Below are 72,089 nucleotides of genomic sequence, written 5' to 3' on the forward strand. Positions count from 1 at the left end.
TTAGTGCACGCTTCCGCTCCCTCTTGGGTATATGCGTTGCGTATATCATGTTTACCGTCCGAACTTGAGGGGGGAATCCCTTTTGTCCTCTGTTGTTCGGTAGCCGGGTCTCTTCCTCGTCATCACTGTGTAGCCCCTTGTCATTGTATTCAGCGATTAATTTGCCTGCCTGCTTGAATACCCAACAATCTCTGTTGGTGTGGTTAGCTGGCTTTTCGGGGGTTCCATGTATTTGACAGGAGCGGTCGAGTATTCGGTCCAAATTGGACGGGCCTGGAGTGGTTCTTTTGAATGGATTCTTCCGTTGACCGGGCTTGGAGCCTCGGAATCCGGCGTTGACTGCCGTATCCTCATTGTTGTCGCCGTTAATGCGGCGTTTGTTTTTGTTTTGACGCGACCTGCCATTGCGGTCCTTGGTATCCGGACTGCCAGCGTTTTTGCTGAGGTTGTTGCTGCGAGCTAGCCAACTATCCTCTCCTGCACAGAAGCGGGTCATGAGTGATGTGAGGGCTGCCATGGATTTCGGCTTTTCCTGTCCTAGGTGCCGGGCCAGCCACTCGTCGCGGATGTTATGTTTGAAGGCAGCGAGGGCCTCTGCATCCGGACAGTCGACGATTTGATTTTTCTTTGTTAAGAACCGTGTCCAGAATTGCCTGGCCGATTCATCTGGCTGCTGGATTATGTGGCTTAGGTCATCTGCGTATGGTGGTTGCACATACGTGCCCTAGAAGTTGTCGAGGAATGCGGCTTCCAGGTCTTCCCAGCATCCAATTGACTCTGCGGGCAGGCTGTTAAGCCAATGCCGAGCTGGTCCTTTAAGCTTGAGCGGGAGATATTTGATGGCGTGAAGATCGTCGCCGCGGGCCATATGTATATGGAGGAGATAATCCTCAATCCAAACCGCGGGGTCTGTTGTGCCATCGTAGGATTCGATATTAACGGGTTTAAACCCTTCAGGGATTTGATGATCCATTACTTCGTCAGTGAAGCATAGTGGGTGTGCGGCGCCTCTGTATTGAGCAATATCGCGACGTAGCTCGAGAGAGCGTTGTCTGCTGTGTTCGGCCCGGCCAGAGTAGTTGTATCCGGCGCGACGGTATTCGTCATGGGTCTTGGGGCGCCCACGTGATCCATAGATAGATCTGGATTGTCTTGCCTTGTCCTCCAATATATCCCGCAAGTCTGGCCCGTTCCCCCGTGGCTTCATGCTTTTTGAGCGATGCCGGGGTACGGTTTTGGTGGAGGGTTTGCATGCCTCTCTGTCGCGGCCATGAGGTGGTCGGTCTGCCGTATTGTGCGCTGGTGATGCAAGTTTGTACGCTTCCTCCCCTAGTCGGGGGAGCAACTTGCGTTTTGGGTAACTTTTGGAGGGGCGTTCGAGTTCATACTCTTCGGCTGCGAGGACCTAGGTCCATCTGTCGGCCAGTAGGTCTTGATCAGCTTGAAGCTGTTGCTGCTTTTTCTTTAGGCTGTTTTGTCGTGGCCATTAGCCTGCGTCTGAAACGCTCTTGTTCGACGGGATCCTCAGGCACGACGAATTCGTCATCGTCGAGGCTTGCCTCGTCTCCGGAGGGAGGTAAGTAATTATCATCCTCGACCTCTTCGTCTGTTGCCCTCTCATGAGGGCTTGCTTCTGCTTCCTCCTGCGCTGGATCGTGCTGGAGGGGGTTGTCTTCGGCACTTTCTGGGGTGTTATAATCTCCTGTGCCGGAATCTCTATTCTTGTTGTGGCGGGATTTAGAGCGGCGCCGCTGATGCCGGCGCTTGGGCTGTTTCTTTAAGGAATCGGCCTCCGTTGCTTATTCGCCGTCCCCATCTTTTGGGGTGTCCACCATATATATATGTCATATGACGAGGTGGTCTTCCAGTGTCCTGTAGGCACTGGTTCTTGATAGTCTCCGGCATCGTCGTCCATACCGTCGATGTCTTCGGAGTCGTAGTCGAGTACGTCGGTTAGATCGTCGACGGTGGCTACGAAGTGGGTGGTGGGTGGGCCCTGAATTTCTTCGTCATCCGCATCCCAACCATCCTGGCCGTAGTTCGGCCAGGGCTCTCCGGATAGCGAGAGATGCTTCAGTGAATTTAAGATATCACCGAAGGGTGAGTGCTGAAAGATGTCCGCAGCGGTGAATTCCATGATCGGCGCCCAGTCGGATTCGACCGGCAGGGGCGTAGGAGGTTCGGAGTCCGGCAAAGAGTCCGGTACCTCGGAGTCATGAGCTTTATGCGGGACAAGGTAAGTGTTCGGCTCCATCGCCGTAGAAGTTGCAGCTCCCGAGGCGGTGTCCAGCCATCTGTCCTCGATCTGAGCGATCGGCTCCGGTCTATGGGTCGGAGCGGATTCATGTGCGGCCTCCAAGGTGTTGTCCGGCGGCAGAGTTAGGTCGTGCCCATCGTGACAGCACGGCACGCTCGACTGTGGCTCAGATCCATCGAAGATCAAGTCCCCGCGGATATCGGTCGTGAAGTTTAGGCTTCCAAACCTGACCTGACGGCCAGGGGCGTAGCTTTCGATCTGCTCCAGATGGCCAAGTGAGTTGGCCCGCAGTGGGAAGCTGCCGAATACGAAGATCTGTCCGGGGAGAAAAGTCTCACCCAAGACTGCGTCATTGTCGATTGAAGAGGCCATCAAGCCTATCGGTGACGACACAGAGGAACTCTCAATGAAAGCACCAATGTCAGTGTCAAAACTGGCGGATCTCGGGTAGGGGGTCCCGAACTGTGCGTCTAGGCGGATGGTAACAGGAGACAAGGGACACGATGTTTTACCCAGGTTCGGGCCCTCTTGATGGAGGTAAAACCCTATGTCCTGCTTGATTGATATTGATATTGTGGATGTTTACAAGAGTGGATCTACCACGAGATCAAGGAGGCTAAACCCTAGAAGCTAGCCTATGGTATGATTGTAATGGTTGTTGTTGTTGTTCTACGGACTAGAGCCATCCGGTTTATATAGACACTGGAGAGGGCTAGGGTTACATAGAGTCAGTTACAATGGTAGGAGATCTACGTTTCCGTATCGCCAAGCTTGCCTTCCACGCCAAGGAAAGTCCCATCCGGACACGGGACGAAGTCTTCAATCTTGTATCTTCATAGTCTTGGAGTCCGGTCGATGATGATAGTCCGGCCGACGATAGTTCGGCTGATGATGGTAGTCCGGCTATCCGAACACCCCCTAATCTAGGACTCCCTCAAGTCCCATCAGCACGATGGCGTGATGACGATGATGGTGAAGTGATCCGCGTAGGGCTTCGCCTAAGCACTATGAAGATATGACCAGAGGCGTAAACTATGGTGAGGGCACCACACACGGCTAACAATTGATGTTTTGTATTCTAGGCACCCCCCCTCCCCACATATATATAGGTTGGAGGGGAGCTGAGGCAGCCAGGGGGTGCCCCAAGTAGGCCGAATCCTACTTGGGGTCCTCCCCAATTCGGCCTCCCCCATCCTTAATTGCTAGAGGGGGGGGGGAAGAGGAAGGAGAGAAGGAAAGGGGGGTCGAATCCCCTCTTTCCCTTCTCCCACTCGGCCTCCTTCCATGGGAGGGGCACCCCTTATGGGCTGGTGTGCTCCCCTCTTATGGCCCATATCTTTCCCTCGGGGTTTCCGGCAACCCCCCGGTACTCTGATAAATATCCGATACACTCCGGAACACTTTCAATGTCCGAATACTATCATCCTATATATCAATCTTTACCTACCGACCATTTCAAGACTCCTCATCATGTCCGTGATCTCATCCGAGACTCCTAACAACATTCAGTTACCAAATCACATAATTCATATAATACTAAATCGTCATCAAACATTAAGTGTGCGGACCCTACTGGTTCGAGAACTATGTAGACATGACCGAGATATCTCTCCAGTCAATAACCAATAGCGGAACCTGGATGCTGATATTGGCTCCTACATATTCTACGAAGATTTTTATCGGTCGAACTGTTATGACAACATACGATATTCCCTTTGTCCATCGGTATATTACTTGCCCGAGATTCGATCGTCGGTATCTATATACCTAGTTCAATCTCGTTACTGGCAAGTCTATTTACCCGTTCCATAATACATCATGTTGCAACTAACTCATTAGTCACTTTGCTTGCAAGGCTTCTTATGATATGCATTACCGAGAGGGCCCGGAGATACCTCTCTGATACTCGGAGTGACAAATCCTAATCTCGATCTATGCCAAACCAAGAAACACCTTCGGAGATACCTGTAGAGCATCTTTATAATCAGCTAGTTACGTAGTGATGTTTTATAGCACATAAGGCATTCCTCCGGTATCCGGGAGTTGCATAATCTCATAGTCGAAGGAATATGCATTTGACATGAAGAAAGCAATAGCAATAAAACTGAACGATCATAATGTTAAGCTAACAGATGGGTCTTGTCCATCACATCATTCTCCTAATGGTGTTATCCCGTTATCAAATGAAAACTCATGTCCATGGTCAGGAAACCTTAACCATCTTTAATCAACGAGGTAGTCAAGTAGAGGCTCACTAGGGACACAGTGTTTGTCTATGTATTCACCCATGTATTTAGGTTTCTGATCAATAAAATTCTAGCATGAATAATAAACATTTATCATGAATAAGGAATATAAAATAACAACTTTATTATTGCCTCTAGGGCATATTTCCTTCACCAGACCCCACTAATTTTTCCCTCTAATCACTCCCCCATCATCTCTTTCCTTGCAGTGTTCCCCAAACCAAGCCCACCATCCACCCATACCCTCCCTACTTCGGATTGGACTCCAGCCAGCAAAGCAGTTCCTCCCCATGCTTCCCCACCTCACTACCCAGTTCCATGATGGAGCTCCTCCCTGATCCATCGTCCTTTGCTCTGATGCGGAGCGGATCTGGTAGTTGACAATCGTTCGGACTTGGTAAAGGTTGTCACAACACCTATAGTAGGATAGAGGACTTATCGTGATGCCCGCAGACTAATTTGCTATGTCTTTGTCGCTGACATTGGTCAATAAGGCCACTTGGATTGGCCTGGGTCTTCTTCGGCTAATGAGACCTCAATCCCGAAGCCTCTGGAGTATCTTTTTGATATGCGCACTTTATCTTTTTTTCGATTTTCTCTGACTTGACTCAGCTTGACCTACTTGACTCAATGGTTAGAGTATCCCTTTCATACAGCGAGAGTTATTGGTTCAAATCCAATATTAGGTAAAACCGTCCGAAACCCTAGCTTTTGCCAGCATGACACCAAGCACAGACTAGCATCAAGGAGTAGAATGACCAAAGCATTGGTTGCTTCCACTTGTTTGTTGCCTTCTTCGACCGACAGACAAGGTACTGAAGGAAATATGCCCTAGAGGCAATAATAAAGTTATTATTGATTTCCTTATTTCATGATAAATGTTTATTATTCATGCTAGAATTGTACTAACCGAAAACTTAGTACATGTGTGAATACATAGACAAAACATAGTGTCCCTAGTATGCCTCTACTTGACTAGCTCGTTAATCAAAGATGGTTATGTTTCCTAACCATAGACATGTGATGTCATTTGATAAACGGGATCACATCATTAGGAGAATGATGTGATGGACAAGACCCATCCGTTAGCTTAGCATCATGATCATTACAGTTTCATTGCTACTGCTTTCTTCATGACTTATACATGTTCCTCAGACTATAAGATTATGCAACTCCCGAATACCGGAGGAACACTTTGTGTGCTACCAAACGTCACAATGTAAAAGGATGATTATAAAGGTGCTCTACAGGTGTCTCCAAAAGTGTTTGTTGGGTTGGCATAGATCAAGATTAGGATTTGTCCCTCCATGTTTCGGAGAGGTATCTCTGGGCCCTCTCGGTAATGCTCATCACTATAATCTTTGCAAGCATTGTGACTAATGAGTTAGTTCCGGAATGAAGTATTATGGAACGAGTAAAGATATTTGCTGGTAATGAGATTGAACTATGATAATACCGACGATTAAGTCTCGGGCAAGTAACATACTAATGACAAAGGGAACAACGTATGTTGTTATGCGGTTTGACTGATAAAGATCTTCGTAGAATATGTAGGAGCCAATATGAGCATCCAGGTTCCACTATTGGTTATTGACCGGAATTGAGTCTCGGTCATGTCTACATAGTTCTCGAACCCGTAGGGTCCGCACGCTTAAGGTTCGATGATGATCATTATTATGAGTTTATGTGTTTTGATGTACCGAAGGTTGTTCAGAGTCCCGGATGTGATCACGGATATGACGAGGAGTCTCGAAATGGTTGAGACATAAAGAGTGATATATTGGAAGGCTACGTTTGGACACCGGAAAGGTTCCGAGTGGTTCGGGCATTTTTCCGGAGTACCGGGAGGTTACCGGAACCCCCCGGGAGAAGTAATGTTCCTATTGGGCCTTATTGGAGGAGAGGAGAGAGGCCATAAGGGAGGGGCGCACCCTCCCCTTGCCCAAACTGAATTGGACTAGGGGAGGGGTCGACCCCCCTCTTTCCTTCTCCCTCTCTCTCCCTTCCCTTTCCCTTCGGTGGAAGAAAGGAAAAGGGAGGGGGCGAATCCTACTTGGACTAGGAGTCCAAGTAGGACTCCCCCATGGCGCACCCAACTTGGCCGGCCTCCTCTCTCCCTCCCTCCTTTATATACGTGTCTAGGGGGCACCCCATAGACACAAGTTGATCTTTTAGCCGTGTGCGGTGCCCCCCTCCACAGTTACACACCTCGGTCATATCGTCGTAGTGCTTAGGCGAAGCCCTGCGCTGGTAACATCATCATCACCGTCGCCATGCCGTCGTGCTGACGAAGCTCTCCCTCGGCCTCAACTAGATCAAGAGTATGAGGGACATCATCGAGCTGAATGTGTGCTAAACGCGGAGGTGACGTACGATCGGTGCTTGGATCGATTGGATCACGAAGACATTCGACTACATCAACCGCGTTACATAACACTTCTGCTTTCGGTCTACGAGGGTACATAGACAACACTCTCCCCTCTCGTTGCTATGCATCACCTAGATAGATCTTGCGTGATCGTAGGAAAGTTTTGAAATTACTGTGTTCCCCAACAGTGGCATCCGAGCTAGGTCCATGCGTAGATGTTATATGCACGAGTAGAACACAAAGAGTTCTGGGCGGTAATAGTCATGCTGCTTACCAGCATGTCATACTTTGATTCGGCGGTATTGTTGGATGAAGCAGCTCAGACCGACATTACGCGTACACTTACGCAAGACTGGTTCTACGGACGTGCTTCGCACACAGGTGGCTAGTGAGTGTTTGTTTCTCCAACTTTAGTTGAATCGAGTGTGGCTACGCCCGGTCCTTGTTGAAGGTTAAAACGGCACACTTGATGAAAAATCGTTGTGGTTTTGATGCGTAGGTAAGAACGGTTCTTGCTAGAAGCCCGTAGCAGCCACGTAAAACTTGCAACAACAAAGTAGAGGACGTCTAACTTGTTTTTGCAGGGCTTGTTGTGATGTGATATGGTCAAGACATGATGTGATATAAATTGTTGTATGAGATTATCATGTTTTATAACAAAGTTATCGGCAACTGGCAGGAGCCATATGGTTGTCGCTTTATTGTATGCAATGCAATCACCATGTAATTGTTTTACTTTATCACTAAGCGGTAGCGATAGTCGTACTAACAATAGTTGGCGAGACGCCAATGATGCTACAATGGAGATCAAGGTGTCGTGCCGGTGACGATGTAGATCATGACGATGCTTCGGTGATGGAGATCATGAGCACAAGATGATGATGGCCATATCATGTCACATATTTTGATTGCATGTGATGTTTATCTTTTATGCATCTTATTTTGCTTAGTACGACGGTAGCATTATAAGATGATTTCTTACTAAATTTCAAGGTATAAGTGTTCTCCCTGAGTATGCACCGTTGCTACAGTTCTTCGTGCTGAGACCACGTGATGATCGGGTGTGATAAGCTCTACGTTCACATACAACAGGTGCAAGCCAGTTTTGCACACGCAGAATACTTGGGTTAAACTTGACGAGCCTAGCATATGTAGATATGGCCTCGGAACACCAGAGATCGAAAGGTCGAGTGTGAATCATATAGTAGATATGATCAACATAGTGATGTTCACCATTGAAAACTACTCCATCTCACGTGATGATCGGACATGGTTTAGTTGATTTGGATCACGTGATCATTTAGATGACTAGAGGGATATCTATCTAAGTGGGAGTTCTTAAGTAATATGATTAATTGAACTTTAATTTATCATGAACTTAGTCCTGATAGTATTTTGCAAAATTATGTTGTAGATCAATAGCTCACGTTATAACTTCCCTATGTTTTTATATGTTCCTAGAGAAAACTAAGTTGAAAGATGATAGTAGCAATGATGCGGACTGGGTCCATGATCTGAGGTGTATCCTCATTACTGCACAAAAGAATTATGTCCTTGATGCACCACTGGGTGACAGACCTATTGTAGGAGCAGATGCAAATGTTATGAATGTTTGGCTAGCTCAATATGATGACTACTTGATAGTTTAGTGCACCATGCTTTACGGCTTAGAATCGGGACTTCAAAGACGTTTTGAACGTCATGGACCATATGAGATGTTCCAGGAGTTGAAGTTAATATTTCAAGCAAATACCTGAGTTGAGAGATATGAAGTCTCCAACCAGTTCTATATATAGCTAAAAGATGGAGGAGAATAGCTCAAGCAGCGAGCATGTGCTCAGATTGTGTGGGTACTACAATCGCTTGAACCAAGTGGGAGTTAATCTTCCATATAAGATAGTGATTGACAGAGTTCTCTAGTCACCATCACCAAGTTACTGGAACTTCGTGATGAACTATAGCATGCAAGGGATGACGAAAACGATTCCCGAGCTCTTCATGATGCTAAAATTGACGAAGGTAGAAATCAAAACAGAGCATCAAGTGTTGATGATTGACAAGACCACTAGTTTCAAGAAAAGGGCAAAGGGGGAGAAAGGGAACTTCAAGTAGAATGGCAAGCAAGTTGTCACTCCTGTGAAGAATCCAAAAGCTGGACCAAAGCCTGAAATTGAGTGCTTCTACTGCAAAGGAAATGGTCACTGGAAGCGGAAATGCCCTGAATATTGGGTGGATAAGAAGGATGGTAAAGTGAACAAGGGCATATTTGATATACATGTTATTTATGTGTACCTTACTAGTGTTTATAGTAGCCCTTGGGTATTTGATACTTGTTCGGTTGCTAAGATTAGTAACTCGAAACAGGAGTTACAGAATAAACATAGACTAGTTGAGGGTGAAGTGATGATGTGTTTTGGAAGTAGTTCCAAGATTGATATGATCATCATCGCACACTTCCTATACTTTCGAGATTAGTGTTGAACCTAAATAAATGTTATTTGGTGTTTGCATTGAGCACAAATATGATTAGATCATATTTATTGCAATACAATTATTCATCTATGATTTGAGCAGATATGGGTATATCTACTTAATGAAACACAAGTCTGAAACATTTGGAAAGTTCAAATAATTTTAGAGTGAAGTGGAGAATCACCGTAACAAGAAAATAAAGTTTCTATGATCTGATCGTGGAGGATATTTGAGTTACGAGTTTGGCCTTCATTTAAAACAATGTGGAATAGTTTCACAGCTCACACACCTGGAACACCACAGCGTAATGGTGTGTCCGAACATTGTAACTGCACTTTATTGGATATGGTGCGATCTATGATGTCTCTTACCGATTTACCACTATCATTTTGGGGTTATGCATTAGAGATAGTTGCATTCACGTTAAACAGGGCACCATCAAAATCCGTTGAGACAACGCCTTATGAACTATGGTTTGGCAAGAAACCAAAGTTGTCATTTCTTAAAGTTTGGGGCTGCGATGCTTATGTGAAAAAGCTTCAACCTGATAAGCTCAAATCCAAATCAGAGAAATGCGTCTTCATAGGATACCCAAAGGAAACGGTTGGGTACACCTTCTATCACAGATTCGAAGGAAAGATCGTTGCTAAGAATGGATCCTTTCTAGAGGAGTTTCTCTCGAAAGAAGTGAGTGGGAGGAAAGTAGAACTTGATGAGGTAATTGTACCTTCTCCCGAATTGGAAAGTAGTTCATCACAGAAATCAGTTCCAGTGATTCCTACACCAATTAGTGAGGAAGCTAATGATGATGATCATGAAACTTCAGATCAAGTTACTATAGAACCTCGTAGGTCTTCCAGAGTATGGTCCGCACCAGTATGGTACGGTAATCCTATTCTAGAAGTCATTTACTAGACCATGATGAACCTACGAACTATGAGGAAGCGATGATGAGCCCAGATTTCGCGAAATGGCTTAAGGCCATGAAATCTGAGATGGGGTCCATGTATGAGAACAAAGTGTGGACTTTGGTGGACTTGCCCGTTGATCGGCAAGCCATAGAATATAAATGGATCTTCAAGAGGAAGACGAACGTTGATAGTAGTGTAACTATCTACAAAGCTCGACCTGTCGCAAAAGGTTTTCGACAAGTTCAAGGTGTTGACTACAATGAGATTTTCTCAACTATAGCGATGCTTAAATCCGTCCAAATCATGTTAGCAATTGCCATATTTTATGAAATCTAGCAAATGGATATAAAAATTGTATTCCTTAAATGGATATTTCTTAAAGAAGAGTTGTATATGATGCAACAAGAAGGTTTTGTCGATCCAAAAGGTGCTAACAAAGTGTGCAAGCTCCAGCGATCCATTTATGGAATGGTGCAAGCTTCTCGGAGTTGGAATAAACGCTTTGATAGTGTGATCAAAGCATATAGTTTTAAACAGACGTTTGGAGAAGCCTGTACAAGAAAGTGAGTGGGAGCTATGTAGCATTTCTAATATTATATGTGGATGACATATTGTTGATTGGAAATGATATAGAATTTCTGGATAGCATAAAGGGATACTTGAATAAGAGTTTTTCATTGAAAGACCTCGGTGAAGCTGCTTATAAATTGGGCATCAAGATCTATAGATAGATCAAGACATTTCATAAGATTTTTTTCAATGAGAAAATACCTTGACAAGTTTTTGAAAGAGTTCAAAATGGATCAGTCAAAGAAGGAATTCTTGTCTGTATTACAAGGTGTAAAGTTGAGTAAGACTCAAATCCCGACCACGATAGAAGATAGAAAGAGAATGAAAGTCATTCCCTATGCCACAGTCATAGGATCTATAAAGTATGTTGTGTTGTGTACCAGACCTATTGTGTACCTTGCCATGTGTTTGGCAAAGGGGTGCAATAATGATCTAAGAGTAGATCACTGGACAGCGGTCAAAATTATCCTTAGTGAGGACTAAGGAAATGTTTCTCGGTAATGGGGGTGATAAAGAGTTCGTCGTAAAGAGTTACGTCGATGCAAGCTTTTACAGTGATCCAGATGACTCTAAGTCTCAATACTGGATACATATTGAAAGTGGGAGCAATTAGCTAGAGTAGCTCCATGCAGAGCATTGTAGACATAGAATATTTGCAAAATACACACGGCTCTGATTGTGACAGACCCATTGACTAAACTTCTCTCACGAGCAAAACATGATCACACCTTGTTGACGCTGGAACGCGTCACACGAACACGTCGATGTGTACCCGCGGCGCCGAGGGAGATGCTCCGCAACTCACACCGCGGGAGGCCGACTTCCAGCGCGGTACGCAAGACAGCAAGCCGGCGCTTTTGGGACCCGAAACCCCACACGCCCGGGAGGGACCCCGTCTGGGCGCGCGGCGGCTATGGGCTGCCCTAGGTCAACCTGATCGCCCCTAGGGCCTCGAGGTTCGCCGCCCTGCAATGAAGAAGAACGAGCGAAGAACGAGGAAGAAGAAGAACTAGGGTTAAGGAGAAAAGATAAAAGATAAAAAGTGGTAGATTGATTGATCGATTGTGTGTTGTTCAATCGGCCATCACCCCTCAGGTATATAAGAGGCGGCTGGACTTCCCGTGCAAGGAAAAGGCTTGGATTCACGTCCAAAACCCTAGTCAAATTCGGATTGGTTTTGTCCGAACTTTCCAAAACTGTTCGGTTTAAACTGGCTGCACCTTGCGGGTAACTTTTGAGGTGGTAAACGACCTCGGATGGAAACGAGCCCAAAAGCAATCTTGACCGTTTCGACGAGACGAACAACTTTTATGTTGAACGTTTTTTGATTAGAGTTCATCTTGAGGGTCAAATCGCTCGTGCAACACAGGCTGTTATTCGCGCTACCCATCAGACAGGGTGTCTGGTGGGGCGCGCCACTTTTGGCTCGTGATAGTGCTGTATTCGGATGGCTCTAACTTTTGCATACGAACTCGGATTGGAACGATTCTTATATCAAAATCGATCGTTTCGACGAGACGAAGACAATCCATGTAGATCATTTTTCCATACGAGGCAGTCTTGGGGGCGTAATGTGCCGAATAGTGTTCTGAATACAAAATCTCAGTATTTCGAACACAACTTCGGCCTTCGAGATGAGATCAGATGGCGATGGCCCAAACTTCAAAGATGTTCGTATCGACAATACGAAACTTTTTCATGTAGAACACTTCTCCATTTGAGGCCATTTTAAATAAGTTCTTGACTGTGCCAAAATCTGGTGTCAACACATGCCCCCCTGTTTTTCGGCAAAGCCTGTGTGCCGAAAAATAACTTGCACATAGCTTGCTCTAAGGACGATGTCAACACTCCATCGGCCATTTTGGCATATTCTTAGGACGATAAGTTTATATCGGCCATTGCTTGTGTGAATATTTTGACGCAAGCTTGGGTGAAACTTTCTCAACTTCCTTAACAATCCGATGATAAAGTCCCATAGATATGTATCTCAAGGTCATCCTCGGAACCATATTATTCACCCTTTTGCTAGGATTTTGCTGATAATCAATAATAAACTTTCTCCAATCCTTATTTTCGCCTGTATAAGAAAAATTCATTAGTGGCCGAAGCGGTGGACTTCGGTTCGGCCTTACCTATTCTGACGAGACTAAGCATCGGCTATTGATAGAAATGCAACACACCATGATTAACATAGTAGCCGGATGCTTGCTGTGCCAACTCTTTCAAATTGTCATGTCTAGAAATATGAACAATTTTATAGCAACCCAAGGTAATTTTGCATCTAGACATACCTTAAGATAAACTATAAGTGACTCGTCAAAACATTGATAACCCTTGGATATTTGTTGCACTACTTATAACGAATCACTGAAAGCCTCAATCTGTATAGCACCTATAGCAACCAAAAGCTCCAAACCGAATAAATTTCATATTCGGCTTTGATTATTGTGTAAAAATATTTTAAGTGGCATAAGGCTTGTTTTGGTCTCCAATTGAACTAATGACGATGTTAGGATACTACACCGGCCATGCTTTGACATATTCTTAGGGCAATAGATAAATATCAGCCATTAACATGAGGTCCATGTAGAATTCACCCACCAAAGTATGTATAGCCGAAATAAACAAATAAAATAGGAATAAAATATTTCGGCCCCTTTGTATTAGCAACAATGTAACTAACCAAATGTATGGTAATTTGGTAATACTCTCTCATGATATAGAAAATTATGTTGCATCCATGGATCAAAATAAATCAATGGAGGGTAATTGATCATACCTAGGGATGAATTCCATGGCAAAGGCATCAACGACATGGTTGAAGAAAATGGATGATGTGCTAACCGAAGATTTTGATGTTGTGATGCGCACCTTCGGCTTAATTGTTTGTTGCTTTCATTATTTTCCTTCTTCACTTTTATTGTACTTGTTGCAACAGAAGCATGCACATCATTTTTGTGTTGATTGATCTTCTTGGGAACCCATGCCATGTTCTTCTTTTTCAGCTCTTGTGCACTAAGATTTTGTAATTTTTTCTTTTGCCAATATGATAAACCGAGTGGGCATCTCGGCTGTGATTTTGTTTCAACCAATGGCAACTCTTTTTGGGCCTTGTGCACCCTCAACTTCTTTTCTTCAGATTTGGCACTCTGATTTTTATCAGTTGATTGCTTCACTTCTTTGCCTTTTGTAGCCAATGTCAACACTTTAATTGGCTCTTTGTTATTTGAGATCAAATCTGAAGCAGCACACTTACGACCATCTCTTTTCACGCGGTAAACTTGCTTTACCACCTCTTTCTTCTTTCTTGAGCTCTGGACCGATTCCTTATGATTGAAACGGTCTTTGACGCGTGATTGTTCAAATGTTGATCTCCTTGGAGCTGCATAGTATTGGTGAGATGGTCTAGAATAAGATGGAGAATGTACCCTTGTATCATACCTGTCCCATGATGAATATGTATCTATATGAGCATAGGGAGGTATCCACGGCATTGGCATCGGCGGCCCAAAATAAGGATATGAATATGTTGCATTAAAATTATCACTTTGCCAATACCGATCCTCATATTTGCGCCTTGGGGGTGATCTTGGTTTCTTTGCATGATTTGGCCGATAAGCATTCTTCTCTTCACTCTTCTTTTGATATTTATCCAATAGTTCAGCAAAGGTGATTTTTGATCTCTTACACTTGCGCTTATTCCGGCCTTTGTTTTCTTTTGGTTTGCTTTCATCGATCATTAGATTTGCTTGCTGCCCCCCAGTCCTTGGCGTCTCCATTGTAGCTTCGATGGAACTCCCGCCCTCAAGATTATGCTCGTTATGCTCTTCAACAACTTCTTTACTTGAAAGCTTGATCCCATCACCTGCAGCTTTTACATTCTTTTTAAATGGATCGGCTTGAAGCAGCCGATGTAAAAACTTTTTGCCATCGGGACCAATCGGAATAGACTGGTCATCTCTTGGTGTTTCAACAAACTTCAATCGTCCTTTTTCAATGGCCGATTTAACTATTTGACGAAACATGTTGCAATCCTCAAAATTATGCTTGGACGAATCATGCAACTTACAATACATTCGTCCTTGGATTGATGGCTTAACATGGTGATCAAGAATTGTAATGTAATTATTTTTCAGCAACAAATCAAATATTTTATCACACATGCTTGAATTGAAAGTATACTTCTTGTTTCCTAGCCGATCTTGCTGTTTGAACGGCTTTGGAGATAAGCAAACGAATGGTTCAGATTTGGAATCTCCCCATTCGGCTATGCATTGTGTTTTCCACTCTATCTCCGATGTCTTTGGATATGATATTATATTAGCATCGGTTTTCTCAATAGAATTTAACCTTGGCTTTAAATTTCTGAAACGAAGATATTTAGAACATACATGTCTCAGTTGAGACCAAGTGTAAGCCAAGTAAGAAATAAGCAAAGCTACCCAACTAGATATGAACTTTAGAGAAAGCAACGGGAAAAGCTTTGGCTGTAACAATAAGTCATTATCGGTCTTTATAAATGGTGCAATGGGTTGACCGATATGTTCCATAACAATTTTACTGCTAACAAGTAAATTACCCTTCCTCATTGGTCTTTCAAAATTACTTATGAGAATATTTCTTATAGATGCATCAATAATGAAGTTGCGACCAAATCTGAAAATAGGTAAATTACTCGCTATGCATACCTCTTCAAATATGTTGGGAGAGCATGATAGTGGTGCCATTTGAAGAACATCTTGCTCCGTCTTTGGATGGCTCCCCAACACCTTGTCATCATCTTTTTCTTGAATCCGTGCATCATTGCTTTGAAGATTTTTGTCGGCCGAACTTTGTTCGGCTACTTGTTCTTGTCCTTGAAGCTTGTCAATTTCTACGGCACGGAACTCATAGGGCAGGAAGTAGGTTCCATTAACTTCAGAAAAATCAAGCACCGTTGTTTTCCTATGCTTGCCATGCCCTTTCTCAATAATGCTTGCCTCGTTGGATTTGATGGATTCAGAATATATACTACTTGATTCGGCTTTTTCAACCGAAGCACTTTCATGTTCCGAATCATCCTTCTTTTCATTGATAGTACCAATTGGCAATGCTTCTTTTATCTGAGCCAATTCTTTTTCTATTTGTTTCTGACGGCGAGCGGCAAAATTAGCTTTAAGCTTTTTCTCAATTTCAGCCCACTCCGGATATGATTGCCCCCCAATGCTTTTAGATTCTTTCGGCAATGACACACGGGTGTTGCCGAAATTTTGCAATTGTGTAGGGGGTGTATAATATGATGTAGTACTAGGTGAAGGCATATGCAGTGTTGTAAGACCATACTTTTGCTCGCCAATTTTATCAATTGGCAAAGATTCATCTTCTTGCAAAACTCTAGCTTTTATTGCGGCATAATCAGGAAATAGCCCCTTTTCATGTTGTTCAAGGCAAAGAGCACTAATTCTCTTATTTTGGGCTAAACTCTTCAATGCAGCCACCACTACCTCATCTTCTACAATGTTGGGCACAACCGCTCCTGTAAAATTTACATTCATTCGGCTATAACCAGGAAGGTGTGAAGCCGAATTATGAGCATCTACAGTTGTGTATGGTGCCGAAGAATTACTAACATGAGGTGTAGCATATGACGGTTGAGAGTAACTGGCCAAATAGCCATTAGTAGCATGGCCAATTCTCTCATTCATCGGCATGGTTGGATTACTATATTGCACATTAGCTGCCGATGAATAAAAGGGTGAAACACTTTCTTGTATGGCATTGGAAATTCTAACTTGGGGTGTTTCAAATTGATTAATCGAACTCATCATGTTGCTCATCGGCATATGAATTTGTGGGGTTGCCGATGCATGGGAGTTGGGATACATATGTTGCATGTTGCTAAATTTATAAGAATTTGAAACATGAAGATTGTTTTGCATCGGCCCTTGCACATAATTAGATGCATGATTGATAAAACTAGGGCTAGCCGATACATTATGCTCAATAGGTGATCCAGCAACAACATATGGATTATTTGCATCTACAAAGGGGAATTGGGTATTCATATTACTTTTGTAGATTGCAGCAACTTGATGACGATCTCTTCGTAGCAAGAACGGGCTGAAGACCGTTCAAAGCTTCGTCCCCAGCGGAGTCGCCAAAAAGTGTGTTGACGCTGGAACGCGTCACACGAACACGTCGATGTGTAACCGCGGCGCCGAGGGAGATGCTCCGCAACTCACACCGCGGGAGGCCGACTTCCAGCGCGATACGCAAGACAGCAAGCCGGCGCTTTTGGGATCCGAAACCCCACACGCCCGGGAGGGACCCCGTCTGGGCGTGCGGCGGCTATGGGGTGCCCTAGGTCGACTTGATCGCCCCTAGGGCCTCGAGGTTCGCCGCCCTGCAATGAAGAAGAACGAGCGAAGAACGAGGAAGAAGAAGAACTAGGGTTAAGGAGAAAAGATAAAAGATAAAAAGTGGTAGATTGATTGATCGATTGTGTGTTGTTCAATCGGCCATCACCCCTCAGGTATATAAGAGGTGTCTGGACTTCCCGTGCAAGGAAAAGGATTGGATTCACGTCCAAAACCCTAGTCAAATTCGGATTGGTTTTGTCCGAACTTTCCAAAACTATTTGGTTTAAACTGGCTGCACCTTGCGGGTAACTTTTGAGGTGGTAAACGACCTCGGATGGAAACGAGCCTAAAAGCAATCTTGACCGTTTCGACGAGACGAACAACTTTTATGTTGAACGTTTTTTGATTAGAGTTCATCTTGAGGGTCAAATCGCTCGTGCAATACAGGCTGTTATTCGCGCTACCCATCAGACAGGGTGTCTGGTGGGGCGCGCCACTTTTGGCTCGTGATAGTGCTGTATTCGGATGGCTCTAACTTTTGCATACGAACTCGGATTGGAACGATTCTTATGTCAAAATCGATCGTTTCGACGAGACGAAGACAATCCATGTAGATCATTGTTCCATACGAGGCAGTCTTGGGTGAGTAATGTGCCGAATAGTGTTCTGAATACAAAATCTCAGTATTTCGAACACAACTTCGGCCTTCGAGATGAGATCAGATGGCGATGGCCCAAACTTCAAAGATGTTCGTATCGACAATACGAAACTTTTTCATGTAGAACACTTCTCCATTTGAGGCCATTTTAAATAAGTTCTTGACTGTGCCAAAATCTGGTGTCAACACATCTTAGTAATCTTTGGGTGCTAATCACATAGCGATGTGAACTAGATTATTGACTCTAGTAAACCCTTTGGGTGTTGGTCACATGGCGATGTGAACTATGAGTGTTAATCACATACAGATGTGAACTATTGGTGTTAAATCACGTGGCGATGTGAACTAGATTACTGACTCTAGTGTAAGAGGGAGACTGAAGGAAATATGCAATGGAGGCAATAATAAAGTTATTATTTATTTCCTTATTTCATGATAAATGTTTATTATTCATGCTAGAATTGTATTAACCGGAAACTTAGTACATGTGTGAATACATAGACAAAATATAGTGTCCCTAGTATGCCTCTACTTGACTAACTCATTAATCAAAGACGGTTATGTTTCCTAACCATACACATGTGTTGTCATTTGATGAACGGGATCACATCATTAGGAGGATGATGTGATGGACAAGACCCATCCGTTAGCTTAGCATCATGATCGTTACAATTTCATTGCTACTGCTTTCTTCATGACTTATACATGTTTCTCAGACTATAAGATTATGCAACTCCCGAATACCGGAGGAACACTTTGTGTGCTACCAAATGTCACAACGTAAAAAGGGTGATTATAAAAGGTGCTCTACAGGTGTCTCTAAAAGTGTCTGTTGGGTTGGCATAGATCAAGATTAGGATTTGTCACTCCGTGTTTCGGAGAGGCATCTCTGGGTCCTCTCGGTAATGCTCATCACTATAAGCCTTGCAAGCATTGTGACTAATGAGTTAGTTGCAGGATGAAGTATTATGTAACGAGTAAAGAGACTTGCCGGTAACGAGATTGAACTAGGTATGAGGATACCGACGATCGAATCTCGGGCAAGTAACATATCGATGACAAAGGGAACAACATATGTTGTTATGCGATTTGACCGATAAAGATCTTCGTAGAATATGTAGGAGCCAATATGAGTATCCAGGTTCCGCTATTGGTTATTGACCAGAAGTGAGTCTCGGTCATGTCTACATAGTTCTCGAACCCGTAGGGTCCGCACACTTAACGTTCGATGACGATCGGTATTATGAGTTTATGTGTTTTGATGTACCTAAGGTTGTTCGGAGTCCCGGATGTGATCACGAACATGACAAGGAGTCTCGAAATGGTCGAGACATAAAGATTGATATATTGGAAGGCTATGTTTGGATACTGGAAAGGTTCCGAGTGGTTCGGGCATTTTTTCGGAGTACCAGGAAGTTGCCGGAACCCCCCGGGAGAAGTAATGGGCCTATTGGGCCTTATTGGAGGAGAGGAGAGAGGGCACAAGGGAGGGGCGCACCCTCCCTTGCCCAAACCCAATTGGACTAGGGGAGGGGGGCGGGCCCCCTCTTTCCTTCTCCCTCTCTCTCCCTTCCCTTTCCCTCCGGTGGAAGAAAGGAAAAGGGAGGGGGGCGAATCCTACTTGGACTAGGAGTCCAAGTAGGACTCCCCCCTGGCGCGCCCAACTTGGCTGGCTTCCTCTCTCCCTCCCTCCTGTAACGTGGCCAGGGGGCACCCCATAGACACAAGTTGATCTTTTAGCCGTGTGCGGTGCCCCCCTCCATAGTTACACACCCCGGTCATATCGTCATAGTGCTTAGGCGAAGCCCTGCGCCGGTAACTTCATCATCACCATCGCCACGCCGTCGTGCTGAGAAGCTCTCCCTCGGCCTCACCTGGATCAAGAGTACGAGGGACGTCATCGAGCTGAACGTGTGCCGAACGCGGAGGTGCCGTACGTTCGGTGCTTGGATCGGTTGGATTGCGAAGACGTTCGACTACATCAACCGCGTTACATAACGCTTCCGCTTTCAGTCTACGAGGGTACGTAGACAACACTGTCCCCTCTAGTTGCTATGCATCATCTAGATAGATCTTGCGTGATCGTAGGAAAATTTTGAAATTACTGCGTTCCCCGACAGGTACCCCCGTATTCGTGCCAAGGTTTTGACGGGGATAGAGAGGGTTTATCTTTGTGATTGGGTCTTTTAGTTGCTTTGCTACTAGAGATCTAGGTGGTCAAAGGCTTAAAGGTCTGGAATAGGTGTGAGTGGTGGATAGGCCACCTTCACAATCTTCTCCCTTCTATCTTTATCCAAAGTGAGGTAGGGCGGTTCGCTTGAGTTGCTCAACCACCCCTTTGCTCGGTGCTCATGATGCGCCACAGAGCCTCCACCGTGCTAGCGGTCAAGTTATATAAGAATTGGTTGGAACCTGAAGATGGAGATATTAATGACATGACGTAGAGGTCAAATTTGATGAGTGCATAGGACGTCCAGCAGACGTCGTTGAGGAAGCTCACCAGCGACAAGACTTACACCCTACTTGCCTACTCGGATTACTGAAAGCAACCAATACCAGCCTACTCAATCCTTTCCCTTTTCGCGTCTCCACATTTGTCTTTTTTAATACCTCGTTATTTTCCGAGGATACGAATCGAATGGCGGGGCAACACTACATGTACTCCATCGCGGCCTTAGGGGGTGCAACCCCCCATCTCCATCTTGATTGGGGCATGGGCTGCCATCCATCTTCCCATCCCCCGACGAAAGACCAAGATTTCTCCAATGTTTTCCTCCCTCTTCAAAATGTCTCTCATCAGAATAAAAAAGGTATTGTACTGTGACAATCCACCCAACCCCTTTCCCAAGTGTGTGATTAGCATATGTGCTCGCTTTCGACCACAGCCGTACTCGATGTTTTGAATGTCAATTTTTGCATTTAGGTTTGTAATGCGTACTTTGCCTAGTACTAATTGGTTCACGTGTTCATTGTGTGCATGTTAGTGTTCTGCTCTTCATGTTCTAGGTCAGATAATAATTAATTAATAATAATTTTGGGATAACAAACATTATGATGCTTCCTACTCCAGAGATATGCCTCCCCATTTGGTGGCACATTACATTTTCAAATTTCTGAGCTTCCAAGTAAGACCACTGATGCACCAAGTTCACATTTTCATGCTTCTTGTTAGCTTGCATTCACAGTATGCTTCCAAGTAATAGTACTGATGCATGCAGCACACTGTCTCATGCTTCGTATTAATCGTGCTTCCACATTATATTCCTTTTGTTTCATTCTGCTTCTTATTACCATTCTGCTTCCAAGTATTAGTACAAATGTGCCCAGTACATTTTTTTTGCTTCTTTCGCATCATACTTCCACATTAAATTCCTTATGTTTCATACAGCTAAAAGTTTACTTCCACTCAAAACATTTTATTAAGGTTTGTTAACTACAAAATAACTTTCTTATGTTCTCAGTTGACCCGCGACATTGAAAGAGGACGAAACCCAATGGATGCTCAAGAGCCGATATGCGGCTGGAAGGTTACATGATCTCCATCAAGAAAACCACGATACTCGATCTCGCGGGTTAGGTGTGCCATTTTTTGCTGCGTTGGGAGAGAAGCATCCGACCAGGAAGCACTGTTCGAGAGCGAAAGAAGGGCGCCTAGAGAGAGAAGCGATTGTATCTCACGGGATCAATTTCTTATATGGAAGCACTTAATCATGGTGCCATATCCAATCCAACGATGGCTAGTGGTTCCCATGATGGATAGTGGTTCCCAATGGTTTTCAATCCAACGGCCAAACACTGGTCAGGATGCAAAGCATCAGCCGTGTGATGGCTAGTGGCTATTTTTTTAAATAATATTTTTTTTTTATTAATTTTCATAAATATTACGCCGGATAAAAAATTTCAAAAATAATACACTGTCGGCCCGCTGCAGGCCGACTGGGCCTAGTCGGCCCACAGCAGGCCGATTGGATTCCAGTCGGCCTACAGCTGGCCGACTGGCCCCTGTCGGCCCACTGTGGGCTGATTGCGTCCTGTCGGCCCACTGTGGGCCGACTGGAGCTAATTGGCATAAAAAATATATGTTTAAAAAAATATTAATTATGTAATTAAAAAATGTTAAACGTGTATAAAAAATGTTCCTGATGTATACAAAAAATGTATAATATATATGCAAAAATGTTGACATAAAAAATATGTTTTGAAAAGTGTTAAGCATGTATTTAAAAATTGTTAAATGTGTGTATAAAAAATGTTCCTTATTCATACAAAAAATATAGAATGTGTATGAAAAAAATTGATACCAAAAAATTATGTTTGAAAAATATGTCTGAAAAGTTGACATTTTTTCAAATACATGATTAAAAATTGTTAAATGTGTGTATAAAAAATGTTCCTTATTTATAAAAAAGATATAGAATGTGTATGAAAAAAAGTTGACACCAAAAAATATGTTTGAAAAAAATGTTCCAGTTCCATACAAAAAGAGCAACCAATCATATTTTTTTCACAACCTTGATTTATTTTTTGTCACCAACTCACCAACATAATTTTTTGGTGTCAACTTTTTTTCATACACATTCTATATTTTTTGTATAAACAGGAACATTTTTTATACACATATTTAACAATTTTAAATACATGATTAACACTTTTTAAAACATACTTTTTATGTCAACATTTTTGCATATATATTGTACATTTTTTTATACATCAGAAAAAAAAATTTATACACGTTTAACATTTTTTATTTACATGATTAATATTTTTTTAAACATATAATTTTATGCCTATTTTTTTACAAAAACAATTAGCCCATAGCGGGCCAATTAGCTTCAGTCAGCCCACAATGGGCCGACAGGACCCAATCAGCCTACAGTGGGCCGACAGGGGCCAGTCGGCCAGCTGTAGGCCGACTGGAATCCAATCGGCCTGCTGTGGGCCGACTAGGCCCAGTCGGCCTGCAGCGGGCCGATGGTGTATTATTTTTGAATTTTTTTTACCCAGCGTAATATTTATAAAAATTAATAAAAAAAGTATTATTTAAAAAAATTTAGCTGGCTAGTGGTTCCGGAATAGAATTGAGATAAGGATCAAGAGATTGCTACGGAGGTTTCCTAGGCATTCCTCTACATTCAGTTGGCCCAAAGAACCCAGTTCAATATTTTCGACAATCCACCAAAATGGGGCATCACAACTTTTTGGGTTTGCAATCACGGTAGTACCAAGGGGTAGTGGCACCATCCATGTGCTTTGGGAACAGTCAGGTGACAACATTAGCGCGCAAACATTGAAACTTAGTTCGGATGGACAAAATGAATCCTATTTTTCTGAGTGAAAATTACTGAATCCATGGCAAAATTGTTCTAGCACACATATATATACAAAATGAATCCTACTCCATCCGTTCCTAAATACTTGTCTTTTTAGGATTTCGAATAGACTACCACATATGGATGTATATGGACACATTTTAGTTATTAAAATCTCTAAAAAACAAATATTTAGGAACGGAGGGGAGTATTTTTTCTGAGTGAAAATTGCTGAATCCTTGGCAAATTGTTCTAGCACACATCTATATACAAAATGAATCCTATTTTTTGAGTGAATTTTTTGAGTATAAATTACTGAATTCTTGGCAAAATTGTTCTAGCACACATCTATATTATTCACCAAACATTTGATTTATGTCATTTTTCCAATAAGAATACTGTTTTTTCGAGAGAAAACATTAGATTCATTCATTTGATCTATTAGGCGCGAAATTACGAATTAAACTCCTGCCATTTCTTTCCCGAGGCAAACCTGTAGATTCCAGCAAAAACAAAAAGGGAAACTATTGCCAGAAGGAACTACTGGGCTTAGCAATTTAGAGCCCAACTCTTATCAAATGATCACCAGAAAAGGCCCACGGCCTGAACCACCACGGCAGCGCAGCGGCGTCTCAGGTTTAGTCCCACATCGCTAACGGGAGGAGGAATAGAGGGAGAGCGGCCTATATAGTAGACGCCTTGGGCACCGTTGCAAAGCACTTACCTGGACGGGGTCAACAGCTGATCAAGAAGAGCTGTGGCCTAGATCAATGGCTCACATTGCACCTTGTTGAGTGCGTTGGCCTACCATCTCCCTACGGGGAGAGTGGACGTCATAATTTGTGCCAGAGGGGGTACGCGTTCGCGCGGCCCCTGCCAAACTTTGAAAATTAAAATTTGGTCCTTAGCAGCGGTTGTTTATGCTTTCTCTGCTGCCCCTTTCAATCTTCCAAATCCCTTTCTGGTACAGTTTACGATGGATGCTCGTCCACCAGCAGTAAATTCTTGGACTCAACACGATTAAAAGTGCCATATGCCGTAGCAGCTATATGGCGCATAAAGCACACTTCTAAACTACCGTACAGAATAACCTAGCATTACTGCTAAAGTAGAACACACGATACAGATTACTACCACGAGTACACGCTAATAAAAGAGATGTTATGTCACGCTAGGAAGCCGTTGACTGCATGCGTAGCCGCGGTGCTTTTAGCCTTTAGGCGATGTCGATGGAGCGGACGTTGCGCTGCTTCTGGGCCTCTTCGTCCTTGGGCACGACGACCCTGAGCACGCCGTCCTGCATGGTGCACCGGATGCCGTCCGCCTTGGCGTTCTCCGGCAGGCGGAACCGGCGCATGAAGGACCCGAAGCTGCGCTCCACGCGGTTCCAGGCGTCGCCCTTGTGCTCCTCCTCCCGCGTCTTCTCCCCGCTGATCTTGAGCACGTTGCCGTCCTCCACCTCCACCTTCACGTCCTCCTTCCGCACCCCTACATGCACGGCAGCAACATCAATGGATCAGATGGAAAGCTTTTCTGTGAGGCCGCCTTGACAAAAAAGACACGGGACACCACGTACGTACCGGGGATCTCCGCGGAGAAGATGTGCTCCTTGTCGTTCTCGTGCCAGTCGACGTTGGTGCGAGCCATGGCGGTCGCGTCGTCACGGCTGCCGCCTTCGCGGCGGCCGCCGTCCAAGGGCCAAGGAGAGCCGAAGGGGTCCCAGAGGTCGGAGGAGAAGGGGTCCATCCCTCCCCGGCCACCGCCGAACCAAGGCATGAGCGACATGGCTGACACGCACGGTGGTGTTCGGTTGACACGATGCCCCACGAGACAGGTATGCTACCGGGCTGTTTGTAGTGGCAAGAGCGCTTCCACCTGGGCGGTTTTATAGTGCTCCAGATGCTTGCATGCATGGCCGCGTGGAGCATCGGCTTGACACGTTCGCTGTGTACGTGCTGCCCGCGTGCACAGGTGTTGCCGCATCGAGGACTCGTGTGATGCTTTAGCATGCGACGAGGCTGCCTTCGCAGTTCGCACCGCACCCACATCAGGCGTGCATGCACGACGGTGGCGCGAGGCTGGGTTGGGGGTTGCCACTTGGTGAGACGAGATACTTTCTCTCCGTGTCATGCATTTGTACGTGGTCGAGGCCGACGATGGTAAAACAGTGGACTCTCGAATCACCAGCGACGGTCCGGATCGCGTAGTTTAGACATGTTCTGCCATTCTAAGCGGGCCTGTATAGGTTCATAGAGCAGTCTTGATATATTTTTTTCTCGAATCCGAGACAAATGGAGGGCATTATAAGAGTCTGAACAGCAGACACGTAGGACTCTGACATCCCTGACGCACCTAAAACATCACCAAAACTCCTCCCGGACTGAGCGCCTTTATCCTCCTATTTTCTTTTCTTTCTTTTTCTCTCTTGCCTTCATCGTCGTTCCAACCACCCCGGCCGCCCTGTCATACCCATACCGGAGCTCGAGAGTCCGTCACCTCCAACGATACACTCGGGCTCCAAGCCGCTTCTCATCCGCCGCCGTTCCATACCTCTCCTCCGATCGCTGCGCAGGTACCATCAGCTCCTACAATACTCATCATGTCCGATAACTGTTTGGTGAAATGCCTGTGCTAAATTTTTTTGTCCTTTCTTCTTTGAAGCAATGGATTCAAATACGAAGTACATATATGAGCACTATCTTGAGTTGTCCAACAGCTTATCTGACAAGGAGGATTACACGGATTTTAAGACGGCGATGATGCAAGTGGTCCTTGCCGGCAAAGCATGCGAAAGAGCATGTTCTCAATTTCGAGGGATCGAAATCAAGGGTCATCGAGTGCTCAACCGCAACAGGACGCGCGACCATTTGACGCTGATGGACGACTACTTTGCCCCCGATGCTCTCTTCACCGACAATTTTCATTGGCACTTTCGGATACACAAAAGTGTCCTTTTACCACGACGTCCGGTCCTTTGATGACTACTTCATCGTGAAAAAGGACGCCGTGGGAAGGATTGTGTTCTCTGGTTACCAGAAGTGCATGGGGCGCACTACGAATGCTTGCATATGACATGACCACTGATTCCTGGGACGAGTACCTACAGATGTTTGAGAGCACATGTGGAGATGCCATGGTCGGAGCAACTGCCATGATCTCAGTGTTTGGACCTCAGTACCTGAGAAAACCAACTGTGACAGACACCGAGAGGCTCTTGGCAATCTCAGAAGTAAGAGGGTGGCCTGGTTTATTTGGATCACTTGGCTGGATGCATTGAAAATGAAAGAACTGCCCAAAAGCTTTACAAGGCAATATCAGAGTGTTAAGAAGTCCACCATCATTTTTGAAGCAGTTGCATCGCAAGATTTTTGGATTTGGCATGCCTGGGTCTCACAATCACATCAATGTGCTGCGGTGTTCACCATTATTTTCTAGGCTTACTGAAGGAAAAACTCCTCCTAGCCACTATACTGTCAATGTCATGAGTACAACATGAGCTACTTTCTGGTTGACGGTATATATCCTCCGTGGGCTACCTTTGTCAACATCATCTCTAACTCAATTGGCCATAATTTTTTTGCTTTGCCAAAAACAAGCAGCTAGAAAGGGCGTTGAGAGGGAATTTGGAGTTATGCAGGTACGTTTTGCAGTTGTTCATGGACCTGCTAAACAATATGATTCGGAGACCTTGTGAGAGGTGATGACCTGTTTTGTGATAATGCACAACATGGTCATGAAGGATGAGGGTGAGGATGCTGCCGCGGGTATTGAATTTGAGAACATGTGTGCTCCTACCAAACTTCTAGACCAGAATCCGGCCACATTTGATGAGTTTGTTCAGATGCATCAACAAATTCAGCATCGAACAACTCACGAGCAATTGAAGGAATATCTGATTGAGCATCTGTGGACGGTTAAAAGGGACAACAATATTGGAGTGTAATATTTAAACTTATTTAAATTAGAACCAATGTTGTATTTGAACATTTGAACTACTCAATATATGTAACTATTTGAGTGTGCAGGCTTTTAATATTTTTAGGCCAGATGTATGCAGGTAGTGTTGAATTGTCGGCTTTCACATCCATGTCCGCGGACTGGTTTCTCTGTCCACTGACGGATGCGAGAGCAAACTTGCGGGTTAGCTTTGAAGTTGCCCTAACTGCATCTACATCCGTATTTATTAAATTCGGCACCTTAGCGCCTGGACGTGTCCGCGGACAGTGATTAATCAATCCTACAGCCGTCGCATCCATAGCTATGTAAGCTATTCTTATATACGGTACACTAAATTCATATATTTAAACAAACTAAAATTACTAAAGTCATCAATGAAACAAACAGACATTGAAACATCACAATTGACGAACAAAGATCTTCTAAACTAAAATCACTAAAAATGCACATTTAAACGGAGAGGGGTGAGCACCTTCACATCACTTTCTCGCTGGTCCTTTGCCCTTCCGGTCACCCGAGCGGTTGTAAGCCTGTAACCCTCCGCGTAGACGTCAAAGTCGTCAGACGAGGAGTCAATGTAGCCGGCCATCCTCCAGACGGCGCGTTTTTGCTGTTTCGCCAGCTTCGTGGCTTTCACTGCTTCCACCGCCTTCTCCACCACTTTGCACTCCGATTGCTCAATACCGAGCCGGAGCGCCTCGGCATTCGTCCGATGGAGCCGACACACGTCTGTCTTCGCAGTCATCAGTGAGCGGTAGAGAACAACCGCGAGGAGCTTCTCCTCCGCATTAGGCTCCAGCAAACTGCATCAGCAACGGGAGGAAGATGCATCCGCCTCTGCCGCCGCCGTCCTCTCCCTAGCCCGCTGCCTCTTGCGGCGGGTTGCGCACGCCTCCCATTTTGATGTCCGTGCCCGCGGCATGGGCACGATCACCCAGTAATGCCCGTGAGGAGCTGCTGCCGGAGTGGGAGAAGAAGGGCGTTGGGCCAGTGGAGCGAAGAAGGCCGAGAGCACGGAGCTGACCGCATTGCACGAGGGGCCAGCGCCGGCATCTGCGTAGCGGCGCTGGGCGACAGGGGATGAATTAGAGCCCAAGCTGCCGCTCGTGTCGATCGCTACAACGCGATACGAAGTGCTAGCTCCACATCGTCGCCCCAGTCCACCTCGCGGACGAAGGCATCCAAGTCGTCCTCGATGCCGGATTCGGCGTCGCCGCCGTTGTTGGTGCTCGACAATGGGACGGAGAGAGGAGGAGAAAGGACAGAGAGGGGAGGGAATCGATGAAGAGCAGAGCGAAGGGTGAGAGAGTGTGCTAGGGTTTGGTCAGGTGGGATTTTTACTTTTTGAGTGGGAATTGAGTGGGGTACGTGCGGGCCAGGATGGACCGGATCTGACATGGCAAGCGTGACCAGACGCGTCCGGCCGTCTTATATCCACGATAGATTTAGGCTGCATATGAGGGTTGCCGATCAGCCCAGGCATATATGGGTTGTTTGAGGAGTTCATTGGGTCGGGAAAAGTGATAGGTCACTGACCGTGCTGTCCTCCTGGTCAGTATTGGGACCCCAGCTGTAGATGCTCACATGTAAATTTTTATTGTTGGTATCTGGGGTTATGGACACAGAGTTGAGTGGAGATTTCTAGGGAGCTTTAATAAACTGAGTTTGTACAGTAACTGGCCAGCTTTGGTGACAGAGTGTTCGAGTTCTATGAGATATTCTGTGTGCAATGTTGAGATCCTCGCTCCATTAAATTATTTTGAGGTGGGTCAGGCAAGTTGATTCTTCAAGTCTATCTTTTTAAGGGTAATTCAAATCCCTATCTGTTCCTCTTCATAGCTGATGGTCTTTTGAGTATTTTGAACTCCTCCCTCCGTTACAAAGTTGAGTCATCTATTTTGAAACGAAGGAAGTATGAAATAGGGGTAATACATTATCTCTAACAAAGATTGCAAAAATTAATCACGGAGTCTCCAGCTTGTTCTTCGTTGACGACATTCTCCTCTTGTTCAAGGTCACTGTTGAGCAAGCTAATCTAGGTTTTTTTTTACCGTATCTGGTATGAGAAGCAGTAGAATTTTCTCTTGTTCAAGGTCGCTGTTGAGCAAAGTAATCTAGGTTTTTTTACTGTACCTGGTACGAGAGCGAAGACACTCATACCGGATCTCGTCTTCTCTTTAAGAAAGTTCGGAGGCTTAAGAAACTGATCTGATATGAGGCGCGACACGAGCATGGTTATGCGTGCTAGCCTTGTTATTTGTATTGGGCATCTTTGAAATTTTTGCGTAGCTTTGGTACAAGGAGCAGCGAACGCGGCTGTTTGTAACATCCCGATTTTCTGGTATGACTGGCGGTATAAGCATGGCCACTCGTACGTACCTCACGCCGTCTTCTTCTATGTTGCCTTTAGATAACACATTCTTTCCTTTCCATTCAAGCCCCACATGTTATCTTCTAAGGCATGTTTCTTCTACAAAACATGATCTCCTAGAACTTATTAAACATCAAAGTGATTTATTGGTAACTAAAATTTATTATTTCCTTTCAATCGATTACCTTTGGGATTGTACTACACCGCTAGCCTCCAATCCTGACACATGGAGCCTCATTGTCATGCTAATCCTATGGATCTGGGAGGCGAGAAACACCAAGGTTTTTCGTGGGAACGACATTCATTCAGTCATCTCCATAGATGTATGATTGATGATCTAGACCTCTGGACACATAAGAATTAAAAAAGACGGCACTCCTCTCCTCACACTTGCGCATTTCTATGTAATTCTCGTGAGCTTGTGTAATTGCTCTTGAACCGACTACCCCTTTTGAGTAATATATTTAGGTGGGGGGATTCCACTCGGGGATTCCTCAATTTTTTTATTGATACAGTCACTAATGCTCTAACCATTACAAGGTCCATGCACACGCTAACGGATGCCAAACATACACACACGAGCATGATCCTAATCCCATGCTAGAATTACGAAGACCAAAGATAAACCAGCTTTCAGTGAGAAAATAACAACATTTCGGCTTCGTTCGTTTAATCCCAACCCCGCCGGGATCGGAGGGGTTTTGTCCCTAACCCCGTGGGTTTTACACTCGCAGGGGTTGGATCCCCGCTTAGCTTATATGCATATTCGGTTAAACCCGGACGGGTTTATTTCCCATCCAAAACCCCCTCAAACCGCAGGGATTCCACCGGGTTCTGAGCCATGTCTCCCTCCGCGTGGAAGAAAACCATGTTTCATCTCTTCTCGTCTAGTCGTTTCGTCTCGAAAGAAAAATAAGAGGGCAAGAGCGGCGGCGGGGAACGAGCCGGAGAGACGAACTCAATCCTCCATTGAAGACCGGCTGTTGCCTTCTACCTTAACCCCCCCCCCCCCTCACTCCCCAGCAGAAGATCCTCGGCACGACCCTCTTCTTCCATCCCGACACGAGCTCAAAGGAGATCTCGAGGTGCAGCGGTGCGAGCACGGCGGCTCCCACAGCGACCCCCATCTCCGGCGTCCGCTCCTCCCAAAAATTATCTTCCCACGGATAAGATTTTTGCCCTCTCCTCACCACTCTTAATTTCTATTCTGCTAGGCTTCCAACTCGTCTGCCAAGAGAGAGGTGTAAACGAACAATTATACGTAGACATGGATTATGCAGGAAAGGATTAGTGGGGATTGGGTGACGGGGTGAGGATCACCCAAACCCTGCGTGGATTGAATCCACTAGGGGATTGGATCCCCAACAACCGAACAAAGCCTTCACGGTTTTGAGACTTGAGGGTCAGGGATAACTAACATAGAGTTTATGACCAAACATAGACTTTGACAACGCCGAGGGACAAAAAATAACTTTTCTGTATTTATTGAATTTATTTTAATATTATAATAGCAGAATCAGGTATATCACTACCAACTCTCGATTATATAACAATAGAGCTTATGTAGAGTCTCTGAATCCTACTGCTTGTACTATACATATATACACATTACTTCACTGCGCCAAAACGGATTGCACACTGCCTAACGTTTTTGAAAGTTTAAGAACTTGATGGAATAGCCGAAGACGAAGAAGATGGCAATGATGTAGGCAAAGTGGGCTATGATAACATAGCCAAGGAAATCATGCCGCACGCCCAAATTATCCTCCAAAAATTGCTTCACCACCATAGGGCTCCCACCGGGGACTAGCAGAGAACCGCCATGGTCACCAAACTGCGATGCAACAACACCATAGATGGTCCAAGACACTGGGTTGGCCCAGTAGTACCACCTCCACCAAATCGGTATCGCCTGCAACAATAAAAACAAAAACCATCCATACATCCATCACAACAATCCTTAATGAACGAATTTGGTTAATTGACAGGTAACACGGTTAATCTTAGCTTGCTTACTGTTCTGACAACGAGGAACCCAGCAAACAGGTTCCAGAGAGGGAGTACAAAGGATACGAGTATGCTTGCAAGCATTGCAGATGGAGTCAATGCTACCAACATCATGCCGAACAATGTGAAGTAGTTGAAGCTTGCAATAACGAAGAACATGAAATAGAAGAACTTGTCAACTTTCCAGTCATATCCAATCATCACATAGATGAGGATTGTGTATAACATCCCTTGGAGGATGTTGTAGATGATCTCCATGCATGCCTGCACAAATAAAAAATTGCACAATTTTGAGAATGGATGGATTTAAAACTTGTTCGTATCTCAAATGTTCAGCGGATCATTTCAAAGAGGAGCTATATAAGGCCAAAATGATTCACAAACAAAATCAAACCTTTCACCACCTTTACTTTATTAAACTCATTCAATTTATTAATATTATAAGCAGGTCGCTGTTAATTCTTTTGAAAAAAATCTAGTTTTTCACCCTCCCTGATTTGGGGTTTCTAATTGTTTCTTAATTTTTAGCTAAGTGATAATCATAGCAACTTCAGAACTTGGGCTCCTTGTATTTGGAATAGGATGGGCTCATACCTTCACCCTGAACAAGCTCAGTGCATCCAAACTACTCCCTCCGTCCCAAAATAAGTGTCGCTCATTTAGTACAAAGTCGTACTAAATCAACGACACTTATTTTGGGACGGAGGGAGTATTAAATTTCAATCAAAATGAGTATCAATTGATCAAGAAATTACCTGAGCTAATGCATAGGATAATGGAGAGTACATCCCTGCCGCCTTTTCACGGTAGAAAACTGTTCTCTCAATTGACACAACAGGCTGAACGGTGAAGCAATTGGTAGCCCCAAGGAAGAAGACAGCAGCATAAGTGGCACCAAGTAGATTGTACAAGTCTTGTTGCGATTCTCTAGCCAAAAATTAACCAGATGAAAAAATATTAGTGCCTCCACGGAGTTAAATTAATGTATCATCCTCTCAAGCCTCAATTATAGCAAGAAAATAGGATCATACATTTTTGTTCCTTTTTGCCAAAACACAGTACCAAATACAACACCATCGAGCAACGTCATAAGATAGCGCATGGCATTGTAGGGTGGATTCTTCCAATAAGATTTGTATTGCTTCCAGAAGTTTGCAACACATTGGTTGTAGAAATTTTGAGAATACTTTGTAGGAAATGAGAGATCCTGATAGCCTGGAGGGGCAACGCCCAATTCCTTAATAAGGTCTTGGTTTTTCCTGGCCATATTTAACAAATGTGAATTTTTGTGGATAGTATAAATGAAAACAACTGCCATTTTGGCGCTTCATTTCAAGAGCATATGTATTTTGTTTTAGTGGAAATGACAACAACTAGTTAATAATGGTGAAAGGTTATGTTCAACGACTGGGTCTACTTACCTATGAAGAACGGAATTAGCATAAATTTCCGCAAAATTTATGTTCAAGTGAGCTTCAGCTAAAGTGGAGCTAACTTCCAGCATCCATGTTGCAGGATTATATCCTTTTGTGATCTTAGCCACACCTGGAATTTCCTGCAATGCAATGGCAGCCTCATGGGCTAGTCTTACTTTTGCTACATCTTCAAGGAGTTCAAGGTATGTTTGGTCTTTAATGACTTTTCTAAGCCCATTGATCATATTTGTAAGTAGGCTATCCGTCAAACTGAAAACTAGTAAAATCCTGGATACCTCCAAACTTGATTGAATCAGTAAAATCTTGGCTACCCTGAACTAAAACATGTAAGCAAAGGAAACTTACCTCGAAATATTCAACTAGTTTATCACAGTGACGACCAAGTTCACCAGCATAAATAACCCGCCCTCCTCTTTTCAAAAGCAGAAGCTAGAAAAGGAACTGGCTGTGAGTTATTTGCATTTCAAGAACTAACACAGTTATAACAAAATGATATACAATATAAACATATATATCGCTAATCGACACTCAGGTTGAAGAACATTTATCCTACACCGCCTGAATTTTACATCACCTAAATTTCATCTTATGGCAAAAGCCATGAAGAACATAAGAAAGTGTATACCAGACACTAACATAAAAACCCGTAAAATATATATAGCCGATTATTTTCTTGGACGGAGAGGAGCGAACCTCATCAAAAGACTCAAATATATCAATGCTTGGTTGATGGATCGTGCAAACAACGGTACGCCCAGTATTGACTGTATTTCTCACTGTCCTCATGACAATTGCTGCAGCTCTAGCATCAAGACCAGAAGTTGGCTCATCCATAAATATAATTGAAGGATTTGCTACTAGCTCCACAGCAATTGTCAGTCTCTTTCTTTGTTCAGTCGATAACCCGTCAACTCCAGGGAGACCAACCATAGCATTACGCAGCACATCAAGTTCTACAAGGGTCATGACTTCCTCCACAAACATCTATGTGAGTGAAGATTAATTTCTTTAGTCACACAAAATAAATAATTTGAAGTTTCAAATATATAGAACATCACATGTTTACTTGAGTATGAAAAGTGGCTTGAAATATGTACCTTTCTCGTAGCGTCATCAACATCTGAGGAAAGACGCAGCCAGGCAGAGTACAGAATGGATTCATATACTGTAACATTTGGTGAATGGATATCAATCTGTTCACAATAGCCACTAATGCGGGCAAAAGTTTCTTGCTTTTTAGGGTAACCGGAGAGGGTGATACTTCCTTCAATAGCTCCACTGGTTTTCCTTCCTGCCAGGACATCCATTAGAGTGGTCTTCCCAGCTCCACTCACACCAACTAGTGCAGTCAGAACTCCTGGCCTAAATGCACCACTGATATCAGAGAGCAACTGGAGACGACTTTCTGTGAATCCTTGTTCCTTCATTTCCTGAAACACAAGATGACACATTTTAATGTTAGAACTCAGTTTTTTTGTCCATATCAACAGATAAGTTTACCATACAAGTAGCAAACTTATGTCTTAATAAGATATGTGTGAGGAGGACTATAGGTAGGCTTACTGCAGGCATGTCCACCCAATAGTTTATATGGTTGAAAGAAAGTGAAAGAGGCTGGAAAGGCAAGGTAGTTCGTGACTGAGCTGGCTTATTTGTGGCTTCCTTAGCACCTGTAGAAACTGCAAGCATAGATAGTGACTAATTGGTATTGTTATTAAGGCGTCGATGGACTTGATAAATATTCCATAAACTTGAGAATATTGTAGAGGCTGCAATAGTCTAAGATGGATACTTAAAGAAGACCTCACCCATAGGTATTGAAGATGGCATAGTAGATGACACACTGGCTTCTGACATTTGCTCTTTGTTTGTGCCACTCTCATTCTCCTTATCTGAAACTAGTGCGTTTGATCTACTGCTAGCTGGAAGAAAACAGAGCATATGTAGTGTGTAAGTACCTTGCTCACTAAGGCATCAAACAAATCTCAGCCAACAGAAAATAATGATACTCACGGCTCAAGTATGTTAGGGCCAGAAGGTACAAAATGTTGAACAAAATAGTGAATCCTATAACGGCTCCAATGGAAAGCCAAAAGCCCCAGTCTCCAGTAAACAAGCCTCTGGATTTAAGAATAGCCTTTCCTACCGTTGGTGCATCAATAGTAGGATCATTGTTTGGCTGTAGTAAAAATGCCTCGCATTAGTTGCGATGTTGCCGCCTTTACATCACACTAAGATATAATGATCTCCTAACTATCCGAGTTTAAAGAAATCAAAGAAAAAATAATACAGTGTTATGAGAAAAACTTACAGTGGCCCACCTACTGGCAAGGAATTCATTGACCGATATTGCATTCTGGCTATACATCATAGGAGATGCCCAGTAAGCCCAGATCCACCATGGTCTGATGTCACCTGTCCACATGAAAATTAGGGATGGAGAAGGTTACTTTGATCCATGCAAATTAGATGTAGGTAGCTGATTTATCATGCCTATAAAGCGAAATATGAATGCCTTTATCAATTATCATGACGGTATGCTTACCTCTAGGGATGATAAATCCTCCAAATATGAAAATAATAAGTTGAACAAACATCCCAAAAGTGTTGGCAACAACCATTGATTTCAAAATAGCACCAAGAAATCGGAACAAAGCCATTGCCATTTGGTGAGTAACGAAGAAAGCTAAAAGTTGGCGGAAGAACCTATAATGAGTAGATAGACGAATAGTAGAGTTATCAATTCAGAACTTTAAAATGCAGAAAATGGAATGAGCACAAGTATTATTTATATGCGGATGGATACCTTCCTGCAGAAGGTGCAAAGCCCATCACATAGTACGTGAGGACAACCCATACCCCAGCCTCCACAAATGAAACAGGAACTTTTAAGATGATGTTTGCCAGTCCGAAGGTCCATGGGGGGAAGAACAAGAAATCTCTTTGTTTGTAGAATGTAGGAAGGATCTTAATGGTCAGTTGTAGCTCAGCAAACCCATTAAACAAAATGGTGATTAAACTGAAAGTCAGAGCTCCAAAGAATTTAGCACCATCGGAAATCTGTCCATGGGGCATCTCTGTTCTGAGGAATACAGTCATGGCCATGAGCCCAAGGAGGATCAACTGGCTGACCTTGAAGATGTAGATGAAGGAGTTGCGCTTCATCAATAGTTGTTCTCTCGACATCACTGCCTTGAATGACTCCCAGCTGGATTGCCCATACTTCGACATGGTCAACGCGGCAGGATGGGTTTTGGATTTTTCAAAAGGAATCTTCAGCTCCTCCAGCATCTGCTGGCCTACATGGAATGACTTGTAATGTTCAGCAAACTCTAGAACTGGCACATAACGATACTGCTCCTGGTCAAGATACCAGTATTGTTGCTGGTCTTTCTTGGAAGTGACCTCTTGAAGGAAGTCAGCAACTCCTTTCCTCTCCGGGCACCGGAAACCAGCGGATTCAAAAAATTCTAAGATGTTCTCGCGTGGCCCATGGTACACTATGTATCCTTCTGATAGCAGAATTATGTCATCAAACAAGTTGTAGGTCTCTGGCGGTGGTTGTAAAAGGGAGATCATCACAGTGTCATTCATCACATGGACCAATTGCCTTACATATTTTACAATCTGAAACGTGCTAGAGCTATCCAAACCAGTGGAAATTTCATCCATGAACAAAGCCCTTGCGGGTCCTGTTAACATCTCCCCTGCCATCGACAGAAGTGAATATTAGCATAACATTAATTAAGTGAGAAATTCGTTTCCACAATGAGTTGAGCGGGGGAGGTTATTCTAGGTAGATGTGCGTACATACCAGTTGTGACACGCTTCTTTTGCCCCCCAGAAATTCCTCTGGTCATCTCATCACCGACGATGTTATCGGCGCAAATGTCAAGCCCAAGCACCTAATGGGAGGTTTTTTTTTAGACTCAGCGTGCAATATTTTGCTAGAGACCTCCATGTAGTTCATAGAATAGGCAAAGCTCACCTTGAGAGTAAGATCGGTTATAATATTAGTCTCATGTCCTTGCACTGCAGTAGCTTTCATGTAAGCGTCGATCTCAGGATCTGGATTTATGCCTGCCTCCCGCTCCCTTGAAGTGAGCTCCGCAAGCATGTCATATCTGGCACCGATACCCAAGCATCGCCTGGAGAAATCTAATGTCTCTCTTACAGTCATCTCTGCATTATGGAGATCATACTGACTGACATACGCACTGGTCCTCTCAGGGTAGAACTCGGAAAAAGCATGACCACAATATGTGATGCTGCCAGATACCTGGGTGTGTTGAAGTATCCAAAGGATGGTGATTATTTTTATCTTATATGGATGTGATCATAATGCATAAGCAAAAAATTAACAAGATGAGTTAAAACCTTGAGGCTTTTGTCAAGCTTCCCTGTAAGGGCTCGCATAAGTGTGCTCTTTCCTGAAGAAGGAGGTCCAAGAAGAAGAGTCATCCTGAAAACAATATGCATGTCGAAAACTTACTTTGCTTCAAAAGGTACAGTTGATCAGTCTGTGCATTTTCCTTTTCCTTGTTGAGTTTATATTTGAGGAAAGCCACTGTGCATTTTTTTTTTCCTTTTAAGATTACATTTAGTGGAAAGCAACAAAATGAACGAGTTGCTTTTCTTGCAGGAAGAATAATTGCTACATACTGAAAACCGATTTTGGGGACTACCTGCTGTATCTAAAAACACCTAACTAGATGTAACGTAACAAATTGATACTGCCTCAGGATGTGCATGAGAGACATATGAGAGAGATAATGAGCCTGCTACGGTTATTGTTCTTGCTGGTATAATAAAAGAAACAATTGCAGGAAGAAGAGTGTGATGATTTGCTTGTTACCTGGATGGTTTGAGGATGCCATAGGCGTGTTTGAGTACGGTAGTGGTCCTCTTGTTTGAGGAGCCAAATCGTCCAATAAGACCCTGTAGTCATCGTAGTGTAAACAAACCATCAAATTCAATTCATCCATGACGATGCATACACACCTAATGTGGATACTGACGATGCATATACACCTAATCTGTACAGTAATGGATAATTATGGGTAGATCATACAAAATGTGAATAATCACAATATTAGAAACAAGCAAGGAATTGGTTCATGATAGGGCAAGAAGCGCCTAATTGGCCTCTGTTTCCTTCCCGTGGTAAGAGTGACTTCACCAGAAAGAAGAATATGAAGAAAAAAAAACGACCCCCCCGGCCCTCGCGTCGTCCTCCCGAGGGCGACTCGGGGGCGACTAGGGTTTCCCCGCGCCGCCACCCCCTCAATCCCAGCCCCTCCTCGCCGCCACCTGAGGGGATCGACAGGCAAGCCTGCTGGGTTGTCGATGAAGGTGGTGGTGAGGTGCTGCGTTGCTTCGTGCCCCCGCGAAGGACCTGGATGCCGGGGCGGCGGCCCCGGACGGCGAGGCGGCGCTGCCTCCGCGACCGGCGCGCGCGCAGGAAGAGGTGGCCGGCATCCTCGGCTGCCCGGGCAGCGAGGATCCGGCGGGCGGGCGCGGCGTGGAGTCCCTCTGCCTCAGATCTGAAGGTCAGGCGCCCTCCTCCCCTGCTCTCTCCTCCCCGCCGGTCGTACCCTTCTGCGACTCTGGTCGCCAGATCCGGTGCTGGTGGGGTGGGGGTGCTCAGGTTCGAGCCCGGGGGAAACCCTTGGCCGGTCCTCCGGTCACGACGGTGACAGCGCATGTGCGTGTCGTGTTCTTCGCTGGAGGCGCCGTCGAGGGCTCTCCTCTTCACCCCCGTCCCAGACCTCGGGTGAAAACCCAAAACCCATCTCGGGTTGGCCGGCGGCGGCGCCTTGTGCGTCGCGTCCTTGTTGGAGGCGCCGTCTTGGGTGTCTGGTTCTTCGGGAGAGAGTTGAGGTGGTTGGTGGGCGTCCGTCAGCTGCGAGGCCAAGTTTGCGTTTTTCCGTGGAGGGTGCTCGTTCCCGCAAGAGTCCTTCTTGCGTCCATGGATCGGGACCTGGTGCTCCCCTTCTCCGCCTCTTGGACTCGGCAGCTTTCTTCTTCGGCGACCTCCCGACGGCTATCCTTCTGCTCTTGGTTGTTCAGGAGAGGTGGCAGTGCAGCTGTGGTGTGTGCCTGCGGCGTGGCGAGGGCTGTGCAACTTGTCTGCGATGGGGATCCGACTGGCATCTGCTCTAGTTCTCGGGTGAGCGCCAACGATCCGACGGTGCGGCGCCTTCGAGCCTAGGCGAGAGGAAAGGGTTCCTCTTCGGCGTTGGGAGCGATGTTCTTCCCTTGCCCTTGGGTTCAGACAGTTCACACCTTTCTCTGGCCTTCGGCTGATCATCGAGGCTTCTCTGCTGCTCCTCTCTCTGTTGACTATGTGCAGTAGGCTTCGACACTACTAGCTGGGCTCTCCATGTATTTTCTTTCTGCTCTAGTGTGCGTTGCTTTGTTAGCTGTTCACTAAGCTCCAGTGTATCTTTCGGTCGCTATTGCTTGGTGGCCTTGTGTAATCCTGGCCGGTTGATGGCTTCGTTAATTCAAAGCCGGGCTCCTCCTTAAGCCTTCGTTCTAAAAAAAAAAGAGTGACTTCACCACGACTTAGCTAGCACAGCACACGCCTTGGCCTCTTAAAGACATTTCGTCGAACACCTCCATGACGCTCGCCATTGGAGCCAGCGCGCGTGTCCCATCTCCGCCACCCAATTAAGGGCCGGCGGCGCAGGTCGAGGTCTCTGCTGCTCCTCTCCCCTGTCTCTTTCTCGTGGTGTCCTCTCTCTTCCCGGTACGTCGGCAGGTGGGCAAGGGCGGGTGCGGAGAGCAGCTGCGGTGGTTGTACGGGTGTAGAGGGAGCAGCGGCGGGTGTGGAGCATAGGCTCAACCACTCTGTCCCTTATGTGTTTTTTTCTTCTCTGAACCACAGCTCGGCAGCACACTATGTTAGTCATTTCATCAAGGCTCAAACAACAAATGTTACAGAGCGAACCAACCTACAGTTGGACGGCTAGGTGGATAATGGTATCTCAGCCCATCAGGATTTAAGTCTTGGTAATCGCATTTATTCTGAATTTATTTTAGGATTTTCGGTGATACGCGTTCAGTGGGAAGAGACGTTTCCGTCGACTACGAGGCACCTAGGACGGCTTCGTAAAATCTCAAGATAATATGTCAGCTCAGTCTTTCGGAGGTGCACATAGGGGCAGAATGTGCGTGTGTGCTTTCATAGGAGGGAAGACTCCCGACCTAAATATATTTAAAAATGATAGGTAGCCTTCACTAATGGGTAGTACTCTGCGTAAAATCAAGAAATTCAAAAAATAAAAAATTGGGGCAACATGCTCCTATGCGTTAACTCCGTGACTTTTTTATAAAGTTTGAACATTCGAGGAGCTCGTGGCAAAAAAAAAAGACAAAATCAGGCATGAACAATGCGACTTTCAAAAATTTCTTAGACACCTGGAATTTTTCCTTTTTGCCACGAGCTCCTCAAATGTCAAAACTTTCATCAATTTTGCACGGTGATCATGCATTTAAGCATCTTGCTTGGAAAAAAAATTGAGGTTTTAAAAAACTATTCTTACCGATTTTATTGTTCATGTCCGGGCTCAGATCCAAATCGCCGGCTCCATTGCTGCCTCCACATCTGTTATGGTGTTTGCACAGTTTTCCTTCTTGCAGTTGCTTTCCTGATTCACATGGTCACGTGCTTGAATGATGCTATTAAATCTCGACCCTACGAAAGATGCATTGTCGTATATTTTCCTCTGGACCGACAGAGATGAGCAAGGGGCATATGTGTATTTCTTCAAATATGTTAGTCTCTGTTTGACATTAGTGATATTTTTGGCACTTTGGTTATGACTAGTGGTATTTGAAACTTTCGGATTTACCTAGTGGTATTTTGGCTATCCTTTATTGAACATATTTGTATATATGCCGCTATCTATGATTTTAATTTTGTTTTCCTTCTTTTCTAGTGTGTATCATATATTAGAGAATAAGGAGTGAGACTGCTCGGCTATAGTGGCATGTTCATACATCCCGAGAAGATGCACAAAACACATCATCCATCTACCTAAAATACCGATGTCACTATCTGGAATCTCTCTGCCTATCTAGCTAACGATGAGCAAAAGGCTTCCCCATCTGACCGCAGAAACCTAGCCACAATCCATGCTCTCCCTTCCCAATCAGTGGCAGAGAGGACCGCATCCGCGGCTGGTACCACATGATGAAACATCAACGCATTCCTATGCTTCCAAACTTCCAAGAGTGTGATAGTGAGGATGGTTCTAAAGTCCTTCGAGGCAACCTCGGAACACAAGGAACCCTAGCCGACGAGTGTGTCAGTGGCTTGAGACACCTACTTGGCTTTACCACAAGCAAAGAGTACCCCAAGCCACACTGAAAGAGAGGATGCAGTCAACCAGATGATCAATTATCTCATGTATTAGTCGCATAACAAACATGCTGCCTAGTGTGGTAGTCCACAGTGTGCTGGGCTATCACAGGTCCAACAACGATTCTTCATAGCAAGCCAGACAAAGAACATGCAGTTTAGAAGGGCTCTCGAATTCCATACAAGCCTTGCCACAGGAATCACCTCCTGGCCTGCAAAACATGTCCCGTAAGCTAATCTCATAGGATAGAGACCGCTTGTTTACGAAGGCCACTGAAGATAGGGTTAGTTGGATATAGGGTGGTTTCTTCACCGCTCCTTCAGGGTGGTGGATTTAGGGTTCCCAACGGTTTCTAGAGTGTTGGTGACAACAATGCCTCCCTTGGAATTTTTTTTTGGCTTCGTCTGCATCTCTATAGTGCCTCCTCTAGCGGCATTGGAAGGCGGGGTCAATTTTTTCAGGAGTTGTTGGAAAATAATTGTACACTCTTATGGGGGCGACAATAGAGTCATTCTTAAAAGGACGAGTGCTTTGGTGAACGACTGGTGAATAGAGCCAGGGGAGCATGCTCCTCTCCTCCAACCTCATCGAGTGGAGGTGACGGATCAGTGTTTTGACGAGCATCGTCAAGGTCTCGGCCGACACGCCACAAGACCTCGGCTTGTAGTGAGCTACATATTCAGCTCACAACACAACTTGTTACATTCTAGTGCTTCAATAGATAAGGCCGTAATGGACACACTCGTCTTGTTTCCAATGGGGCTTCAATGATTACGACCTGCAACGATGAGCAACGAAGGTGTTGTGTGTAGGGACCCCCCAAGTTTTCCCTTCATGCCTAGGACTGACTAATAAATGACACATGCTCACTCCAAAAAGACCCAAACGCGGTTTCCTTTGAGTTTTTTTTGGCTAATTTGGTTTCTACTCGAAATATTTTTTCAAAGTGATGAAGTATATTGGTAGTCCCATCGCAAAAAAGGATATATATAGTTACTCTATCAGATTCAAGACATCTATTAATATACTAATCTCTTTAGATTTGAAGCGACTTGGCGCACTGGGGATTGTGCGATATGCTATGGGCCCATCTGTTAGGATGTCTCTCGTTGGGCCAGCCAGTTTCCCCGATTTTGAGAGGGTATTGTCTGATGTTTTGTTTTTCTTTCTTTTTTGGTATTTTACACCGGTTATAATAGTTTTTATTTTGTTTTTTCCTGCTTTTTTATTTCCCTATTTTCTTTATTTCTTGGTTTTTTATTTTTACATTTTATTTTTCCACATGCTAATTCATAAATATTTATTAAAAGTAATGAACGTTTTAAAAACTATTACATTTTTTTCGAATTCATGAATATTTTCAAAGTTCAACAAGAATTTTAAATCCATGACATTATAAATTTTTTAAACCTTTTAGAAATTCACGAGCATTGTTTGAAATCCACAATTTTTTTTATAATTTTCAAAACATTCCTTTAAATTCCTCTTTTTAAATGTGCAACATTTTTTAAACTTCAAGGTTTTTAAAAATACGTGACTTCTTTTGATTTAATGAACTTCTTTAAATTAAAAAAATATGATGGCCTGTTTTTTCTAAGCTAGCAGTGGAGCGAGTAGAAAAAAAGCTAAGCGAGCGAGTGGAGCAGGGAGCCAAGCTGAGAGAGCGAGAGCCTCATTGGTCGACCTGTGTGAGCATTATAACAACAATTTACAGTTTCAATATAGAATAAGAGCTGACACCGAGGCTGAAACGTGTTAATAACTCCACGATCACACACCTAACAACTTCACTCTTCACTCTAAACAAATATCGTCTCCAATATCAGCCCAAACCATATACGAGTGGAAAAAAAATACGGCCAGGACAAAATTAAAATCCAAGCCAGCATAGATAAAGCGAAAACGAAACAACCGCCTGCAATAACATAGTAGTAGGAATAAAAAGTAATGCCACAAGTGAAGAACGGCGGACGAAGCGTACGTTAGCCTCCACCGCCGCGTGTGTGTTGTGCATGCCTTGTGTTTGTGTTGGGTTTGTTGTGATGTGCCCACAGCTGAACCCGTGTAGTGTTTGTGTGCCTGTTTGTTGGACCTTGTCTGCGGTGGTGGTGTGTGTGTTGTTCGGTTGGTACCTTGTTGACTTTGTGCTCGGTGGTTGCTTTATTTATAAAGCGGGGGCGAAAGCATTTTTCGGTATTAGTTGAAGCCTGGTTTGCTACTCCCTCAGTCCTAAAATAAGTGTCTTAATTTTGTACTAATTTTAGTATAAATTTGTGTTAAACTTGAGACAATTATTTTGAGACGAAGGTAGTACAAAATTAGCCTTGCAATATGTTGAAACCCAAATGGACAGTCCTTGGATTGGATGGATCAGACGAAAAATGACGAGTCTTGTGTTGAAACGAGACAGAATTAAAAACGATGATGGAGGCCATGAAACAAGCAAGCCACGCATGCAAGTTTGCGCAGGGTCCATACGTACGTATGCATGTGTATAGGTGTAGCCGTGTAGGAGAATGTAAGGTACTCCATACCTGTAGGAAGTTAGTGGTTTCGTTCCAGAGCGTGGGGAGCGACCGGCTGCCGACGAAGGCGTCGACCTCGACGGAGAGGTCCTGGTACCGCACCTCGATGGCCGGGAGGTCGATGCCCACCCTGTCGGCGCGGTCCCTGAGGCGCCGGAGGAAGCGCTCGCTGTCGTCCTGGAAGACGCGCTCCAGGAGCGCGCGGCCGGCCTCGCCGCGGGCAAGCTGCTCGATGTGCACCAGACCTGCGCCGTCTTGATTGAGGACGATGGCGTGGCGCATGCGGTCGTAGGTGGGCAGCTTCTCGAGCGCCGCCCACCGGAGGTTCTCCTCGTCGTTGTCGCTGCGCGACTGCGCCCGCCTGAACGGGTCGTCCGTGTCCGGCTGCCGGAACGAGTGGGAGATGGAGGAGCCCCAGCTCATGCTCCGCCGGTTACTTGACTGGGCCGACGTCCCTGATGATGCTGCTGCCATCGTCGGTTCCATAGCCTAGCTATGGTCTCACGAGTCACGACTGCCCCGCTGTTAGATAGGGCAGGCTCGTATATATGCACACGGTGCCCGTTAGCGCGATTGCAACGTAATAGTGCTTTTTTTTGGCCGGAGAAACTTAGTACCTATTCATGACACTACAAAGAACAATAGAAGTTCATCTCAAAAAGAAAAAAGAACAATAGAAGTAACAAAAACTACAATCAGATCCATGAACAACGTAGCGACAACTACAAGCGCCGGCAAGCCGAAGACACGCTGCTCACTTTCTCATCGAAGCCAGGCAAACCTTATTGCAGTAGACAGTCGAAAAGTCATCGTACTAACACTACTAGAAAAACCCCTACTAATGGCGCACCTAGTATGGCTATTAATGGCGCATCTGTGGTGCGCCATTAATAGCACACCATTAGTAATTTTTACTAATGGCGCACCACCTGGTGCGCCATTAGTATCTGGTATACTAATGGCGCACCGCGGATGCGCCATTAGTATAGGCCAGGGTGCGCCATTAGTATGCCTCCCAGAGGCCATGTATACCCAGGTGCTCTGGCATACTAATGGTGCACCACCTTTGGATGCGCCATTAGTAACCGCGGCATACTAATGGCGCACTACCCAGTGATGCGCCATTAGTATGCACTGTCATACTAATGGCGCACTGTCATGTGATGCGCCATTAGTATGAATATTAGGTTTTTTTATTTTTTTATTTTCTGTTTTTTGCACAGGTTACAAAATGTATAATTTGACAAAATATAGACAGCACACATCAACAACAGATTCATCAAATACAATAGAAGATTAGTCTTTGAATACAATTCATCATATTAGTCTCCGAATACAATTCATCATATTAGTCTCCGAATTGAAAAGACCGAACAAAGATAGAACATTATATTACAAGTCTCGAGACCGCGAGTAGCGAGTTTGTCTTCACATTACAAGTCGATATCGATCATCTAAACTACCATCACATAGAAGAGAGCTGCGGTCATCACGATGAGCATCATCACGATGAAACTCGTCTTCATCCGGTTCCTCCAAAGCTCCCTCCCCTCTCCCGCTAGATAGCGGGCGTATCTAGATTCGGCCTCGGCCCTAGTGGTGTACCCTTTGTAACTGTTACCGCTGAATCGGTGAACCTGTCTCCGACACTCCTCCCAATCGTCGTAGACTCCGGGAACCTTACCCTTGTACACGACATACGACGGCATCGCTATGCACTAGCCAAACGAAACGTTAGTACCAATTCACAGACAATACATAAGCAATATATAAGTATGCAACAGAACGATCGGAAGAGAAAAGCAAGACATTAATAGCATCGATTACATCTAAGTTGAACGACTCTCGAAACCAAAAAGACATACTACAAGTTCATTAAAGTTTAATTACAACATGAGCCAATCGATGTTTCAGAACTAGACACAGCATCACTGCTTTCGACTCGACTCAAGGGACCGGAGCGTGGATGAAGCCGCCGTCTATCATGGGAGTCATGAAATAACGGTCGTTGTCAGCCTGCATTTGTAGCATTGTGTCGATGTCACTGTTGGACGGTTGATTTTTGAGGTAGAACTGCCCCGAGGTACGAAGGACATCTTGATGGATGATTTCCGCAAACTCCGACTGGATGCGAAAGAATTTTTGTCGGAGGTCCGCGTCCTGGATTGCCGACACGCTCGCGGCCCAATGTTTGAGTTTACTCGGTAGCAGAAGTTGATGATGGTCCCGTACGATCGCCCGCATGTGATGGATGGCGTAGTAGGCACCCTTCTGACCGCCAGGCGGCTGCTTGACGCAGCAGAACGTCGTATTGTGGGAGAACACGTGCTTGTCGTACTTACGAATAGGCCTGGTGAAGGTGCCTCCGGATTTGGCGTAGCCGGGGAGAACATCATCAAGAACCTTCTTGACATTTGTGTAGTCTACGTTCGACTGACGGTCCGGGTCGAAATACGTGGCCATGGAATATTTGGGGCTTAGGAGGATGAGCGTGCAACGTGTGTCACTGCAAAAAACACGGAATGTTAAAAGAAAAACGATCGAAATGTAAGAATTCATATGTTACGGGCCGGTTGAGGGGAGGACTTACTCGGGAAAGTAAGGCACGAGGAAGTTATCCTTATCTTGGTTTGCCAGAATGACGCCTTCGAGGTAAGAACTCGCGACTTGCCGGTCCCCAGCGCTGCCCAAGATCTTGGCACACATGTAGAAGGGGTCGACTATCACGATGTCCGGGGTCTTGTCGCGAATGATCCGCATCTCCATACTCAGCGAAAATAGCCGAACGAAGGTGTAGTGCAGCGGATGAAGGTTCAACATAGCGTGGATGTCATCAAAACGCAGGACGATCGTACGCCCGATGGAGTTATCCACAAAGCCCTTGCCCTCTGGCACCTTGGCCGCGAAAACCGGGTATGCCACATCCTTCTCCCTGAGACGCCGCTTCTCCAAAGAAAGAACACTGTCATGCAGACTCCGCATAGCACCGGTTGCAGCATTGAGCATATTTGTCGGTAGCATCGCCCTACCCGCCACATGCACCCTCCTCGAGATATCCTGCGGTGAAGGTGGCCCGTCCTGAGCACGGATCGTACTCGGTGCCGGCTGGCTCGCACCCTTCTTAGTCTTTCTTTTGCGTGCCTTCTTCTTCTCCTGTAATGGGACCGAGTTCTGCTCACAGACCGCCTTCTTGAGTGTGTTGGGGCTAATAATATTTTGCACCTCGCCTATCTGAGGCTCGGTGAAGTCGGCAGCTGGAGGCGTCTCCTGAGAGCTGAACGCCAGACGGCGCCTGTTGCAACTTGGCTTCTCCGCGGTACCAGCTAGATCGCACACGTCTTTTGTTGGGTTTGGTTCTTGAGAAGGAGGCCCCATGAAGTCGCCATCGTACCCATGCTCGGCAAAGTACTGATCAACGTTGCCAAATGTATCATCGTCGTCGTCGTCGTCGTTCTGATCCTGTGCCATATGCATGTTTGGATCCAGTGGCATAGGGATGTCCGGCACCGTTACGGCGGTCTTTCCATGGGGCCGACTTGGCGCCAGCACGACTGGCGGTGTTGTCTTTGGGGTGGTTTCCCCCGCCCCCAAATGAATCTAGCTCTTCGGCCAAAGCAGGGGCCAGCTCAGGCAGGCGCTGAGGGTCATCACGTCTTCATCGTCGGCCCCGACGGGTCGAATCGGAGATAACAAGTCGTCGCAGCCTGGCAGCACCCGAACCAGTTGAACCCTAAACAAGTTGGGTGGCATCTGGGTACCGTGGAACAAGGGGTTGCCCGGTTGAACGATTTTGCCCTTGGCGACATCGACCAACTCGTTGTTCACGAAGTGGAGGAGAGTGCACGGAACGTCGGCGGCGCCCTGCGAAAACATGTAGGGCGTTAGGGATGCCCAGTCAAAGGCAAGGAGATGAAGTCCTCGGCCGAGAGAGGCTTAATTAGTTACCGTGATGATGGCGTCGAGCTCGGCTAATGTCGACGCACCGCCAACGGCGGGCGTGCAGTTGACGGAGGGGCCGCTTGCTGAAGAGGTGCCGGCCGGCGTACACCCGGGTGCATTAAGCTCCCGTGCCGGCGTCGGAGACACCAATGCCGCCTCCGTCGGAGGCACCAATGGCCCCGCCATCGCATTATGCGAGTTGCTGGCCGTGAAGCTAGGAATCGGGGGCGGCCCCTGTTGGCCGCCCGCAATCCACACACTCAACCCCGAGATCAAGGTAGGCACAAGGGCGGTGATCGTCGCTCCGAGTCGTTGTTCCACTTGCTCTTGGACAATCTCCGGAATCCGCGCCACCTGTGCCTTGAGTTCTTGAACCTCTCGCGCCTGGCTTTCTGAGCTGGTCTTTTTCTCCTTCCGCACACCAGCGGTATAGTATGACCCCCATTTTGTCGACAAGCCTTTGCCGGCCACACGACCAGCTGACGTCGGTTTACTGAGCTTATCCTTGTTCTTCATTACATTCAACCCCCTATTTAGAGTGGTGTCCCAAGGGTTGCTCTTAGTCGACCCCGCGCTACTGCTTTCAGTCGCCTGCGGAAGGAATGTGAACCATTTAGAAATTTGGCTTCATTAATTAGAATGCAACCATATGGAGCTAATTACGCGGGGGTGTATTCCTTACCAGAACAAGCTCAAGCTGCCTGGTCTTTGAATCCGTGGTAAGCTCCTTTGTTTTCGGGTCCTTCTTGTACCGGGCCCTGACAAAGTTCCTGGTCTGCTTGTCACCGTATTTATCGAAGAGGGGCGGTAGGCCTTGCTCGGCACGGTCCGCCTCCTCCTTGTCCCATATAGGCTCCGCCACTCTGTAACCGCCGGGACCGAGTGTGTGTTCCCCTATGTTCAGCTCCCGCATTTGTTTCCCCCACTCACTTGATTGGGAGCTTGCGGTGCTCGAGCAATTGATCTTGAAGTCGTTGTAGTCATCTTCGGTGATCGAAGGATTTTTCTCCTTGATCTTCTGATAACTCTCACCTTTCTCGATCATTCTCTTCACATTGCTTTTCCAAGTAGACAGGGCCTTGCTCATCTTCGTGAGGGCAGCATTGTTCACTTTATTCCCTTTGAGGCTTGTGTTTTCAAATTCAGCGGGGAACTTGTATCGTTGGTGCAGCTTCGTGAAGAGGAGGTTGCGCAAATTCCCTCGGTCAGGATGCCTCAGGTTCTCGGTGTTGATCGAGACGGTGCTCCGGATAATGCACCCGAGCTGAAGCGAGTACCCCTTGACTATTCATTCGGGCGCCGTTGGATTCCCGTTGGAGTCCACTTCAGTAACTTCCTCCTTGAGGGTGCGGAGCACGATCGGGCGCCGGTCCTTCCGTTGCCTCTTCGGTTGGCTGCCATCTGTGCGTGCGCCGCCATCATCAGTGGTGGCATCCTTGGCGGCACCATCAGTGGTGGCATCAGTGTGGTCATCCTCGGCGGCACCATCCATGGTCTCAGGATCGGTGGGGAAGGCGGCGGTCTCATACAAGTGAGGTTGTTCCTCCATCTCCTGGGACAGCTCCCAGAATGCCTTGCCGCCCGAACCCCCGGCCTCATCATTGTGGGCCATGTTTCTCTCTAAATAGAAACAAAGTTTGGTCAAAAAGTTGGTTATTGTCAAGGAACAAGATCTCTAAGTTGACCAAATAACCTAATTCTCGAGGAATGTCGCCAAAAAGTTGGTTATTGTCAAGGAACAATTGAGAGATGTTTGTGATATTGCCTAGGTGTTTTGGGATAGAACCTGTTAGTGTGTTGTTGCTAAGGTCCAAGTCCACGTTCTCAGGGTAACCTAGTTCTTGAGGGGTGTGTCTAGAAAGTTGGTTGCTGCAAAGATACAAGGTTGTGAGTTTGGTCAAATTGCCTATGATGTTTGTGATATTGCCTTGGATCTTGAAGGCACTGTTGCATGATGCAGTGGTATAGCCAGCATGGGACCTCATCTTTGCAGGCTAATTTTCTAGATTGTAACACTGGGATTTGTGCACAAGCTAAGCTAGCTAAGACAGTAGCTTCCTTGCAACCCACAAAAGACGAAGGAAAAGGGGTGAAAAGGGGGAGATGGTTAGCTTTGATGAGCAGGCAACATCTTCCTAACCCCCTTCTTCTTGTCTCCTCTCACTATCTCTCTCACACACATGGCAAGCAAGGGTGTCCGAGTGTGTGAAAAAAATACTAAACTAATCCAACCACTAAAGCAAATTAATTTTTATTTCGGTTGAGAATCGGGCACCTTCTAGGTCAAGAAAATTGGGCATGACCTTTGCTAATTTTCTTGACCTTGGAGTGCCCCATTTCTCAACCGAAACGGAAATTAATCAACGTTTCAGGAGAAAGGGGTCATTTTAGAAGATCACAAGTAGCAGCAGCATCACTTGACAAAATCACAACTAGCAGCAGCAACTCGCAGATAGCAGCAGCAGCATCACTTGACAAGTAGTACAGCAGCAGCAGCAGCATGCATGCACTGGTCCATGGCACAAAGTCCATGACCCAGAACAGAGCACTTTACTAAAAATGAAGAAGAAAGAAGGCATGCATGCACTGGTTGTAGCAAATCATCACTTCTGAATCAAAACAACAATTAGGACAGGAAATTATGACACACTTCTGAAGAAAAAATGATTTGTGTAATCTGGTTGGTACTATTACAGTTGCATAAATTGAAAAAAAATTGATCTGTGTGATCTGGGTTACAGTATCAGCAACCTTGCATTTCATTTTATACAAAGGAGCTCACAAAGGCCATGTCATGCTTCGCAATATATGTTTACTGAAACTAAATAAACATTTTACAAGTGGATATGGTACTCTTACAGTTTGTGCCATGGACAAGTGCACATATGAACAAGCCGAGAGGAACACAATACATGCCGAGCTGCATCTACTAAACAAGTGAAAATGGCAAATTTAATCAAACATGTCACTCCGAGAATTTAAGATTCTCGGTGCAGACAATGATTTCAGGGCCAAAATATTGACTCATGGGTAATGTAAGCATGTATTCAAACATAGGAAACTAAGTTTCCACATCCACATGGACTAAGCAATTTCACTTTGGCTCCAGAATAACAGCAGGTAGATCATATTGACAAAAAAGAAACAGAAATATCAGAACTGTAGACTGCAGACAATTGAGATGAGGTGAGAACAAAATTCATTGAATTCAGATAACAGACACAGGAATACATGCCTGAGAACGTAGAAAATGAAGTTTGCACATTAACGTGGTTGAAATGTTCTGACTAGACTTTTTTCTACTTATATAAGGTTAACAATATCAGCAGACAGTAGATTGAAGATTGGCAAGCCAGCCATTTGACTACAGCGGACTACTAAAGTGAGACGAGAGCAAATTTCACTTCATTAACTTGAAACAAACAATGCAATGCATGCCTCATTTCAGTTGAGTGGCATTATAACCTAATAATAAAGATACTACATTAGGACTACCAAACCATAGACGGTCGCAACTGGTACAGAGCAAGAAACTCTCCCACAATTGAAACCAAATGACACTCTCTCCGATCCGAATATGAGTACTATAATATGATGAACTAGGCTGTTATGAACTAGGCTGTTCATGCAAATTATCATGCTCATATGGAGATGGGATGGGAGGAGGGAAGGGGATAGGGGTCGGGGCGGTAGCTTACCTTGGAGGAGCGGGCCGGGGTGGAGGAGGCGGTCGGAGAGGATAAGGATGCCGGGGAGTGGTGGTGGTGGTGCTCCGGCGACGTCCGGGCGGCGGGGCAGCGTCGAGGTGGCGGGGCAGCGGCGTCGGGGCGGGGTCGAGGCGGCGTCGGGGCGGCGTCGGGGCGGCGGGGCGGCGTCGAGGCGGCGTCGGGGCGGCGCGGCAGCGTCGAGGCGGCGGGGCAGCGACGTCGGGAGAGGAGAGGGGAAGGGGATCTAGGGCGAGGGAGAGGGCGAGGGAGAGGGAAGGCGAGGAGAGGGCGAGGGAGGGAGAGGGCGAGGGCGAGGGCGAGCAGTGGGTCAGGGCAGCGGCGGCGGCGGCGGTGGATCGAGAGGGAGAGGGAACTGGCGAGGGGGAGAGGGAAGGGGGGGGTCGGGCGAAGGGGGAGAGGGAAGGGGGGATCGGGCACAATACTAATGGCGCACCTCACCGTGGTGCGCCATTAGCATATCCATACTAATGGCGCACCTCACTGTGGTGCGCCATTAGTATTTTTTTTATTTCAACTCGAGCCAACAGGTTATGTACCACCAGAACTGATCCACATCAAGTCCCCTCTACTAGCTTGATTGGTCAGCAGCCAGTTCTCACACTAAGAGGTCTTGGGTTCGACTCCCACGCTCCACAAATTTTTTTTAGCATTTAAAAAGCTGTTTGATACTTATTTGTGTTTAAATATGTTCAAACTTGTTTAAATAATAACAGTAATATTTTTTTATAAGACAGTAGCATTTAAAAAGTTGTTTGATACTTATTTTTTTTATAAGACGGTGCGCGGGGTGCGGGGGGTCGGCGGCGGCGGTTGAGTAGGGGAATCGAGGGTGCGGGGGGTCGGCGGCGGCGGCCGGTGGACTGGGGGGGTGCTCGGCGGCGAGGGGGACCGGATCTGGCGAGGTGGGATAGCGATCGAGATGGAGGGGGGTCGAGGTGGGCTCCACAAATTTTTTTTAGCATTTAAAAAGCTGTTTGATACTTATTTGTGTTTAAATATGTTCAAACTTGTTTAAATAATAACAGTAATATTTTTTTATAAGACAGTAGCATTTAAAAAGCTGTTTGATACTTATTTTTTTATAAGACGGTGCGCGGGGTGCGGGGGGTCGTCGGCGGCGGTTGAGTAGGGGAATCGAGGGTGCGGGGTGTCGGCGGCGGCGGCCGGTGGACTGGGGGGGTGCTCGGCGGCGAGGGGGACCGGATCTGGCGAGGTGGGATAGCGATCGAGATGGAGGGGGATCGAGATCGAGTGTCCATGAAATTTCAAAATATTCATGATAGTTCAAAAAGTACCCATGAAATACAATCGAGAAATGAAGGCTACGATTTAAATACAATCGATCTTAGCTAGCTATCTGTTCACAATCTTCTTGCCCTTCTTTTTCGCAAATGGAGTTCTTCTGTGGAACGGACGTCCTTTAGGTAGGGTGGTCCTGCTTCTTCTTGTGGTGTATGCTGCTACTTCATCATCGTCGTCATGTTCGATCCTCGGGTCGCCGTACTTGTCGAAGTCTTGCTCATTGGCTACTCCATCCATTCCGATGATCTTCCTTTTGCCTCTCCTCACGACAACACGACTGGGCTTTGGCGGGTCGGTAATGAAGAAGCATTGGTCCACTTGGGAAGCCAGTACCCATGGCTCATTTTTCGCGGTGACGTTTGCGCCCGCGGTCTTGGATTTGGCTTCGGGTATAACCATGGTGGTGAAATACCGGTCTTCTTTTATGACGTTCTTGGCCCATCTGACACGGAACATCGGGACCTTCTCTCCAGCGTAGCTCAGCTCCCAGATCTCCTCGATCCTTCCGTAGTATCTGTCCTTGTCGTTACCGGTGTAGGATTCCATCGTTACCCCGGAGTTCTGATAACCATCGCTCTTCATGTCCTTGGCCTCGGTGTAGAATGTGTAGCCGTTGATATCGTACGCCTCATAGGTCATCAGGTTGTGCTCGGCGCCCTGTGACAAGGCGAATATGAGTTGTTCTTCCGCGGAAGAATCCTCATGTAAAGGGTACGACAGAAGCTTCTGCTTGAACCAACGCGTGAAACATGAGTTGTGCTCTTTGAGTATATCTCCGTCCGTCCTCTGTTGGCCTCGGTCATTGTACGTCTTCTTAATAAAGGTTTTGTGCTCTACCACCCAAGGATCGACCACGTCTATGTGTTGTAGCGCGACTAGGTTTGCTCTTTCAAAGTCGGTGAGTCGACCCTCGAAGTCGACATGCATTTCGCGGCGACCCTCACGGTGACCCCATCCAGCGAGCCTGCCGAGGTGCCTGTTGACGGGCAGACCAACGGGGTTCTCGATGCCTAGATAATTCGTGCAGTAGGAGATGCACTCTTCGGTCAGAAAGCCCCTGGCTATGCTTCCTTCTGGACGTGACATGTTGCGAACGTATCCTTGATGACACCATTCATCCTTTCGAACGGCATCATGCTGTGCAGGAACGTCGGCCCGAGTTGGATGATATCCTCCACTATATGGACCAGCAGATGCACCATAACATCGAAGAATGCGGGCGGGAAGTACATCTCAAGCTCGCATAGTATCACCACGATCTCTTCCTGTAGCCTTCTGAGTTGCCTCACGCCAATCGACTTCCGAGAGATGACGTCGAAGAAGTTGCATAGGCCAAATAGCGTTTCACGGACGTGCGCGTCCATGATCCCACGGATTGCAACTGGAAGTATCTGCGTCATCAGCACGTGACAGTCGTGAGACTTCATCCCGCTGAACTTCTGCTTCGCTGGGTCTAGGTATCTGCTTATCTTCCCCGCGTAACCGTAAGGAAGTTTTACTCCTAGGAGGCAGGTGAAAAACTGCTCGATCTCCTCCTGACTTAGAGTGAAGCACGCGGGAGGGTAGTCATTTCCGGTCTTCTTGGCCTTTTTGCCTTTGCGACGACTTTCTGTGTCCTGCTTCGCCTCATCATCATCATCATCATCATCATCATCATCATCATCATCATCATCATATATAGCGTGAAGCTCCTGCCTGATGCCCATTGATTTCAAGTCTGCCCTTGCTTTCGGCCCATCTTTGGTCCTCTCTGGCATGTTGAGCAGGGTACCAAGCAGACTCTCGCACACGTTCTTCGTGATATGCATGACATCAAGGCTGTGAGGCACACGGTGGATCTTCCAGTACGGCAAGTCCCAGAAAACAGACCTCGTTTTCCATACCTTCAGCAGCGGCTCTGGCGCCTTTCGCTTCTTTCCCGGCTCTGGCGCCTTTTGCTTCTTTCCCGCAGTGGGCAGTCTTTCCAATTTTTCAACAGCTTGTCTATTTCCTCGCCGCTCCTCGTACACGGGCGTTTTCGGGGTTCGGTTTCACCATCGAACAGATCCTTGCGTTTCCTCCACGGGTCATCGTCGCGAAGCCACCTTTGATGTCCCATGAACACGGTTTTCGAAGACCCGGGATCTCTATCTAGCTGGCGATACGTTGTGTCATCCATGCACCTTACGCATCCAGAAAATCCGTGGACTACCTGCCCCGCAAGATATCCGTAACCGAGATAGTCGTGCACCGTCGTGAGCAGTGCGGCTCTCATAGGGAAATATTCTTTCTCTGCGGCGTCCCACGTATTGGCTGGCGTTTTCCACAGCGTGTCAAGCTCCTCTTTCAGCAGCCCCAGATACAGATTGATGTCGTTCCCTGGTTGTTTCGGCCCTTCAATTAGCATACTCATGTGAATGTACTTCCTCTTCATGCACAACCAGGGGGGAAGGTTGTACATCCACACAAACACAGGCCAGGTGCTATGTGTGCTTCTCTGGCTGCCAAACGGATTGACTCCATCGGTGCTCGCGCCCAGCACGATGTTCCTTGGATCGTTCCCAAATTTGGGTATTCGAAGTTCAACGCTTGCCACTGGCTCGCATCCTTAGGGTGACTCAGCATCTTGTCTTTTTTATCTATCTCCGGATCATTTGCGTCATCTTCTCGCTTCTTCTCCTCCCTATCCGCGTGCCAACGCAGGAGCTTTGCTACCTTAGGATCCGCGAAATACCGCTGCAGACGAGGAGTGATCGGAAAGTACCACACCACTTTTCGAGGAGCTTTCTTCCTCTTCTTGTATCGAGTGACACCGCACACCGGACATATGGTAGACTCCGCGTGCTCGTCCCGATAAATGATGCAATTGTTCATGCACACATGGTATTTCACGTGCGGTAAATCCAGAGGACACACGATTTTCTTCGCCTCCTCCAAACTGGTCGGGCACTTGTTCCCCTTGGGAAGACGTTCGTGCCAGAATGACATGTTCTCGTCGAAGCATGCGTCGGTCATTTTGTGTTTTACCTTCATCTCCAGAGCCATGAGCGTTACTTTCAGGCGGGTATCCTCGGGCCTGCATCCTTCATACAATGGAGTAACCGCGTCTAACTCAAGTTGATCCATCTTGGCTTTCTCTCGGGCGGCAGCTCTTGCGTTATCCGTCTGCTTGAGAAGCAGCTCTTGAATATGAGGGTCCTGCACCCAGCCCATCGATGGTCCAGCGTCGTCTGCTCCGCCGGCATCATCATCATGTCCTGCATCTTCTACATGATGACTGTGTACAGCATCACCGTCGTGATCATCTCCTCGGGATTCTTCGTCTTCTCGCCCCCCCCGAGCCGCGGTGGTTGTCTTGCTGCCCTTCCTCATTTCTTGCCCGGCCCCCATGGACGACTTCGTAGTCATCTTCATCACCTTGCCACCGATAGCCATCCATGAAACCACGCAAGAGCAGGTGGTCCCGCACCTGCCCGGAATCCGGGTCCGCAATAAGGCTATTCAGCTTGCATCTTCGACACGGACATCTTATCTCCGTCTCGTTCTTTTGAAGCATCTCGACCTTCGCGGACCTCAAAAACCTATTCACGATGCCTTCGGTCATCGTGCGGACCATGGTCGCCTGCGGGGTAGAGCAAAACGATATTTTAGAACCAAGAAAAAATTTGGCATGACTTTCCCTAAAAATAGGACCAAAAAGAATGCTTAATGCCAAAATTCTCGCCGAAACGGAAATGAATCAACATTCCGGCAAAATATTGGCAACTATCGCATTTCAAATACCGGTACACCTCCAAACACAAACACATATGCAACACCACAAACATATGCAACACCACGAACATACATAGATCTAGCTAGGCCATAAAAAGTGCATGTGCACATTGTTGTAGGGAGAACAACATAAATATAGCTTCCCCCCTTACTTACCTAGCAAAACAAGGTAACTTAACCACTTAATTTGAATGAATCTATGGTGGAAATGAGGTGAAAAAGAGGAGGCACCCGAGACAAGGAGGAGGCGGTGGAGAGAATGAAGTGGGGAGAAAGTGAGTGTGGGAGGAGAGGCTGTCCAAAATATCTTGTTGCTGCCCACTTACTAATGGCGCACCAGCAACAAATGCGCCATTAGTAATCCAGGTTACTAATGGCGCACCCCCTGGTGGTGCGCCATTAGTACTTTTGCAAAAAAAGGAATAAAAACAATAATAAAAAAATAACATTAGTGGCGCACCTCCTGGCTGGTGCGCCATTACTAGTTACAACTCGTAATGGCGCACCACCAGAGGATGCGCCATTAGTATGTTTGGACAGGCGCACTAGTTCAAAAAAAAATTTGGTACTAATGGCGCACCGTGGGCAGGGTGCGCCATTAGTAGTTTCAACACTAATGGCGCATCAGAGGGTTGTGCGCTATTAGTATATACTAATGGCGCACCACATGTCTGGTGCGCCATTAGTGTCAATTCCATCTATAGCCCTTTTCCTAGTAGTGTAATATGGTGTGGGACCAGGCCCCAGAGCAGCAATCGCCGTCAATTAAGAGAGTCGTAAATTGGAAGGATCAAGCATGTAACGCACAAACGAAGAAACATATCCACCAAAAACCACCACCGACTCAATCTCATGATATTCGATGAAAACACATCTTCACACGCCCTCCAACGAATCTAGACACAACATTACTGATTGCAATGTAATATTAACCGCATGTGTGTATAGGGGTCACCGTGAAATAAAGTTGGCACACGTTGATTTTTTCTTCTGTGATAACGAGTTGACACAGCGATAATATCTGTATGAATCCTAAGCTGCACCCACATATCTTTCTTTTTTCTCTTCAAGCCTTAATCATTCGACCACACAACCACTCAATATTTTCATTTGAGAGAAGGGATACATTGTTTTTTACTCATGGCTTGGTCCTAGGATGGCACCACCTTTAATAATTTCATGGTAAGACCCCTTGGCAATTCTTGGGGTGGGTTTTAGGAATATGTCTTTGCTTAAGACCCATGTTTTTTTTTCAATAACGGAGATGCACTAGTCTTACGAGGTCTCTTGCTGACCCAAAACTCCAAGCCGTGTAGAGTTTTATGAAATTCCTCTCCCTTTAGGTTACGTTCTTAGTGGCAAGGAATTAGAGTACATCTCCATGTAGATAGGGTCATATAGACTAAAAGTTCTTGACAAATGACCAAGTACCATTGTGGTGGTAGTAGGAGGGTAAGAGAGGTAAAAAGAAGGTCCATGCACTAGAGAGGAGGGATTGATGCATAGTTCATGCTGGACTAGCACAATCATCCATAGAGTATGGTGGCTTCTTTTTATGGGCCTTCTATGTTGAAATTTTCTTCTATTCTCCCTCTTTTTTTTGTCTTCGCTTAGACTTTTAAAATTTATGTCAAATAAAATCCATATATAACTAGGTGGGATCCTAAGTAAAATTAGGTATTTCCTAAAAAATATATGCATAGTCTAATCCCATTTAGCTAGTGGAGTAGTAGCTGAGATCTTCGATCCACATGAGTGATGAGTGAATCTTATCGATTTTAGTTGATATTTCTACCTAACCGGCGGCTGCCTACATGCATGCTTTGATATATATCTATATCTGTGTTTATTTATATAGTTTTCAGGAACATGTCTTTGTCTTTGTCGTTGATGCTAGATAGTTTACCACTCGCTAAGTAATTGATTTATTAACAGCACGAAGGCGTGCACACTTTCATACTCAACAAATAACTGCTACTCTGCTCAAGTGTCCTATTACATCAATGACCCGGAGTAACTAGTGACAAACATGAGACAAAACCTACAGAAAGAGAAGATATGCTGCCATAACGCGGATTTCACATGTGGAATTCAAGGACAACCTAAAGTTTCTCAGCACTTTGAGATATGTGCGAACACTTCTCATTTATCTTTTGTATTTAGCAAAGTTTTAAATAGGGCACTAAGCCTCTTAGCGACAGACCTCTTCTAAATGCTATAACAGTGCTATAGCGCGCTATTTAAAATGTTTGCTCATGTGTTTGGACAAGAAACCCTTAGCGCAAAACCTTTTCTAAACGCTATGGCGTGCTATACCGAAAAAGGCTTTCGCCCCACTTTATATATAAAGCAGCAAACCACAAGCATCCAGTACAACCACACGCCACGCCACCGCAACACACGCACACTATGGCGTGCTATAGCGGAGCTATAGCGGGCTATTTAAAACCATGGTATTTAGAACTTTGTACATACTTTGCAGAAATCAACCTGCGGCCAACATCCCTCCCTCCTATCCATTAACCAATGCATTTAAATTTATGTTCATACTTAGGCGGGGCCATAAATTTGGAGCCGCGTGACCAATTTGGGGTCCATTTTCACTATGATCTTTATGTTGACGAGATCTTTAAAAAAATACCAATGTTAAATATATTTTCAAAATATAGTTTTTCATGTTTCAAAATTGGAGTGACATTGATCAAACTTTTTGAAACCATTTTTTTATCGATGCAAGTTTCATATGCCTTACATCGACTTCCCTTGTGGTTTCATGGTTTCACATAGTTTTGGTATGTATTTCAGTGGATTTAAAAAAAGAACATGTTTTGAAACTTCAATAAAAGCGTTGATGATTTATTTTTCTAAAACAAATTTGTTATTGTTGCAAGTTTCATGTGGCTTTTAGGGACTCTCGTTCTGGCTTCTTGCGTCCATATAGTTTTGATACATATTTCAGTGGATTTTCATAGTGGTTTCAGAATAATGTATGTTTCATACGGCTTCCGGTGAATTCGCTATGATTTCATTATTTTCATACAGATTATGTCGATAGTTCTACACTAGTTCTGGATCTACTTGAGTTTATGTCAAACATCTTCTTAAACTTTTTGAAGACTGATCAAAACCTCAATAAAAACCTATGGAGAACTGTTTATACAAAAAAAGAATTTAATGACAATAAAAATAGGTCAAAATGAAGGGAATTCTTGGAAGAAGAAAATATGCAGGAAGCTAGGTAAACCGTGGACATCAACATATCGGGGTTGTATTTTCTTATACCGACAGCGTGTTGTATATTGTGGTCACCTGTGATTTTCTTTGTTTCGTACCATGTCAGGGTGATCATTAACTAATTGAAAGTGACCACAGCAGGTTCACCCGCTCTCTGTTTGTATGTACGTAGGCGTGGAGGCAAGCAACCGATACATGGAAATCAATGCATTATTAGCGTTGCTTAGCAGCCGGCATGCATGTGTGCCATATGATGTCTAGAGCCGCCTGTCTGTTCCTCGTAGCTACTTTCATGAAAGTTCATCTCTTCAATTGAAATCGAACGGGTGCTTATTTTACCTGCGGCGGCTATGGCCAGGGCAGCCGCCTAGTGGAGCAGGAGTATTTAGGGTCTTTTTCCCGGTGCTTCACTTTGTGTTGTCTCATAGTCTTCTACATGAGATTTTTTTGTCCATGTGACACATAACTAATGAAGATGATAGGATGAAGCCATCTCTTATCTTGTACTCATGGATATTAAACCTCGTACTCATCATCCAATTAGACTCAAATAATGTCCTTTTTTTACGAGAATATTTTTCGATCTATTCATCAACTGTCAAGGCAGTACAAAGAACAGTAGAAGTAAAAATTGCATCCAGGTCCGTAGACCATATAGCGACGACTACAATCACTAGAACGAGCCGAAGGCACGCTGCCGTCATCGTCTCATCATCGGAGCCGGGCAAACCTTGTTGTAGTAGACAGTCGGGGAGACTTAGATAATCTTAATAGATATCGAGTCTACTATGATAAATACTCACTTAACCCACAAATGAAAGATACAATGCATCGAGTTAGTTGTATATAAGCATCTAACATACTAGTACACACTTTCTCGCAAAGAAAACATACTAGTACAAACTACCCGCTAAAAAACCATACTAGTACACACTAAGAGATGCTAGTACATCAGATTTTTTGTCCATGTGACACATAACTAATGAAGAGGATACCCCCTAAAACAAAGTAATGAATAGGATAAGATGAAGTTTCTCTTATCTCATACTCATGGATACCGTCCCTACACACATCAATACATAGATCATCAAACCTTGTGCTCATCATCCAATTAGACTAAGATAATCCTAATAGACATGGAGTCTAGTATATGATAAATAGTACTTGACCTACGAATGTAAGATACAATGCATCGAGTTAGTTGTACATAAACATCTAACATACTAGTACACACTAAGAGATAACGTTAAGAGACAGCGCATTGGAAGTGGCCTTAGCTAGAGTATTAATTAGCTAGCTAGGTAAGATGTTGATTAGTCCAACAAATTGATCTAGGTTTCAGACTAGTAAACACTTGATTGGTTGATGAGTGTGGAGATTATACCACCGTTTGTCCACCATATAAACTAAATAAATGAAGAAACAAATTAATCAATGTGTTCGGTTATGTGCTAGTAACTGGCAATTTAAGGTCGTGTTAATTAAGGTGGGTCGATTTATGTGTGTGAAGTTTTACCAATTACCACTGAAATTGCTGGACATCACTTGCAAATTCAGATCTCATTATGAACATCTCATATCAGAACACAAGTTTAAATGTTTTCAAAACTGTAAACAAATGAGTTCAGGATAGATATTGAGCAATTAGGAACTTGGACAAAGGTATAAATGCCACTCTCCCTCCATTTCAAATTATACAATGTTTCTTGATTGGTTAAGGCAAAGTTTTGGCCAATAATTAGTTGTTAATGTGCCAGGTTGGCATATCTTTAAGTTGTTGTTGGCCGCTCTGGCATTCTGGAGAAGAAGAAGAAGCAGAAAGACGATAGGCGAAACCAAACAATGGACTTGCGGAAGAAGATGGGAGACAAGCATGAGGAGAAAAGGGGCAAGTGGAATAGAAGGGCATGCACATACATCGTGGACAAGATGCGGGTGAATGCCAGGACCAATAGCTTGGAGAGAACTACCGGTTAGCCGACAGAGTTCAGTTTGTTCTCTGTCTTTCGGTTCCTCTTTTGGAATGGGAAATTTGTGTGCATTATGTAGCTAAGTTAATGCTTTCATCTAAAGACAAACATGAATGCCACGTATGTTGATTGAAAAATTCACTCCGGTTAGAACCAGGATGATGCACCCTTAATGCGGGTGGCTTAGTATTTAATTATTTAACAAGGGTAGAACTTTTTGGTTAATTTTGCAATGTAATTAGCATTTATATGTTGTTCCATGCATTAAGCTCAATTTTCACCTGATGACTAGTGAAGATTTTTGTAAAGCTACTAAATAGTGGCTTAAAGAGACAACAAAAGAAGAAGGAACCTATTTAGCTTACTTGTCTCCCTCCCTAACCCTAGGCGGCTAGGGCAAACTTTCCCCTCTAGACTTCACCACGAGCCTGTGGATTGGTCTCCCATCTGCCTGTCGCTTTGGCAACCGGTGGTGGGAAGGGGAATCCTGGTTCCTCTACCCCAGTTAGTAGTTTAGGTTAGCCTGTTTAGTCCTCGCAGGTGCGGCGCTCGGGCGGATGCATGTCAGTGTTTCTTCTTCGAGTTTGTTTTCCGGGCTTCGACTACCCTCGAGTTTGTTCATTTGGATGTAGTCAATGGAGGTCTGGCTTATATTTCTGCCGTCTCCTTGGAGTGGTGAGGTTTGGGTTTCCTGTTATGTGGCGTGATTTGGTGTCAAGTGCTTCAAATCTATGCAAGAGTTCAACAGTGACGACTACTGCTCTAGGACACTAGTTCTTAGGGGCACCTGCATGAAGACTTCCTGACTGTTATCGACAAGGTCAAGCCGGCTCCGATAGAGGGGTGGCAACATCGGCGTGCGGTGGCTCGTTCTGGCGAAAGTATTGATCATTCAGTGGTCTCGAAATCTCAATATAATTTTTTATTATGTTTAATATGCTTTGTACTTCTGGTGAACTTTTATAATGGATCTGATCCTTTCCGCAAAAAATAGTGGCATTATCTGTGTGTGGGTGGGTGGGGGGGGGGTGCGTGCGTGATCTTGACAACTCATACATATGTGTGCAAGTCACTACTTAAGACAAGTACTACTAAACTCTAACATGCACAAACATTAAACTTCATGTTAACATGAAAATTGTAACGCAACAACATGTATAAACTAAATGTTAGGAAGCATCGTTATGAAAAAGTGGGATTGGACCGTTACATTTGTCGACAAATAGAGGTTAAAGAAGAAATACAAAAATCCTTTATATGATTCACGAAGAGACATACGTAATGTTTATAGAAGTTGAAAGAAAATAATTGCATCCTTCGGCCATGCTCGGTTTGTTGCACCTTCAATATGGGACTTGTTTTTAATGTGGGCAACCTGCTTTCCACTGTTGGGGAATGCAGTAATTTCAAAAAAAAATCCTAAAATCACGCAAGATATATCTAGGAGATGCATATAAACGAGAGGGGAGAGTGTGTCCACGTACCCTCGTAGACCGAAAGCGGAAGCGTTTAGTAACGCGGTTGATGTAGTCGAACTTCTTCACGATCCAACCGATCCAAGTACCGAACGTATGGCACCTCCACGTTTAGCACACGTTCAGCTCGATGACGTCCCTTGTGCTCTTGATCCAGTTAAGGACAAGTGTGAGTTCCGTCAGCATGAAAGTGTGGCGATGGTGATGATAATGTTACCGGCACACGGCTTCGCCTAAGCACTACGATGGTATGATCGAGGTGTGTAACTGTGGAGGGGGCACCGCACACGGTTAAGAGAAACTTGTGTGTTCTAGGGTGCCCCCTTGCCCCCGTATATAAAGAAGGGAGGGGGAGGCCGGCCGTCCCTAGGGGCGCGCCCAAGGAGAGGGAGTCCTACTAGGACTACCAGTCCTAGTAGGATTCCTCCACAAGGAAGAGAGAGGGAAGACGGAGAGGGAGAGGGAGTAGGAAAGGGGGCGCCGCCCCCTTCCCTTATCCAATTCAGACTGCTAAGGAGGGGCGGCCTGCCCTGGCCGCCCTCCTCTCTCCCCACTAAGGCCCATGGTGGCCCATACGTTCCCCCGGGGGATTCCGGCAACCCCTCCGGCACTCCGTTTTTACCCAAAACCACCCGGAACACTTCCGGTGTCTGAATAACATGATCCAACATATCAATCTTTATGTCTCGACCATTTAGAGACTCCTCGTCACGTCTGTGATCTTATTCGGGACTCCGAACAAACTTTGGTCATCAAAAACTCATAACTCATAATACATATCGTCATCGAACGTTAAGCGTGCGGACCCTACGGGTTCGAGAACTATGTAGACATGACCGAGACACATCTACGATCAATAACCAATAGCAGAACCTAGATGTTCATATTGGCTCCTACATATTCTATGAAGATCTTTATCGGTCAAACTGCATAACAACATACGTTGTTCCTTTGTCATCGATATGTTACTTGCCCGAGATTCGATCGTCGGTATCATCATACCTAGTTCAATCTCGTTACCGGCAAGTCTCTTTACTCGTTCTGTAATGCTTCATACCGTAACTAACTCATTAGTCACATTGCTTGCAAGGCTTATAGTGATGAGCATTACCGAGAGGGCCCAGAGATACCTCTCCAAAACACAGAGTGACAAATCATATTCTCGATCTATCCAACCCAACAAACACCTTCGGAGACACCTGTAGAGCATCTTTATAATTGATACGTCTCCAACGTATCTATAATTTTTGATTGCTCCATACTATACTATCTACTATTTTAGGCAATATTGGGCTTTATTATCCACTTTTATATTATTTTTGGGACTAACCTATTAACCAGAGGCCCAGCCCAGATTTGCTGTTTTATGCCTATTTCAGTGTTTCAAGGAAAAGGAATATCAGACGGAGTCAAAACGGAATGAAATCAACTGGAGAAGTTATTTTTGGAAGGAAAGCCAACGGATAGACTTGGACTCTACGTCAGAAGATACGGGAGCTGGTCATGAGGGTGGGGGGCGCGCCCCCCCTGCCTCGTGGGGCCCCCGAAGCTCCACCGACGTACCCCTTTCACCCATATATACCTACGTACCCTAAAACTTCCAGAACAGAAGATAGATCGGGAGTTCCGCCGCCGCAAGCCTCTGTAGCCACCAAAAACCTCTCGGGAGCCCGTTCCGACACCTTGCCGGAAGGGGAACCCATAACCGGTGGCCATCTTCATCATCTCGGCGCTATCCATGACGAGGAGGGAGTAGTTCACCCTCGGGGATGAGGGTATGTACCAGTAGCTATGTGTTTGATCTCTCTCTCTCTCGTCTTCCCTCTATGGCACGATCTTGATGTATCCCGAGCTTTGCTATTGTAGTTGGATCTTATGATGTTTCTCCCCCTCTACTCTCTTGTGATGAATTGAGTTTTCCCTTTGAAGTTATCTTATCGGATTGAGTCTTTTATGAGAACACTTGATGTATGTCTTGCCGTGATTATCTGTGGTGACAATGGGATATCATGTGCCACTTGATGTATGTTTTGGTGATCAACTTGCGGGTTTCGTGACATTGGGAACCTATGCATAGGGGTTGGCACACGTTCTTGACTCTCCGGTAGAAACTTTGGGGCACTCTTTGAAGTACTTTGTGTTGGTTGGATGAATCTGAGATTGTGTGATGCATATCGTATAATCATGCCCACGGATACTTGAGGTGACAATGGAGTATCTAGGTGACATTAGGGTTTTGGTTGATTTGTGTCTTAAGGTGTTATTCTAGTACGAAGTCTTTTATAGATTGATTCAAAAGAATAACTTTGAGGTGGTTTCGTACCCTACCATAATCTCTATGTTTGTTCTCCGCTATTAGTGGCTTTGGAGTGACTCTTTGTTGCATGTTGAGGGCTTGTTATATTATCTATCTATGTTATTATTGTTGAGAGAACTTGCACTAGTGAAAGTATGAACCCTAGGCCTTGTTTCCTATCATTGCAATACCGTTTACGCTCACTTTTATCTTTAGTTACCTTGCTGTTTTTATCATTTCAGATTACAAAAACCTATATCTACCATCCATATTGCACTTGTATCACCATCTCTTCGCCGAACTAGTGCACCTATACAATTTACCATTGTATTGGGTGTGTTGGGTGTTGGGGAACGTAGCAGAAATTCAAAATTTTCCTACGCGTCACCAAGATCTATCTATGGAGAAACCAGCTACGAGTAGAAGGAGAGTGTATCTACATACCCTTGTAGATCGCTAAGCGGAAGCGTTCAAGTGAACGGGGTTGATGGAGTCGTACTCGTCGTGATTCAAATCACCGATGATCAAGTGCCGAACGGACGGCACCTCCGCGTTCAACACACGTACAGCACGGTGACGTCTCCCACGCCTTGATCCAGCAAGGAGAGAGGGAGAGGTTGAGGAAGACTCCATCCAGCAGCAGCACAACGGCGTGGTGGTGGTGGAGGAGCGTGGCAATCCAGCAGGGCTTCGCCAAGCACCTACGGGAGAGGAGGAGGTGTCACGGGAGGGAGGGAGGCGCCAAGGGCTCAGGTGTGGATGTCCTCCCTCCCCTCCACTATATATAGGGGCAGGGGAGAGGGGGGAGACGCAGCCTTGCCCCTTCCTCCAAGAAAGGGGTGCGGCTAAGAAGGGGGGAGGAGTCCATCCTCCCCAAGGCACCTCGGAGGTGCCTTCCCCCTTTAGGACTCTCCCCTTTTTCCTATATCTTGGCGCATGGGCCTCTAGGGGCTGGTGCCCTTGGCCCATGTAGGCCAAGGCGCATCCCCTACAGCCCATGTGGCCCCCCGGGGCAGGTGGCCCCACCCGGTGTGCCCCCGGGACCCTTCCGGTGGTCCCGGTACAATACCGATGACCCCGAAACTTGTCCCGATGGCCGAAACAGGACTTCCTATATATAAATCTTTACCTCCGGACCATTCCGAAACTCCTCGTGACGTCCGGGATCTCATCCGGGACTTCGAACAACATTCGGTAACCACATACAAGCTTCCTTTATAACCCTAGCGTCATCGAACCTTAAGTGTGTAGACCCTACGGGTTCGGGAGACATGCAGACATGACCGAGACGTTCTCCGGTCAATAACCAACAGCGGGATCTGGATACCCATGATGGCTCCCACATGTTCCACGATGATCTCATCGGATGAACCACGATGTCAAGGACTTAATCAATCCCGTATTCAATTCCCTTTGTCTAGCGGTACGTTACTTGCCCGAGACTCGATCGTCGGTATCCAATACCTTGTTCAATCTCGTTACCAGCAAGTCACTTTACTCGTTCCGTAACACATCATCCCGTGATCAACTCCTTGGTCACATTGCGCATATGATGATGTCCTACCGAGTGGGCCCAGAGATACCTCTCCGTTTACACGGAGTGACAAATCCCAGTCTCGATCCGCATAAAACAATAGATACTTTCGGAGATACCTGTAGTGCACCTTTATAGTCACCCAGTTACGTTGTGACGTTTGATACACCCAAAGCACTCCTACGGTATCCAGGAGTTACACGATCTCATGGTCGAAGGAAGAGATACTTGACATTGGCAAAGCTCTAGCAAATGAACTACACGATCTTTTGTGCTAGTCTTAGGATTGGGTCTTGTCCATCACATCATTCTCCTAATGATGTGATCCCGTTATCAACGACATCCAATGTCCATAGCCAGGAAACCATGACTATCTGTTGATCACAACGAGCTAGTCAACTAGAGGCTCACTAGGGACATATTGTGGTCTATGTATTCACACGTGTATTACGATTTCCGGATAATACAGTTATAGCATGAATAAAAGACAATTATCATGAACAAGGAAATATAATAATAATACTTTTATTATTGCCTCTAGGGCATATTTCCAACAGTCTCCCACTTGCACTAGAGTCAATAATCTAGTTCACATCGCCATGTGATTAACACTGATAGGTCACATCACCATGTGACCAACGTCCAAAGAGTTTACTAGTGTCATTAAACTAGTTCACATCATCATGTGATTAAGACTCAATGAGTTCTGGGGTTTGATCATGTTTTGCTTGCAAGAGAGGTTTTAGTCAACGGGTCTGAACCTTTCAGATCCGTGTGTGCTTTACAAATCTCTATGTCATCTCCTAGATGCAGCTACCACGCTCTATTTGGAGCTATTCCAAACAACTGTTCTACTTGGAGCTATTCTAAATTATTGCTCCATTATACGTATCCGGTATCTCTAATCAGAGCTATCCGGATAGGTGTTAAGCTTGCATCGACGTAACCCTTTATGACGAACTCTTTTACCACCTCCATAATCGAGAAAATTCCTTAGTCCACTAGTTACTAAGGATAACTTTGACCGCTGTCCTGTGATCCATTCCTGGATCACTCTTGTACCCCTTGACTGACTCATGGCAAGGCACACTTCAGGTGCGGTACACAGCATAGCATACTGAAGAGCCTACGTCTTAAGCATAGGGGACGACCTTCGTCCTTTCTCTCTATTCTGCCGTGGTCGAGCTTTAAGTCTTAACTTCGTACCTTACAACTCAGGCAAGAACTCCTTCTTTGACTGGTCCATCTTGAACACCTTCAAGATCATGTCAAGGTATGTGCTCATTTGAAAGTACCATTAAGCGTTTTGATCTATCCTTATAGATCTTGATGCTCAATGCTCAAGCAGCTTAATCCAGGCTTTCCATTGAAAAACACTTTCAAAATAACCCTATATGCTTTCCAGAAATTATACGTCATTTCTGATCAACAATATGTCAACAACATATACTCATCAGAAATTCTATAGTGCTCCCACTCACTTCTTTGGAAATACAAGTTTCTCATAAACTTTGTATAGACCCAAAATCTTTGATCATCTTATCAAAGCGTACATTCCAACTCCGAGATGCCTACTCCAGTCCTTAGAAGGATCGCTGGAGCCAGCATACCTTTTAGCATCCTTAGGATCGACAAAAACTTTCTGATTGTATTACATACAACCTTTCCTCACGAAAACCGGTAAGGAAACTCGTTTTGACATCCATCTGCCAGATTTCATAAATACAGCTAATGCTAACATGAATCCGACGGACTTTAAGCATCGCTACGGATGAGAAAATCTCATCGTAGTCAACTCCTTGAACTTGTGAAAAAACTCTTCGCCACAAGTCGAGCTTCATGGACGGTGACATTACCGTCCACGTTCGTCTTCTTCTTAAAGATCCATTTATCTCAATGGCTTGCCGATCATCAGGCAAGTCCACCAAAGTCCATGGATCCGTTCTCGGATTTTATGGCCTCGAGCCATTTATCAGAATCCGGGCCCACCATCGCTTCTCCATAGCTCGTAGGTTCATTGTTGTCCAGCAACATGACTTCCAAGACAGGATTACGTACCACTCTGAAGTAGTACGCATCCTTGTCATCCCACGAGGTTTGGTAGTGACTTGATCCGAAGTTTCATGATCAATATCATAAGCTTCCACTTCAATTGGTGTAGGTGCCACAGGAACAACTTCCTGTGCCCTGCCACACACTAGTTGAAGAGACGGTTCAATAATCTCATCAAGTCTCCACCATCCTCCCACTCAACTCTTTCGAGAGAAACCTTTCCTCGAGAAAGGACCCGATTCTAGAAACAATTCATATTGCTTTCGGATCTGAATTAGGAGGTATACCCAACTGTTTTGGGTGTCCTATGAAGATGTATTTTATCCGCTTTGGGTTCGAGCTTAATCCTGAAACTTTTTCACATAAGCGTCGCAGCCCCAAACCTTTAAGAAACGACAACTTAGGTTTCTCTAAACCATAATTCATACGGTGTCATCTCATCAGAATTACGTGGTGCCCTATTTAAAGTGAATGTGGTTGTCTCTAATGCCTAACCCATGAACGACAGTGGTAATTCGATAAGAGACATCATGGTACGCACCATATCCAATAGGGTGCAACTATGATGTTCGGACACACCATCACACTATGGTGTTCCAGCCGGTATTAATTATGAAACAATTTCCACAATGTCTTAATAGTGTGCCAAAACTCGTAACTCAGATATTCATCTCTATGATCGTATCATAGACATTATATCCTCTTGTCACAATGATCTTCTACTTCACTCTGAAATTACTTGAACCATTCAATAATTCAGAGTTGTGTTTCATCAAGTAAATATTCTCAACATCTACTCGAATCATCTGTGAAGTAAGAACATAACGATATTCACTGCATGCCTCAGCATTTATTGGACTGCACACATCAAAATGTGTTACTTCCAACAAGTTGCTATCTTGTTCCATCTTATTGAAACCGAGGCTTTTCAGTCATCTTGCCTATGTGGTATGATTTGCATATCTCAAGTGATTCAAAATCAAGTGAGTCCGAATGGTCCATTTGCATGGAGTTTCTTCATGCATATACACCAATAGACATGGTTCGCATGTCTCAAACTTTTCAAAAACGAGTGAGTCCAAAGATCCATCAACATGGAGCTTCTTCATGCGTTTTATACCATTATGACTTACATGGCAGTGCCACAAGTAAGTGGTACTATCATTACTATCTTATATCTTTTGGCATGAAAATGTGTATCACTACGACCGAGATTCAATAAACCATTCATTTAGGTGCAAGAGCACTTATTCAGGTTTAATACTAATCTTGATGGTAGAGGGAGCGTGCGATGTTAGATCACATCAAACTTGGAAACACTTCCAACACGTATCGTCAGCTCACCTTTAGCTAGTCTCCGTTTTATTCCGTAGCTTTTATTTCGAGTTACTAACACTTAGCAACCGAACCTGTATCTAATACCCTGGTGCTACTAGGAGTACTAGTAAAGTACACATTAACATAATGTATATCCAATATACTTCTATCGACCTTGCCAGCCTTCTCATCTACCAAGTATCTAGGGTAATCTTGCTCCAGTGGTTGTTCCCCTTATTACAGAAGCACTTAGTCTCGGGTTTGGGTTCAACCTCGGGTTTCTTCATTGGTGCAGCAGCTGATTTGCCGTTTCATGAAGTATCCCTTCTTGCCCTTGCCCTTCTTGAAACTAGTGGTTTTACTAACCATCAACGATTGATGCTCCCTTTTGATTTCTACTTTCGCGGAGTCAAACATTGCGAATATCTCAAGGATCATCATATATGTCCTTGATATATTATAGTTCATCACGAAGCTCTAGCAGCTTGGTGGTAATGACTTCGGAGGAACTATCACTATTTCATCTGGAAGATCAACTCCCACTTGATTCAAGTGATTGTTGCACTCAGACAATCTGAGCACAAGCTCAACAATTGAGCTTCTCTCCTTAGTTTGCAGGCTAAGAAAATCGTCGGAGGTCTTATACCTCTTGACGTGGGCACGAGCCTGAAATCCCAATTTCAGCCCTCGAAACATCTCATATGTTCCGTGACGTTTCGAAAACGTCTTTGGTGCCTCTACTTAAACCATTTAACTGAACTATCACGTAGTTATCAAAACGTGTATGTTCGATGTTCGAAACATCCACAAACGATGTTTGGGGTTCAGCACACTAAGCGGTGCATTAAGGACATAAGCTTTCTACTGATCGCATAATCGCTACTGTCAACTTTCAACTATATTTTCTCTAGGAACATATCTAAAACAGTAGAACTAAAGCGCGAGCTACGACATAATTTGCAAAAGGTCTTTTGACTATGTTCAGGATAATTAAGTTCATCTTATGAACTCCCACTCAGATAGACATCCCTCTGGTCATCTAAGTGATCACATGATCCGAGTCAACTAGGCCGTGTCCGATCATCACGTGAGACGGACTAGTCATCATCGGTGAACATCTTCATGTTGATCGTATCTACCATACGACTCATGCTCGACCTTTCGGTCTCCGTGTTTCGAGGCCATGTCTGCACATGCTAGGCTCGTCAAGTTAACCCTAAGTGTTTTCGCTGTGTAAAACTGTCTTACACCCGTTGTATGTGAACGTAAGAATCCATCACACCCGATCATCACGTGGTGCTTAGAAGCGACGAACTGTAGCAACGGTGCACAGTTAGGGGAGAACACTTCTTGAAATTTTGTAAGGGATCATCTTATTTACTACCGTCGTCCTAAGTAAACAAGATGCATAAACATAATAAACATCACATGCAATTATATAGTAGTGACATGATATGGCCAATGTCATATAGCTCCATTGATCTCCATCTTCGGGGCTCCATGATCATTATCGTCACCGGCATGACACCATGATCTCCATCATCATGATCTCTATCATCGTGTCTTCATGAAGTTGTCACGCCAACGACTACTTCTACTTCTATGGCTAACGCGTTTAGCAATAAAGTAAAGTAAGTTACATGGCGTTCTTCAATGACACGCAGGTCATACAAAAAATAAAGACAACTCCTATGGCTC

General features: G+C 45.2%; 2 protein-coding genes and 1 non-coding gene across 4 annotated transcripts; 1 reads left to right on the forward strand and 2 right to left on the reverse strand.

The window, feature by feature from the left end:
- Nucleotides 1-23,845: 23,845 nt before the first annotated feature.
- On the forward strand, nt 23,846-24,006 carry LOC123163230 (U1 spliceosomal RNA). Its single transcript, XR_006481797.1, has one exon. It is a non-coding gene; the product is annotated as a U1 spliceosomal RNA (small nuclear RNA).
- A 37-nt stretch (nt 24,007-24,043) lies between these two features.
- LOC123159544 (17.4 kDa class I heat shock protein) lies at nt 24,044-24,982 on the reverse strand. The gene is made up of 2 exons (XM_044577375.1): nt 24,710-24,982; nt 24,044-24,617 (listed from the first exon to the last, which is right to left on the reverse strand). The coding sequence occupies exons 1-2, from the start codon at nt 24,912-24,914 to the stop codon at nt 24,346-24,348; spliced, it is 477 nt and encodes a 158-aa protein (XP_044433310.1). The 5' UTR covers nt 24,915-24,982; the 3' UTR covers nt 24,044-24,345.
- Nucleotides 24,983-31,019: 6,037 nt separating this feature from the next.
- LOC123162512 (ABC transporter G family member 48-like) lies at nt 31,020-44,273 on the reverse strand. 2 transcript variants are annotated; one of them, XM_044580295.1, is made up of 19 exons: nt 43,801-44,273; nt 37,756-37,838; nt 37,278-37,362; nt 36,889-37,179; nt 36,715-36,805; nt 35,707-36,607; nt 35,446-35,606; nt 35,212-35,315; nt 34,914-35,079; nt 34,709-34,822; nt 34,464-34,579; nt 33,998-34,330; nt 33,594-33,884; nt 33,246-33,329; nt 32,886-33,019; nt 32,496-32,723; nt 32,220-32,391; nt 31,474-31,728; nt 31,020-31,369 (listed from the first exon to the last, which is right to left on the reverse strand). In XM_044580295.1, the coding sequence occupies exons 1-19, from the start codon at nt 44,263-44,265 to the stop codon at nt 31,100-31,102; spliced, it is 4,344 nt and encodes a 1,447-aa protein (XP_044436230.1). In that variant the 5' UTR covers nt 44,266-44,273; the 3' UTR covers nt 31,020-31,099. The 2 variants fall into 2 exon arrangements, with proteins under 2 accessions (XP_044436230.1, XP_044436229.1); XM_044580294.1 differs by lacking the exon at nt 43,801-44,273 and adding an exon at nt 40,448-40,563.
- Between the last annotated feature and the right edge of the window lie 27,816 nt (nt 44,274-72,089).

This window comes from Triticum aestivum, chromosome 7B (genome assembly GCF_018294505.1).
Source record: "Triticum aestivum cultivar Chinese Spring chromosome 7B, IWGSC CS RefSeq v2.1, whole genome shotgun sequence".
In the NCBI taxonomy this organism is placed as follows: Eukaryota; Viridiplantae; Streptophyta; class Magnoliopsida; order Poales; family Poaceae; genus Triticum; species Triticum aestivum.

Coding starts and splice junctions, on each gene's coding strand:
- LOC123159544 (XM_044577375.1), bottom strand. CDS start 24,914: ATGTCGCTCATGCCTTGGTTCGGCGGTGGCCGGGGAGGGATGGACCCC. Junction 24,618..24,709: donor CTTCTCCGCGGAGATCCCCG/GTACGTACGTGG, acceptor CCGTGCATGTAG/GGGTGCGGAAGGAGGACGTG.
- LOC123162512 (XM_044580295.1), bottom strand. CDS start 44,265: ATGGCAGCAGCATCATCAGGGACGTCGGCCCAGTCAAGTAACCGGCGG. Junction 35,607..35,706: donor TTTGCACCTTCTGCAGGAAG/GTATCCATCCGC, acceptor TACTCATTATAG/GTTCTTCCGCCAACTTTTAG. Junction 31,729..32,219: donor TATCCTATGCATTAGCTCAG/GTAATTTCTTGA, acceptor TTATTTGTGCAG/GCATGCATGGAGATCATCTA.